The sequence below is a fragment of the Vitis riparia genome, chromosome 9 (assembly GCF_004353265.1).
Source record: "Vitis riparia cultivar Riparia Gloire de Montpellier isolate 1030 chromosome 9, EGFV_Vit.rip_1.0, whole genome shotgun sequence".
Lineage (NCBI taxonomy): Eukaryota > Viridiplantae > Streptophyta > Magnoliopsida > Vitales > Vitaceae > Vitis > Vitis riparia.
Window position 1 is genome coordinate 4,654,862 of NC_048439.1, and position 72,089 is coordinate 4,726,950.

Sequence of the window (72,089 nt, forward strand, 5' to 3'; positions counted from 1 at the left end):
TTTATTTTTACAATTAAAAACTTATTGAAATAATTTATGACAATTTGGGTGAGGCATAACAACACTATCTTTAAATTAAGACTCATTTGACCTGGTTTAAAAAATCAAATTTAAAAATCCAATGGAAAGTGTAATTTGCATTGAAAATAAATTATAAATCATTTGACCTGATTTAAAAAATCAAATTTAAAAACTCATTTAATTTGACGTTTATCAATTTCAAATTCAATAAAATTTTAGTTGCATTAAGTTCGAGCCACTCGAACTCCCTCTCAAATGGGCTCTATGAGACTAAGGAAAGCATATATACCCTTCAAAATTGTTCATCCTTTTCCACGTGGGATTAACATTTTCCTTCTTTCACACACATTCTCTACCAACATCTCTCAATCTTCATAGAACAAAAATCTTTAGCAAGAATGGCAGCCATGGGTGAAAATGGTGCGAGAAGACTCGCAGTAATGGTTATGACGCTTATCTTGCTTGCAGCAGCGGTCGTACAGGCTGATACTGATTGCAGTAGAAAATGTGTGAGACAATGCAGGGATAGTCTCTTCCCTACTATTTGTCGCCAGGGTTGTTTGAAAAAATGCAAACATTCTTTCTCTGATGCCCACTTTGGCTGTACACTTGGTTGCACATATTCAAAGTGCACCAACCTTGGCTTTGGTATATGATCTCACTCTCTCTCACTATATATATCCTCATGTGTGTGTCAACTAATTTGAAGAAGCATTGTGAAGAACTTACCCTTTTTTTAGGCGAATACCGCTTGGTTTTCAGAAAGATCAATCATCCATATTGAATTATATGGACCCCAATTTACTGTACTAATAAGAGTTTCTCCCTATTGTAAGTTTCTAATAGTATTGGCAATGTGGCAGGTGATGATAAACTGGTTGGGTGTATGGATTCATGCTCCAAGAAATGCAGCAGGACTCCCTCTCCTTAGAGGTCCCATATGTACAAACTGAAACCAAAGCATGTATTAGTTATATGGCTATATATGTAGCATAAGAAAGCAATTGGGTATACCTAATATTTCTTGACTGCTTTCAATAATGTGGGGGAAAAATCAGTGAATGCTTGGTGGTTCTTCTATGGGTGTGCTTCCATTCATTGTCACATTTTTATGAACTTCGTCATTTGTCTTTTCTCGTAGTTAAACGGTTTGCATCAAGTTCAGTAGGACTATATTTAATTGGTCCAATATACCATGAGATGGATAAAATAGGAATAACATAGTTTATCTCACATTTGATTGGTAATGAGATATAATAAATTATCCCCCTCATTTTTACTTGGTATTTCATATTCCTCAAAATGAATATCTGTATTATAGTCCAAGTATATATATATAAAAAAAAAAAGAATGAATAAGATTTGGTTCTATGGATCTAAAAATTTATTTTTTAAAGAGATTTTAGGTAAAAATCTTTTTGATACAAATATTTAATATTTCTCTAAAAACTAAATTTTATTTTTAAAAAAATAAAATTTTCAAATGAAATAATGTTAATTGTCAAAGTTTAAAACCTACGATGACTTTGTACATTTATACTAAACCTCGAGGGGTCATAATGAAATTAGCTTTTAATATATTTGTCAACCTTGAGGAAAACATCTATTGCCATGTCTAATAGTTAAATATTAAGCTATTTATTTATTTATTTTGTTTTCCATTTTCATGATGAAAACCTTCAATTAAAATATTTGTATATTGTCAAGATAACCCATGAATGTCATAGTTTGATTTGGGTGATATGGATAAAAGAAGATAATATATATATATATATATATATATATATTATTTGAATTTAAAACTTTTAATGAGAGTTTTCAGATATTTTAAAATTCTCTGAAAATTTTACTTTAGGAAATAACTTATCTTTTATTCATTTTTACAATTAAAAATTTAATGAAATAATTTATGCTATGTTATCATCGAGATCGCGTCGATATTTTCGCTGAAATATTGGATATGGAGGTGGTTGAAATTCGGCCACAGATTAGACAAAAAATGGGGCAAAAATGGGGCAAAAATTCGTCAAAATTTTGGCACAAAATATTCGCACCGAAAAAATAGACATGGCAATAGAGGCAAAATATCACTGATATTATAGGAAAATCTTGAAATTTAACCGAAAAGAATCACACAGTCTACGCGTGCGTGGGGAGACACTTTCTGAAAAAATCACCAATTTTTTCAAAAAGCCCATTTAAAAAAAAATTTTATTTGTGTTTTTTTATTTTTTTTATTTTAATTTATATCACCCTTTTATTTTATATTATTCTTTTATTTTTAATTATCTTTCATATTTATCTTATTAATCATATTTTAAAAATTTACTATCACTTTACTTTAATTTTTATATTTACCCTTCTAATTTCAATTAATTTGATAAAATAAATTATTAATATAATTTTTAATAATTTTAATTATTTAAATAAATTAATGTCAATGACAAAAAAAAAATTATCATCACAATAACAAAATTTTGGAAATTAAATCTCAAATAAAATATTTCATGTAAATCAATTTAATTTTTATTTAAAATGTAATAAAACATATTTAATAAAAGTAGTTTTAAAATTTTAAGAAACCAAATAAAAATATATTAAAAGAATATAAATATAATAAAAGTACTTACACAATAACTTTAATATGTGTATTTTTATTTATTTTATTATTTTTAAAAGTTTTTTTTTAAGTACTTTCATAAATTTTTATCTCATCAGTATTTTTATTACAATATCTATAAATATTTTGTTAATATTATTTAATAATTTCAATATATTTATAGAATCTAAATATATCTATAAAATCCAATATATATCTATAAAATCTAATAACGATTTATCCATATTTCAAGTTATGATCTTTATCCACAATTACAACTAAGTGACGCATCATGAGTGGATCCAATGCAATAAATAGTGGATCTTGCTATATCTTGGGTTTCCAAGGCACGTAAGGCTCCCCACACCTCTCCACAAACTCAAAAAGTAAAGAAAGTGGATTAATATATACACCCATACGTCCATTCCTTTTCAAGGTGAGATTGATATTTTTCTTCCTTTTCACTTCAAAAACTCGCATACACTCTACCAAGTACCAACATCTCTCAACCTAAATGTTTTTAGGAAGAAGGACAGCTATGAGTGAAACCGGTGCAAGAAAACTTGCAGTAATGGTTATAACGCTTATCTTGCTTGAAGCAGCAGTCGCACAGGCTGATACAGATTGCAGTAGCAAATGTGCGAGACAATGCAGTCATAGTCTCTTCCCCACTACTTGTCTCCAGGGTTGTTTCAAAAAATGCAAACATTCTTTCTCTGTTGCCCTCTTTGGCATCGGCTGTACTTTTGGCTGCACAAATTCAAAGTGCGCCCATCTTGGCTCTGGTATGTGATCTCTCTCTCTCTCTCACTCACTATATATCCTCGTGTGTGTGAACTAATTTGAAGAAGCATTGTGAAAAACTTATCCTTTTTTTAGGCGAACACCGCTTAGTTTTCAGAAAGATCAATCATCCATATTGAATTATATGGACCCCAATTTACTATGCTAATAAGAGTTTCTCCCTATATTGGCAGTGTGGCAGATGTTGATAAACTGGTTGGGTGCGTGGACTCATGCTCCAAGAAATGCAGCAGGAATCCCTCTCCTTAGAAGTCCCATATGCACAGACTGGGAAGAAAGCATTTATTAGTAAAACGATGTCGTTCTGAATCCTTTATTTTTCCACAATCAAAATGACTTCCTTTTAGTTTTTTTTCAATCAAAATGAGGTTATTTTGTATATCTATTTTTGTCAAAGGTTTGAATATTGAAAATTTTAGCTTAACAATCAAAACGAAATTGTTTTGGAGTTACTAAGGTTTGGTTTAGGAAAAGTTTTCAAAAACAGTTCTAAAAAATAATTTTTAAATTCGTATCTGAAAATTGTTTTATGATGTTTTATAAAACAAAAGTATATTTAAGAACCTAAAATGTTCTTAATTTGTTTTTATGTGTTTTAAAAATATCCCTAAATCATTAAAGTTGAAGAAGAAATACAACTTTTAGAGGAATAAAACAGATTATTCTTATCTTCAATTGATTTATTTTTCTCATATATGTTTCATGTCCTCTATTTTGGTTTATTTTTCAACTAATTTTTTTTTGTTGAAATTATAAAATGGGGAAAGTGATTATTGAGAGAAAAAAAAAAAGCAAGAAAATTAGTTGAAAAATAAAGCACATGAAACATATATGAGAAAAATAAATTATCTAAAGATGAGAATAACCTTTTTTATTCCTCCAAAAAGTTGTATTTTTTCTTCAACTTCAATGATTTAGGGTTTGATCAACTAACTTGCAATGCATAAATATTGTGAGAGAAGAAAATAAGATGTTTTTTAGGGTTTGAGATTAAGAATAAAGAGAAATTGACCTGAGATGGAGAGTTTACAAATAGAGAAAGAGGCTTTAAAACTAAGAGTTCATGGTAGAGTTTTATTTTAAAAATTAATAATTAGGGTTATGTTGACACTAATTTACAAAAACTATCAATATAACTCTCCAATAATAAGAGTTTGTGGATATAGCTTTTTATTTTTGAAAAAATATATTTAGGGTTATGTTGATAGTATTTTAAAATACCATAAATGCAGCTCTCATTTAGTGTCAACATTGTCCTATATTTTTTATTTTGACGCAATTTCTCTTGTCAACATTAATCATCAACGAAGCCCTTTTTTTTTTTCTTTTGGTGCCTTTTTTTTCCTCCCATATTTTTTATATTCAAAACAAAAAATATAAATGGAACTTCATTCTATAACAAAAATTTAGAACTCAAAACTATTTTTCCACCATGAGATAAAACAAACCACTCAAGCATAAAGATCCTTATTTAAATCTAATTGGTAACTTAAGAGTTGGTTTCAACTATGTGGAATCTAATAGTGGAGGATTCATGGGTTTGTTTCAACTATTTAAACCAATAAATCAAGGATTCAAGGCTTTGTTTCAACTGTCCATAACCTATAACTCAAAGCCTGTATCTTGCATACAATAAAATTTCAGCAAAAAAAAAAAAAAAAAAAGGAAAATGGCAGCTATGGGCCAAAATGGTGGTAGGAGATTCGTGGCAATGGCTATGATGTTGATGATCATTGTAGGAGTAGTAGAGGCATCATATACTTGCACTACAAAATGCTTTGCTAGGTGTAAGGATACTCCATTTTCTATTGTGTGTCTCTATGGATGTTCTAAAAATTGTCAACATTCTTTCTCCTTTGCTCGCTTTCATTGTACTCTGGGTTGCACAGGCTACAATTGCAATAAATTTGGCTTTGGTATGAACACTCTACCATCAATCTCTTGTTGTAACTAAGACTGGAGACTTAGGGGCATACCATCCATCTTCAAATGCTAGATGGCGTACCCCTGCTCTGCCCATGGAATGTAGCCAATTTAAAGTAGTACTATCAATAAAGTTTGCTTACAAAAATTATATATAAGAGACAAACAGCTAAAGCAAGTATATTCAAATTAATAAAAAAAACATCCATTGTATTTATAGATTTAGCAGTCTAGGCCACAATCGGCTAAAATAAATAAATACAAAAAAATCAAGCCCGCTCGCCAGAGAGATTGCCTCTTGAAACATGTCATCCTCCCTGGGTAGGGCCGCCTTGAAACTTGTCCTCGTCATCGGAAGAGAAGCTAGGACCATCTTAGGCGATGTCATGCTTCTTCATACAACATTGATAGTCGTTGAAGAACATGTCATCCACCTGCTTTTGGTAGTTTGCCTCTAAGTCTTCCTTTTGAGCGGAAAACCCCGCCCAGAGATCCTGTAGCTCCTGCCTCAGTCGGACAACCTCTTCTTCAGCCTTCTTATCGGAAGCCATAACTTCTTTCTCTTCAGCTAACCAACGAGCTTTAGCCTAAACTGCTTCTTTCTCTTCCTCGACCTTCTTTAGCATACCGGCTCCTTCTTTAGTAAGCTTCCGAGCAGCAGCGGCCTTGCTCTTTGTGGTCTCCAAGCTAGCGAGGAAATCCTCATTCTCGCCCATGTTATGAGTAACATATGCCCTCATGGTCTCAACTGCTTCCAACCAGTGGAAAAAATGAGTGTATTGTCGCATAAGGTTTCGAATTCCGACTATCACCTAGGGGGTAGTAGAGAAACCGTTGTAAAACGAGAGACTAAGGCAAAATAAGTGGGGAAAATGGAAGACGACTTACCACTTATGTTATTTCAAAAGTCGTGCAGTCTTGTATATGGAGAATGTGGCCAATAGCAGTGTCAGAGTACCATAGGAAGCCATGTCGTGAAGTGTCTATTGGGATTGTCGTCTATCTCGATTGGGATCCACTAAGTAACCGGAAAGAGCACCCCCATATTTTGTACTAGGAGCTCTCTTTCGGTGAAGAAATTGATTCACTTCAGAAGCTTAGATATCTCATCCGAATTAAGGACATATGTTGACTTCAGATGGGGAGGAGAAGAAGTCATGCACTCGAACGATTCTTCGCTGAGGTTCTCCAGGACGACGAAGGGTTTTCTCATCTCATGATAAGCAATATCATCAGCGGAGGGAAGTTTCTCATCTGACTCAAGAATGACAGTCGCAACAATAACAGAAGGTACTAGAACAAGCGAAAGATCTTTCATGAAATTCAGCCCTCAAGTTGGAAGTCATATCCTCATCTTCTTCTTCTTCCACCTCACAAATAATAGGGGGCACTACTCGGTCAACCCCTGCTTCTGGTTTGTCGCTAGAAGATGAAGAAGATAAAGATGATGAAAATGATGAAGCTCATGAAGAAGACGGGGATGTAGGAGGCGAAGTCCTCGCCCTCCGAATAGGATGAGCAGTAGGTTCCTTCCTCTTTTGAGTAGGAGGACGGATAGCGAAACTGGAGGACAGACGACCTGCAGTCGGAACTTGCCTTAATGTCCCCTCTTGACATTTTCTCTCTTGCTCTTCTAAATGGGTCTGATGTGCCTCAGAATATGCCAAAGAGCAATCTTATAGAATGGCAAATCCTTCAGCACAAAGTGTTCACCAGGCACCAAAGACGGGGGAGCTAAATGAGGAAATACAGGGATGATGAACGGCTTGGGATTATCAATAATCGCTAGCAAGTTCTTATCTGATAAAAAAACCTTTTAAGCTCGTTTGCTCGCGTCTATCTCGAACAACTTGTTGAGCCGAGTGAAGGAAGCCTTTTCCATCCACTCTATAAGGTGTCTTCGCCTCTCCTTGCCTGTATTACACAAACAAAGAGATCAGTAGTAAATTTACAGTAAGGAAGAAATAACTGCAAGATACAAAGAAAGTGATAAAAACGTATCCTACTCGGAATCTCCAATGAACGTTGTGGAGAAACCGGTCACCAGTTGGATGGAAGGAATATGGGCAAACAAGTTGAACCTTTCCTTCTGGCTCATCTTGATGGTATAAACAAACAAGACTTCCAGCAAAAAGAGATCTAGTTGGAAGAACATGTCCAGCACATTACACCTTATCAACACCCGAACAACGTTCAGATGAAGAAAACCTAGAGGGATTTGTGTGAAATGAAGAAACTGCTTGAAGAGAAAAGGGATAAGTAGACGGAACCCAAGAGCGAATTGGTCCTTAGTAAAATACATCATGTTGCTGGGAAAGTCAGCAAAGGATAGAGCCTCGCCATCTGTTGGTTGGATCAAGATATTGTCCAGAATATGAAAATGAGCCTAGAATTCCCATTTAGATAGGACACCAACTGGACACTCCGATTTGAGGCGTTTGGCTCTAGTGTTTTTCCATTCACTTTGCTAAGGCTTTTCGCTGGTAGAAACAACTCTTCCTTTTGCCATTATGCTAACTGGATCTGGGCCATGTGGAAACCTACACTGGACAAAGCAATTATCAAAACTAATCACCCGGCCCATCTGTCGTTCATCATTGCCTCAGCGATACAAAAAGGAGCCTAGACGAACCAAAAGCCCGAAACTAGACAAATTTGGCTACTAAAACTTACAATGCAAGTCTCTTAGCCAATGAAGCCAATGACAGAGGAAGAATCACTTTCATCGCCCCAGCGCGACGATCACAAAACACATGAATCGACGACAAAAATGCAAATGCCTTGACAACATAGGAATGAAATAGGAAACTAAAAAGCCCTAAATCCAACCCTCTACACATCCATCATCTCTCAAGCAAAGCATCTAAAAGAAGCGAAAACATGGAGAAAACCCTAAATCTTGACGTCAAGGTGTCAGTTTTCTCTCTAACCAAACAACTGTCGACACGGCCCAAGCAAGAACAGTAAGCATTATAGAAGAAAGAGTGAACGATGGAAAACTTACCGGAGTCAGGAATGGACACCCGCTATCGGGGAATAAATCTACCAAGTCTAAAGATGGAGACAAGAGAAGCGAAGAACAGTGACCGATGGCAAACACAACGGCGGACGAGGAAAGCGAAAAGCAACAACTAATGGCAAACACAACGACAGTAGAGGTACAACGCAGACAGTGATACTCCAAAGTGGGAAAAGGCTAAAAAGTGACCCAAAAAGTGTGGAGTCCCTCTATTTATAGGGATACAAAAACCTAGGTATTCCAAGGGACAAGTCGCCTGGAAACGCTTCCCAAAGCCAACTGAAGAGGTGTGTTGCCTAACAGGCAGCCTTGATCGATGTGACCCATTAGCATATGAATATTAAACATAAGATGATGCCTATAAAGATTAAAAGAAAATAAAGATAAGAAAAATTAGAAGAGAAAATAAGTCAACTTTCGATGAACTTCATTAATTTAGATACCCTTATATTTATAAAGTAAAGTTAATAATTATATTAATCTATCCTATTAGTAATCCATACATCCATATGGGTAATTGTGTGATCATCTTAAACTCCCATGAGAATTTGTACACGTCTCTCCTTTAGATAACTATCATGTTAAAAAAAAAAACCTTTTTAGCTATGTTTAGTTGGCTAAATATATAAGATATGATAGAATATTTTGAATAACATATATCATTAAATAAGATATGCATATTCTAAAATATCATTTTCATGGAATATGATATTCGAATATATCATATCCATGGAGATATATTATGTCATATTTATGTAATGACTCACTTCCAACTAAGTAAATATTATCTGTTTTAAAACAGTTTTTACAACTTTAAAATATGTTTACAAGATTAAGAAAAACTTATCCATATATAACGTTAGAAACTTTTTCTTCAATCCGATGTAGAATATCACAATTCTTCTATCATGTCCCACACAAACACGTCCCCATCCTATTTTATAGGATCATGGGGTCAAACAAACAAATACCCCTTATAGAGTCAAACAAACTTCAATATTAGAGTCATGGATTAACTTTGATTCCATTTGTAATGACTCACTCTCAACTATATAGATATTATTTACTCTAAGCCCAACAGACTCTCACAATTTTAAAACGTGTTTAATTATAAGGTTAATAGGAATATATATAGCGTCAAAAAAAAATTTCCCTTATCCGATATAAGATACCACTTTACCATGTCCTAAAACCCACTCTAAGGATAAGATGGTCATTTCACATCTCAAGCCCGAAGACTTAAAAGACAAATGACTCAAAAATCATTTTGTAACTAAAAAGTCACTAATTACCAAATTCATCTTCAAAGTAAAACATATTATATTCCTCAAAACTCAACTTTAACACATCAACCACTTTATTTAAACCATTCAAATAGTCATCAATTTATAACATTCAAACCACGTGTCAAAATAAAAGTCTAAACCAAAAATCCAAACATAAAATAATTTTCATGCTAGCCATCACTTCTCATATGAAATGAGAGTACATGAAAAATATCAACAAAAAGAATGAACTCAAAACCCAATAAGAAATATTGATACAATTTCATGGATCAAAATTTTTAAATATAATTACAAGTAGAAAGATACAATTTTATAGTCTTTTTCATAAATAAATAAACAAATAATCATTGAAGTTTAAATATGTTAAAACACTCAAAACTTTTTAATCAACAATTTTCATATTTATGTTAATAACAATTTCATATCAAATGAAATCAAATGGTATCAAAGTTAATCCCTAACTTTAGTGGTGGAATTTGTTTAGCCCCACAAGGGTTGTCTGCTTATGTGGTCCTACAATCTTATGGAATATGATGAGAATATCGTGTCTGTATAAAGAGTGATTATGATATCTCCCATCAGATAATGAAAACACGCTATAAAAAAAAAAAAAAAAATTCTTTATGGTATCAATGTTGACACGGAGTGAAATTAAGTCAACATAAAAATTTAGGACAATGTTGACAATAGAAAAGAGTTACATTGATAGTAATTTAAAATAGTATCAACATAACCCTAAATATCTTTTTAATATAAAACTCTACTTCCGAACTCTTATTATTGGAGAGTTACATTGATAGTATTTTAAAATAATGTTGATATAATCCCAATTATTATTTTTTAATATACAACTCTATGCATGAACTCTTAGTATCGGAGTCTCTTTCTCTTCATGTGAACTCTTAGAATCCTTAGAATCATGAATCATTAAAAGCTTAAATCCAGTAACATAATATAAATCAATGGATGAAAAAATAATGAAACGAACTAATAAGGTGATTTATATATATAATAAAAGTAAGGCATGGGATCCATAAAATTAAGAATTATTCAAATGATCCATTAAGTAAATGTGCAGGAGAGCTTCTTGTAGAACCTTTGGCTTATAAATTGTCATGTCAATATTTCTTTTCAATAAACCATTTTTATTACAAAGATATTTTCTTTCTTTCTTCCCCTAAATTATTTCAATATTTCTTTCAATAAACCATTTCATGGTACCATATTTTATTTCATCTCCCTCACTTTTCTTTAGTAATTCTTAAATTTTATTAGGTTTGTAATTATAATGCTTTACTATATGGGTTGATTTTATTAAGACATCCTTGGGTTTGGCGTAAATACACCCAACCATCATTGATTTTAAATTTTGTTAATTGACGTCTCTATAAGTTTATTTGATTTATAAATTTTTTTTAGAGAGGTTTTAAGTAAAAATCTTTTAGATAAGAATATTTAACCATTCTTTAAAAACTAAATTTTATTCTTTAAAAAATAAAATTTATATATAAAATAGTGTTAATTGACAAAATTTAAAATCTACCGGTGATTTACTGTATTTATAGTAAACCTCAAAGGTCCAACGAAATGAACCCTTATCTCTCCACTATGCTCTTTCTTGTCCAATGAGGTTAAGGAAAGTGAATTAATATATATACCTACTAAAAGTATCCTCTTTTTCCAAAATGGGATTGACATTTTTCTTCTTTTTCACTTTAAAACACTCACTCTCTACCAACATCTCCCTACATTCATATAGCAAAAATCTTTAGGAAGAATGGCAGCTATGGGTGAAAATGGTGCTAGAAGACTTGCAGTAATGGTTATAACGCTTATCTTGCTTGCAGCAGCAGTCGCACGGGCTGACACAGATTGCGGTGCAATATGTGCGAGACAATGCAGAGATAGTCTCTTCCGTAAAGTTTGTCTCCAGAATTGTTTGAAAAAATGCAAACCTTCTTTCTCTGATGCCCACTTTGGCTGTACTCTTGGCTGCACAAAGTCAAAGTGTACCAACCTTGGCTCTGGTATATGATCTCTCTCTCTCTCACTGTATATCCTCATGTGTGTGTGAACTAATTTGAAGAAGCATTGTGAAAAACTAACCCTTTTTTTAGGGGAATACCGCTTAGTTTTCAGGAAGATCAATCATCCATATTGAAATATAAGGACCCCAATTTACTATACTAATAAGAGTTTCTCCGTATTGCAAGTTTCTAATAGTATTGGCAATGTGGCAGGTGTTGATAAACTGGTTGAGTGTATGGATTCATGCTCCAAGAAATGCAGCGGGAATCCCTCTCCTTAGAAGTCCCATATCTACAAACTGAAACCAAAGCATGTATTAGTTATATGGCTATAAATGTAGAATAAGAAAGCTATGGGATGTATCTAATATTTCTTGACTGCTTTCAATAATGTGGAGGAAAAATCAGTGAATGCTTCGTGGTTCTTCTATGGGTGTGCTTCCATTCGTTGTCACATTTTTCTTAACTTTGTCATTTGTCTTTTCTCATAGTTAAACGCATTGCATCAAGTTCAACAAAGCTATGTTTTGATTGGTCTGATATAGCATGAGATGAATAAAAGTGGAATTACATATTTTATTTCATATTTGATTGGCAGTGGGTTTGGTTGGTAATAAGATATAATAAGTTATTCCCCTCATTTTTACTTGTTATTCCATATTCCACTAAATAGATATCTGTGTTATAATCCAAGTCTAAGGCTTGAAAAAAAAAAGAATGGATGAGATGTGGTTCCATCGGATCTAAAAAATCTTGATTTTTTGAACATGAAGAAATAATGAAGTCATTGCAATTGCCAGAAATACTAGGTCCACTAAAGGCATCAAAATAGAGGATAAGTTAAGAATCATCATAGAATAGGTACCTCGATTTAATATTTGTTATTGTTATAAAGATATTTTATAATAATAAGTATAGAATTCTTATAGAATTATACAAAGTATATCCAAGTAAGTATAAATATAGAATAAGTGCAAGGAATATAGTATTAAATAAATTCACTTATTCATCTTTTTACATATAATATATGTATGATAATCCACTTTATTATTCTTCTTTTATTATACTTCTTTTCTTATTTTATCTTATAATGTCCATTTTATTACTAAAATTTGAATTGGTATTCAAATTTGAATTAAAATTTAATAAAGAAAGAGTTTTAATTCCCGAAAAAATCGTATAATCCAAGAGGGATTCCGAGTAAAAATGGGAATTTTAGGTAGATATAGAAAGATGCAAGACTCTATATCTATAATCCATATTTTCTTATATTTAGGATAGAATAGATGATGAGATATATTATTCATTATCTTTTTTATATCATTTTTTCCATGGGATATGTTAATTATATATTAAACTTAAAAGAAATAACTTTATTTTCCGAACTTATTAAGCTCAAGTATAAACATAAAGGAGGCTATATATAAGAGAAGATGTTAAAGTACATGGCATACATTGTGGTAAACCTAAGTCCTACAAGTTTAAACTTTTAAAAAAATTGGTTGTTCATCTTCTTTCTTTTTTATGATTCTATAATCAAGAATGATGTTTTGTTTCATTTGCTAACACTTCTATCCTTAATATTATTGGGATAGATCAATAATTTAAGAAAAAAATAATTTAATATACTTTCATTTCTCATAAACCATGAAATTATGAACTTATTGTTGATATAAAACTTTTTTCTTTCAATTTAGTATTATCATTCTTGAAATTGAATGTATTGCTGAGAAGTACCCCTTTTATGGTCAATCTTAATATTGTAGAAATTGATTTTATTTTGACCATATTGGAGAGGAAAATAAAACAATAACCACTATGTACACATACATATGGAATGGAATCGCTTATAACATACAAGTATCTCTATCTTTACCAAAAGGAAAAAATTTATAAACTTTGAAACTTGGTTTTCTTTATTTATTTTTTAATTAAAAAAACCGATAAATCCCAATAAAAAGAGTTGTAGAAAATTTTTATTTGCTAATCCACTTTTTATTTTCTTCTTTTTTTTTTTTTTTTCCTCTCATTTTTTTGAGATTCAAGCATGAATATCCTTATTTAGATCCAATTGGTAATTCAAGAGTTAGTTTCAACTGTGTGGAATCTACTAGCGGAGGATGCATGGGTTTGTTTCAACCATTTAAACCAATAAATCAAGGATTCAAGGCTTTGTTTCAACTGTCCATAGCCTATAAATCAAGGCCTTCATCAAATTGCATACAATAAATTTTCAAAAAAAAAAAAAAAAAAAGGAAAATGGCAGCTCTGAGCCAAAATGGTGGTAGGAGATTTGTGGCAATGGCTATGATCCTGATGATTATTGCAGGAGCAGCAGAGGCATCGGATAATTGCACTGCAAAATGCTTTGCTAGGTGCAAGGATACTCCATTTTCTTCTCTGTGTCTCCGTGGATGTTCCAAAAATTGTCAACATTCTTTCTCCCTTGCCCACTTTCATTGTACTCTGGGTTGCACAAGCTACAACTGCAATAAATTTGGCTCTGGTATGAACACTCTACCATTAACCTCTTGTTTATACACCATAGGAATTCAAAGAAGGGTTTCGGAAAACTGCACCATTTTTTTCATGCATAAAATAGTGCCTGTGTTTGATACACTCTTTGTTTTCTATTTTTTAAAATAAGAAATATTAGTAATTTTAATATAAAATATAATAAAGTTTATATAAGAAAATATCAACTTAGCTTGTACCATTAAGAATTAAAGTTGTGGTAGTAAAAAAAAAAATTTACCTCAATTTTTTTTGACAATGTTTAAAAGCCATAGAGCGTGTTTAGGAACCATTTTTTAAGAATCAAAAACTATTCTTAAAAACAAAAAACTATTTTTTAGATTCGAAAACATGCTTAATGATTTTATGTAAAAAATAGTTTTTGAAGTGTTTTCTATTAACAAAAAGTGTTGTCAAAAATTGCTTTTTGATAATTATCTCCAAAGATCTTCTCAAACAGGCTCATATGTTTTTAAGCAAGTCTCAAAAAGTTCTTAAATTTGTTTTTAAAAAGAGAAAACAAAAAGTGTATGCAAACATCTAATAAATTAAATGTTATTTCTCACAAAATCAAACATCAATAATGAAAAATCATATGCTAATGTATGGAAATATAATCAAACATTCTACATGTCATAAGTTTCTTATAGTATCGATAATGCTACAGGGACAGATAAATTGGATGATTGCGTGGATCTATGCTCCAAGACATGCAGCAAGCAAGCCCAAATCTAAACTTATGTTGTCTGTGCAACAAAAAAGGCACAATGAAAATAACCATACATGCTTCCAATATTGTTGGAAACTTGATTTATTAATGTCATTTTATTATTGTTGTTGTTGTTGTTGTTTTTGTTTCGACTTCATTTCATGTGATTGTTCAAAATCCAAGCATGCTTTGTCAAGCTCGGTATGATGATAGGTCCTAAACAATACTTATATTTTAGGTTGATGAAAAGTCAAACTCATTCCAAATGCAAAGATGGGATTCTATTTCACGCCTTTATCCTTTTACCTTTTCTTTACTTGTACTTTTTTTTTTTTCAATACAAAAGAATATTTAAAATTATTCATCTACACTCTCTTCTTCCGTCTCCAACTTAGGATGCAAATTTGGCCCATTCGGCTAAGAGTACATGAAAAATATCGATAAAAGGGAATAAGCTTTGAGTCTAATAAGGAATATTGATAAAATTTCATAGATCAAAATTTTAAATATAATTACAAATAAAGAGATAAAATATAACAGTTTTTTTCATAAAAATAAGTAAATAAATAAATAATTATTGAAATTTAAATATGCTAAAAAAATTCAAAACTTTTCAATTAACAATTTCATTTCAGATCGAATTAAATGGTATCAAAGTTTATCCCTAACTCTGGTATGAAAGTTTGCTTGACTCCATAAGGGTTATTTGTCTATTTAGTCTCACAATTTTATGAAATACAATAAGGACTTCATGTCTACATACGAAGTAATTATAATATCTTAGGTTGAATTGAGGAAAAACATTACAAGAAAAAAAAACTCTTAATGGAATCAACGTTGACATGAAGTAAAATTGAGTCAACATAAAAAATCTAGGATACCATTGATAGAAGAGAAGAACTACATTGATAGTATGTTAAAATAGCATCAACATAACCCTAAATATTTTTTTGAATATAAAACTCTATACATGAACTCTTATTATTATTGAAGAGCTACATTGATAGTATTTTAAAATTATGTCAATATAACCTCAATTATTATTTTTTAATGTAAAACTCTAGGTAGTTCTATTTATATGAACTTTATGTATTAAGTAAATTTCTCTTTGCAAGTTAAATGATCAAATCTTAAACCATTGAATATTGAAGAAGAATGATTAGTTTTTTGGAGAAAGATAATAGGTTATTCTCATCTTTGATTAATTTCTTTTTTTTCATATAAGTTTGATGTCTTCGATCTTGATTTATCTGTCAACTAATTATGTTAATTTTTATTCTCTCATTAGCCACTTTCTCAGTTTTATGGTTTCTAAAATTATTCTCGTCCCATGTTATTTCTTTTTTTTTTAACTATTTTTATTTTATTATTTCCCATATTTAAAAAAAAGTTTTAAGATTTATTTTAGGTTTTGAAAAGGGATTTATTTGTAGGTTGTGAGATATCTTATGTTATTCTTCTGTAATTATTTATTGAAATTGTCGCATATTTTTCCTATAATATGATCCAATTTTTCCATCACTAGAAATGTAGTCAAATTTGATTGAAACATAAACTAATCATGTCTATTGGATCAATTTTTTCTTAAGAAATCATAATGGACATAGTCTTCCTAATTTTACATGTGAACCAATTTCCTCTGGCCAGTTTACCTTACTCTTTTTTCTATTCAGTCTATGTTGACTTGATGAAGTTGAACTCCTCAACTAGATTTAGAATGGAAAAACGACGTCGTTTTTCCATCCAAGCACCAAACGACAAATGGTAGAATACGGCCTTCTTGGTTTCTTCCCCTTACTCCTTTTCCCCTTTTAGATTTCTAATCCCATGGGAAAAGCCAAACAAGCCCTTTTGACTTGTTCAAAGTTGAAACTTCAATACTAAAAACCGTGTACATGCATTCAAGGTCTTGGTCCCATATTTTCTTACTTTCCTGGAACTGTCCCTCCTCCCACATGGGCCAAAGCACAACAATATAATTGAAACTTCATCTCCACCCTCAGTTCCTCCATCTCAGACTAATGGACGGACTCAGGCTATTGGGAGACGGCATAAAGAACTAAGAGAAGAGTCTCATCAAGTGGATATGGGTTCATAGATTGAGACAAGTTCATTTTCTTTACTACAAATCAAATTTAAAGAAATGGAAATGCGTGCCATAAACTCACAAAACCTCTGTAGTTCTCTCTTCTACCATTCGAGCCCTTCAGTTTTGCTGCTTTCCACCCTTACTTGTTTTTTCCATCAGTGGAGGAAAGCCCAAGCCCAACCTTTTTTTTTTGTTCATATTTCGCTGTACCACAGGCCACTGTATTGGACAAATCTGTATTTTATGTACTTCAAATTCTTTTAAGACATAGATTCAGTCTGCATTTCTTTGAATTTGTGAATCTATTTGAGTAACATGCTGAGGGTAACTGTTTGTTTGGCCAGAAAGAACAACTTTCAACAATCAGAAAGAGTAAAATCTGTGGATCTACATCCTCAGGAACCAAAAACCTACTTTATTTTGGTAGGTTTTTGTCACGATCCAAATTCCGGACGACCCAAAATTTGGCCCATGACCCCCAAGTCAAAGGTTTGATCCTAAGGGTTCCTCCTACACCACGCTGGCAGTCAACCAAAACACTTTGAAATTTTATTTTATTTTTTTTTTACACATACATCACACTAGAGTTCTCCCCAACCAACAATATACCAAACAATACTCAAAAGCAACAAAATTTAATAATTATTATTATAGTCCAAAAATAAAAGTTCGCAGTTAAACAACTTAATCAAAATAGGGTCTCATTACAAATTCATAGTTCACTGTTTACTAAAACAAGTCCCAAAACCACAAACACAATAAATACAACACGTTCCACTAGGTCGCTCCAGGGGCATCCTGAAGTCTTTTCTGCCCCACCTGTGGATCCGATAAGTAATATCTGCATCTAAAAAGATGTAAAAATGAAGGGGTGAACATTTCACATTGCTCAGTAAGATGCCTAACATCCAATGGATTAATAAGGATTACTAAGTTCCAAATAACACAAAAGAAACATCTCAATAATATTGATCAAGTCACATAATTTAATCTCTAATATTATACACAATCCCACAATATACAACAATTATATGAAATGCAAATGAACGCGTGACACACAGTCATACAATGCATTGTCGTTCTCGGGCTTTCACCGAATGATACACGTCTGCACCTAAATACACTCCCCATTCAAAGTCTTCCCAAAATAAACTTTTTTAATTCATTTTCCTTTCCTTTTTTTCTCTTTATTTTAACCACCAGTCACCACAAGCCCACGGCCAATATCCAAAAGCCCATTGAACTAATTCCCTTTTTTTTATTCCCTTTTGCTTTGTTTTTCATTTCATTTCCAATTCACTTCAATTTGTTTTTTAACAACACACAAAATAATTTATTAAATACCAATCCAAAATTTTAATTTTCTCAATTTTATTATTAAACAATTTAATTTAATTTTTACTTAATTAATTCTAATTAATTTTAATTAATTTACTTTTCATTTTCATTTTTGTTTTTCTTTTCCAAAAATTTTCAATTTCTAAAATCTTAAGAAATTTTCTACCATAAGACTGACGTGACACAAAATTTTCAACTCGTCTAATTGACCAACAAAATAATTCGAATTTCACAAATCCAAAATTAACGCTTATTCTCCAAACATTTTTTTTTTATTACTTTTCAAATTAGAATTTTCAACGTGGCCCAAAAAGCCCTGGTCATTACAGTTTTCACCATAGTGATCATAATGGTTTTTCCCATCCTAGAATTCAGTTGGAATAACTAAATAATTTCATTATGAAATCGAATTGAGCTTCAGTCCCATTAGATGATTGCTCAGTTCCTAATAGAAGTGAGTCCTTACTTCATTGATAGGAATATTTTTATGCATTTAGTGCTTACTCTTGGTTGCTGTTCCAGGAACTTGTAAAGTCGAAAAAGGTCACCGAATCACCAGGTACACTGTTACATACTTCCGCTATTCCTTAAGGCTATGTTTGGTTCCCAGAAAATTTGAAGGAAAATGTAAGGGAAAGAAAATACAAAGGAAAAGTAGAAGGAAAGAAAAAATGAAGGAAAATAAAAAAATAGATTAAAAGTTGATAAATTATTTTTTTTATTACTTCAAACTCATTTTATTTATTTTAACTCATTAATATAAAGATTAAATAATTTAAAAATATATAAGCTTTTAATTAATTTTAATTATATTTGATTTTCTTTGATATTTTTCATATGACAACCAAACATGAAAAAATCATTTTCCTTTGTATTTTTTTTCTTTCCTTAGTATTTTCCGGGAACCAAACATAACCTAAGATACTTGAATATGTGTTCGCAGTTAGGTCTGCAAAGTTGATGGCATACAAACAATGGGTTGTTACTGGGGCTGATGACAAGTTTACCCGCGTTTCAACTACCATTCAATGGAGAAGGTTGTAGAATTTGAGGCACATACCGATTTCATTAGGAGTGTTGTAGTTCATCCTACCCTTCCATATGTTCTGTCAGCTTCTAATGACATGCTCATAAAGCTTTGGGATTGGGAGAAAGGTTGGGAGTGTACTCAAACCTTTGAGGGACATAGCCTTTAGTCCCAAAGACACCAACACTTTGGCAAGTGCATCTCTTGATGGAACCATAAAAGTCTGAATCAATTCTCATTTGTCGTTTGGTTATTTCTTTACTCTTTTTGGGTCACAGTAAAGGCAATATTGCCTGTTTTCAGATTTGGAATCTCACAGCTTCCCTGCTCCAGACTTTACACTGGATGGGTTCATGAGTGGCTCTAAACCATACCTAATCTCGGGTTCAGATGATCACACTGCTAAGGTCTGAAACTCTATACATTTTCATAGCTATATGAGGATCATACGTATATACAAATATTGGTTGAGTCGTAGATAAATCCGCTGAAAACAGTTGTGGGACTATCAAGCCAAAAGTTGTGTCCAAACACTAGAAGACCACACATGACAATGTTTCTGCAATGTGTGTTCATCACTCTGAACTTTCCCTAATCATTACAGGCTCCGAGGATGGGAAAGTTCACGTATGGGATGGAGCCACTTATAGGTAACATTTTCTTGGTTCTCTTATAGCAACCTATTTGATATCTCCTTTTTTTCAATATCCCTATGTTTTGGGGGTGTGCTTAAAGGCAGCTCTGAGGAATGATCTTTAGAATCATATCTAATGCTCTATTTATAATTTGTGTGCTTTTTAGATTCATAGGTCAGCTTGAAATTACAATGCGGATTGGACCGACTTGAAAATAAAAGTAGATTGATGATTTCTAAAATAATTGCCATCTTAATATTTTGGAATTTCTTGGTTGAATTGGAAATGTCTTCCAAATTTTAGTGGTGTTGACCTAAATTTTTTTAATAACTTATATTAGTTTAGTCAAGGTGGTTTCAAAATAATCATTATTTATGACTTTACGTGGAAAAGGAAAAGACAACAAACAAAGGACAAGGAGAGAGTGTTACCCACCATCCTATTCTTAACATACATTCTTGATGATTTCGTACTTAAACTAAAAAATAATAATAATAATAATAATTTGAAGAAATTTTTATTCCTCTTAATAAATAAAAAATTAATAAAAGGGCAGGAGGAAAGTGAAGATGATATCAAGTCATCATGCCCCTTATGCCCTGGGTGACACACGTGTTACAATGATCGAAACAAAGGATCGCATTCCGCGAGGGTCAACTAACTCCAAAAACACGTCCTTAGTTAGGATTACAAGCTGCAACTCACCTATATGAAGCTGAAATCACTTATAGGGATTCTTTCTCAATAGATATAAAAAATGCATTATCAATCAAATAGTATCATATGCGCACCTTTAAACCTTATGATTTACTCATTTTTAACTTTTCATTTGTTTGTTCTATGGTTACCCTCTAAATTCCATCACATATATTTAATGATCAAGATAAAAAATTTGAAAAAACTAATTTAATATCTTAGCAATTTTCTTAATAAATGTCATTTTCTTTTTAAAAATAATTTTTAGTGTTAATTTCATTTATACCCCTAGAGATTTTGTGTAAATATATTAAACCTCCAAAAGTTTCAAATTTCATTGGTTAACACTAGTATAAATATATTTTATATATAAATTTTATTTTTAAAAAATAAAATTTAATTTTTAGAGCATTGTTAAACATTCCTATTTAAAATAATTTTATTTGACATGGAAAATTTTCCAATTTGAATCCATTATAGGAGTGTGAAGAATATTTAAATAACCACAAATAAGTTAAATATCTCCACCTCAAATTTTAAAAAGGCAAGAATCAAGTCTTGAATCAACAGTAAAGCTTCAGAACTAACCAAGAAATGGCGTTGGTGGTTGGAAAAAGGTAGTGGTTGCTTAGCTTCATTTGTCCACGACCGGTATAACCATAAGAAACACAAATTGCTTCAAAAGGGCTCTTACTTTACTAAGTAAGAGCCCTTTATTAAAGTTATATTTGGTTCCCGATTCTTAGTTTTTTTATTAAAGTTATATTTGGTTCCATAAAATATTAAAATAGATATATATTAAAAAATGATTTTTTTTTTTTTTTTGGTTTCACATAAAAAAATCAATTATAATTATAATTAATTTAAAATTTATATATTTTTAAATTATTTAATCTCTTTATAATAAAGAGAAATAAACAAAATGAATTTGAAGAAACGTATAAAAATAATTTATTAAATTTAAATTTATTTTTTATTTTCCTTCACGTTTTCTTTTTTTTATTTTTCCTTTCTATTTTCTTTCATTCGCATTTTTCCTCAAATTTTCTAAAAACCAAACATAGTTTAAGAGTTTATTTACAAGTGATTTTAAAAGAGTTGGAAATATTTTAAAATATTTTTTAATAAAAATTAAACATTCAATTAATTTTTATAGTAATTTTTTTCTACTAAACATGTTACTAAAAACATTATCAAAAACATTCTTTTACCTATATTTAAATGCTGATAAAAAAATATTGTAAAGAAACACCCGTATTTACAAGAGTACACGAAATAAAAGCATCACAAATGATCAAGTCATAAAATGTTCTAATGACCACCTTCATTTTATAGGTTATTGATTCCACATGATGTTTTTTTTTTTTTTGTGGTTAATTTGTTGTATTATGCAATGGTTTAGTAAGTAACAAATTTTTAATAAATAATGTGATTATTTATTATTTTCATAAAAAATCTATTTCACTAAAGTTAGCATTTTTCTTATAATTAAAATAAGATCACAAAATTAGAAAAAAAAATTGCTTCCATTTCTTTTACCTAACCAAACAACAAAAGTAAAATACTCTTATTAATTTGAATATTTTTAGTAAAAACTTTACCCGTGATTTGAACATTCCCAAATCAATTTCTTTCGATGAAAAATGGTTTCGCAGTAGTCGGAAGCCTTGTAAACTTAAGATCTTTCATCTAATGACTTTAACTCTATCTTGGCATTCCAAATGATGAGTCTTTGAAAGGAAGGAAGCTATGATTCTCTCTTTCTCTGGAGATGGAAGATGACTCACTCAAAAAGTGATGAAAACCTTAACTCTTAAGGACGTATTTATAGGATTCCTTAACTAGACTTAAGTGATCTAAGTTCACCAAGGACTTGAGTCACTTAATCTAGCAAAAAACAAATCATAATTTTTAAATTAACCTCATAGGATCATCTAATTAATCAATTAGTCCAATCCAAAGACTTTGTTCACTAACCCTTGTGCAACCTTACATAATTACCAAAACATCCTCATGCACAAAAAGTGAATCTAGAGTCAATCTAATTTTTATAAACCATGTCATCAAAGTATATGAGTTCAAGTAAGAACCATTGGAACCCATAAGAGTACTAGCTCTCTCAAAATCCAATTCTAATATTGATTCAACATCTCATTATAGAGAATCATTTGCACTTCAGTACTCTATGTAAATAACAATGAGACAAAGTTCGGGTTCATGACTTATTATCCACTACGTGCAAAGTTCCCATGAACTAGTTTACATAATCTGACAAGATAATACTATCACCTATCAAGATTACCTCTCCAATCCTTCAATTATAGATCTCATTTATTTTATGATCAATTGATATACTCTAACTCCAAAGAGCATTTGTCAAATTTCTACTAAAGAAAATGTTATGGTCATAGTCTTTTAGATCACATGCCCTTTGGATTATCCAATGAGACACACTATCTCAAACCAATGAGATATCATGGTGCCTCAATTGAAAATACATGTTGTCACCAACTTTCATCAATAGTATATAGGGATATGTGATTACCTTAGGGTATCACCCATAGGTCAAAACCTTCTATTAGCTTTAAGACATACTTAATATCCTCTTTAAGGTTGAGAGTTTATGTAGTATAGTAATTGGGTGAATTACGACAATTGATAACCTTACATCATGATTCATCATAAGTCTTATCCAATGTGTAACCATATACTCAGTGCACTCACCATGGGAAACTCATACTAATAGTCAAAATAAGTCATCATTTCAATTAAGAAGTAATACATTATAGTCTCTACTAGATTACCCAAATCCATTAAGTGACTATGGACAACTCATTATCTTGTAAGGAACCCATGATTTGTATTCCTTATACAACTCATAATATACCTGAGTCATGTATAATGTAAGTAATATAGGTTGAATGTTCAAATCAATGTTAATACATAAAAAAGATATCTTAGGGATAATGAAGTCTAACTTTGTTACATTATGTTTGACTTTTAAGGGATCAATCCTAATAGTAAGTATTTCTTGGAGGTATAAATCGCTAAATAAAATTCTATTTCTTTTGTTTTATCTCTTACATCCTGCTCTTAACTTCGTTCATCTTCTTCATCTTCTCTATACTAACTTAAGCATAAAAAAAAAACTATTTTAATACTCACACTTAAGCATATTTGCAATAGTGGATCTCTCAACTTTTCTTTTTCTCCTTTATCTTCTTTATATGAGCTTGAGTATTGAAAAGACAACTAAGATTTACTAGAGCATTTATGCAAGTAGTAAATCTCACAATCTTTGGTTACAAATCTACTAACACAATCCTTACAATTGACTTCGCTTTAGGAACTAAACGCATGAGCCATCTGTTATCATAGTATGCACTAAAGAAACTATGGTTAGGTAAGGATCATTTGCTTATGCAACCTTAGAAGGATGAGAGACATTTAAGCCTGGATAGAGGTGTAGCAAACCAAACACTACCATTAAATGGAAACATTGCATTAAATAATAATAAAACCATGGTGGTCTTATAGGATCACCCGGATCTCATGAGTGAATAGAAAGTTAGATCTACATTAGATTCCACATAAAGTACCCTATCTATCATTCCAAGGAAAAGTTTGGTTTCAAACTGTAGTTTGAATGGGAGGAGTACATCATTCTAAAATGCCTTGGATGCATGATCCACATCTTAATGTCAAACGCTAATGAGCACATTGAACTATCCATGTGGCTAAGAGCTCTCACAACCCAAGCACAATGATGCAATTATTAAGGGCATGCTCTATATATAGGTCTGACATAAGAACAAGCTACTAAAGACTTGCATGGAAAGTCAACTTACTAAACCTAGCTTCCAATTCTCACAAACAAGGGAAGCCATGCATGATTTATTTGACCAATCATGGAGTTGATATTGACAAACAACACCTTATGGCTAGAAAGCTACTAACATGACCACATCTCGCCAAGGCTATATGGCAAAGCCTTTAATAGCTCCTCAATGACATGAATTGTACGTGTTCTACCTCCTCAAGTACCTTAATAAAAACCTTGCTCCAAGTTTCAAGTTTGCCTCTCATATTTTATAGTAATCTTGTACTACTTTTCCCTGATCAAAATCAACTTCTAATGATTGTAAGAAAGGTCTTATTTAAGTATTTTCATCTAGCCTTCATGCCTTGGATCTATCTCAAATCCACCACTTCCAAGTTAGTTTCATTTACATTTTTATGAGCCTTTTTGAAGCCTTTGTGGCCCAAAATTTATACTCGCAAGAAAGGATAAGCTCAAGGATAAGAAGCAAAAGTTTGAGAAGTCTTACCTGACTATAATTTCACTATACTCAATACTACATTGGAAGGTTCCTACTAGAGAAAAAAATAATATAGAAGGTCTCAAGTTGCCTTAGCTAATGCATGGGGAAGCCAACCTCAAAGACCAAAGTTGATGCTTGGTTACTACCATAACATGGGGCACACCACCAAGTGATATAGAACTTATAGTACTTCGTGGATAATTTATTTAATTTCAACATTATGTGGCTTAAGATTGTTCTCAAGGGTAGCTTCGATTGTTCGAATAGCAAAATTGTCAAGGTCAAGCCCCTAACATCAACAACATTAGGTTTGAGCCATGAATAATTGACCATGTAATTCTTGGTAGGCCTATAAACCATTAATGAGACATGAAAAATCAAGCTCAAAATATGGTTTGAAGGCTCAAATACTTGAACACAATCTATAATGTTAGTTTCATCCAAATCTCAAGTAGCCCTATATCCATAAATGGTCCTATAACTTTCTCTAAGTTTGACTTCCTCCTTATATAGTTTGGCTGAATGAAGACACTTCAACTCTCACCATGCACATTGCCACTTATAATTTATACATCTTTGTTGATCCTAGGAGCCTCGTAACTCTCAAAAACCAAATAGTCAAACCCAAAGGATAATTTATTAGGTATGATAATTTAACTATTAGTATTCAACATTCTCCTACAATTGACCTACTTAAGGTTATATTTGTTGTTGTTGTTGTTGTTGTTTTTTTTTTTTTTTTTTTTTTTTTTTTTTTTTTTAATATATATATATATATAAGGTAATATTTGGATATGCTTCTTATTTTTTAAAAAAACACAAAAAATATAAGTAACTTCTATATATAATGTAATAATTGTTTGAGTTTTCTTATAACAATAATGAATTTTAAAAATTATTTCAAAAAAACCGAGGTATTAAAGTTATTTTTATTATCTCAAAATTTTGAAAGATGTGAATAAATTCATGTTTTTTTATGTAAGGGTTATTGTATTTTATATAGAATCATTAGAAATTGCTTCTATTTTTAACATATTCTTAAAAGAAATACTTAACGAAACTTACGAGTATGTCAAATAAATCTTAGATAAATAAAATCAAATCAAATAAAACCGATGATTATTAACATATGTTTCTTCTTTTTTTCTTATTATTAAATCCATATTCTTAATTTTTTAAGAATCCAAATATATCCCAAAAATATTTGTGGGGAAGGAGGCTAGATAACTTACTTCAAATTATTTGATTAAATTTATATATGTATTTTCAGAAAGGAAAAATATTAATTAAAATCCCTACTCTTATTAGTAATTAGGTACATGGCATCATGCGGCAGGAGCTGGGGCGAACCGGGTTTTCTCTAACAGCAATATTTTTCTCTTCATATTTACAGTCCCCTTTCTTTCTGTCTCTCTCTGCGGCACCACCAAAACCTCTCTCTCTCAGACACTCCCTTTCTCTCTCTTGATCTGTCACGTTCTCTCTCAAAAACTCTCGTTCTCCTCCGATTTCGACCATCTCTCGCTCTTTAATCTCTAAAAATGGTGAGTTTTTCGCATGATTTGTGCTTCCGCTTCTGGATTTAGCTTAGATCTGGCTCGAATCTGCTTCGATTTGATGTTCTTATTGCATTACGTGCCTAATTATAGAAATTTTCGCTAATTTGATTGAAATTAATGCATTTTTGTTTTGTTAATTCGAATTTGAGTGTTTGAATCGCTAGTGCTGTGTTTGGTTCCTGAGGAAGTGTAGGAAAGGGGTAGAATATTGAAATTGAATCTTCAGATTTAAATAGGGATTTGAATTTGTGCGAGATCTGGTGTTTAGTCTTTTACTGATTGAGTTTTGTTTGGTTTTATTTTTTGTTAACAGCCTTTGAGACTCGAAATCAAGGTACGCTTGTTTATTCCCTTTGAATTGATTTCTATGTACAGATTAGATCTCGATTTGTTTAATGTTTAATAGTTGAAGTGTTGATGTGATTTTGCTTCTGGTAAATTTTGGATCAGAGGAAACTCGCGCAAAGATCAGAGAGAGTAAAATCTGTGGATCTGCATCCATCTGAGCCATGGTAATTATAATATGTTTGGCCATAATTTATGTGCTTTTTGTTTCAAATTTTCTCTGACTTGAATAGGAAATGAGACTTAGATGTTTGCTGGCCATTGTGGTTAATGGCGCATTCTGTTTTGAAATGGAAGAAGAAAATTGATTACCGTATCTGATGGTATCATTAACTAGAAAAGAGGAATGCTGTCTGTAGTCTTAGTGACCTTGTCCCTTCCTAGTCAACTTTGAAACAAGATAACCATTTTTTTTTCAATTTATTTTTATTGCTGCTTGCCACATTATTTGGGAATTTCTTGGGAGGTGGGGGGATTTAGGAAGATTGAGAGAAAAAGAATTGCATTTCTCATTTGAAACTTTAATTCCATCTTATTTAATTTATCTAATACCGTCTATTTTTTAACTTGGAGCAAATTGCAGAAAGTGGTAATTTTTCTGAAATATGACTCATTGTGCTTGTTTCTGCAGGATTTTAGCAAGTTTGTACTCTGGAACTGTGTGCATCTGGAACTACCAGTCACAGGTATTTATCAAATCTTCATTTCCCTTTTCTTTTCTTTTTTTTGTTGTTGCAGTTGTCTATTCTGTATGATGTCTTTGTGCCTTTAATAGACATGTACAATACAGATGAATGACCTTATTCCCCTGGAAAATCCGAGTGCACCCTAATTTCTCATGCTCGAATTATAAACAAAGACATGAGTTATATATGGTAAAGCATGCAACTACTGCAGCTGGAAAAAGGAAATTCATTTGATATTAAACTTTGAGGGAGGAAAGTATCTCTAATTGTTGTGGCATTAGGGTCATGTCCTTATAGGTGAAAAATCACTAACAACATATTAGCAAGCCATACTGGCTTTTTCTTTCTATGTGGTACTGCTTATGATATTCCAGCATTGGCTCTGACATTGAAAGAAATTTGCATGGTGCTTCCTCTAGAAGTTCCCAATGTATAGTGGGGAGTTGGTCCACCTTGCTACCTAAATGTACCAGTGTCAAGCCAACTCCTAGAAGTTTGAGGCATGGCCTACAGGATAAAGCACAATTTTGTTCATATTAACCCTAAAACAACATTGATTCAAATTAACAGAGCATACATACATGTTTTTGAACCAAGCATTAGGCCCCCACTGAGCTAAAAAAGAAAGAATTGTGTACAAATGAGATAATAGTGTGCCCTATAGAGCAATCCTAAAACCCTTGAATAAAACCTGCTTCCTCCATTGTCTGAATCCATCCGGTTACAGGTTCTCTTAGAGCTGTGAATAAGAGCGGAGAAAGGGGGTCACCCAGTCTTATGCATATAGTGCTTCTGAAGAAGCCAGAAACCACCCTGTTATCAAATTCTAATAGGAAGAGTTGTTATGCACCAGCTAAGTGAATGCTGCAGAAAGTTCCAGCTCGCATTAAATCTGGGTGTTCTGTGTTAAAATTACATTTCTCAAGCCAATGCATTTACTTCAATATTAACACCATCCAAAATATCCCATTCGTTGATGAAATATTTTTAGAAGGATGATGCCACCTCCACTAATGACCCTCTCCCTAATAATCAAAAGAACCTTATGATAATTGCCAACCAACTGAAGCAAACATACTTTTCTATCTGAATTGGAGGCACTTCTCTTTTTGGAATTTTCAGTCAATGTAGATGTTTAGAGAGGAGGATGTCTTAGTTCTGAGGAGGAATCAAAATCCAGCCTTTTTGTGTTGCTTAGGCTGTAATTATAATGAATTTGGAAAATGAAAGTTGGTGATCAGCCAAAAGTGGGTTCTTCTGAATACCTGTTGTGTGTGTACTGATATGCATAATTGGTATTTGCATTTTTCTTAATCCAACGTTGCCATGTGAGTTGGTAAATATTGAATGAAAACCCCAAGGTTTATCTTTGTGATATGATCGATCATGTTTGTCTACCTATAAAAAAATTCATGCTTGTCACTTTGTAAAATTCTAGAAGCAGCATGCTTCACTGGTCAAATCTTTGTTTTCTTTCAGACTTGTACTTGGAACCAGTAATTTCATGGCATGTGAAAACTGCAGATTAATTTATATATTGTTGAGATTTCAAAATATTGGAATGCGATCGTGAGTCTTTGGAGGTTTAGGTTCTTTTGAATATATAACCTCTTGATAGAATAGTGCTAACTTAAAGCTCCTTGCTACTGTTCCAGACAATGGCGAAATCATTTGAAGTCACTGAATTACCAGGTATGTACATGTACTTTATCTGTTTCCATATGCTCTATTTGGTGTGATTGAATTCTCTTGATCCATTTTTACTCAATTTCTCTCTTATTGGTAAGGTTATTACATGTTTCAATTTTACATTATCATTGCAGTTAGGTCAGCGAAGTTTATAGCACGCAAGCAATGGGTTGTTGCTGGAGCTGATGATATGTTTATTCGTGTATACAATTATAACACAATGGATAAGGTTAAAGTATTTGAGGCACACACGGATTACATTAGGTGTGTGGCTGTCCATCCTACCCTGCCATATGTGCTATCATCTTCTGATGACATGCTCATAAAACTTTGGGATTGGGAGAAAGGTTGGGTGTGTACTCAGATCTTTGAGGGCCACTCTCATTATGTGATGCAAGTGACATTTAATCCAAAAGATACCAACACTTTTGCTAGTGCATCTCTGGATCGCACCATTAAGGTATGATCTGAATTTTCTGTTGGCAACTTGTTAACTGCATTTTTTTACCAATTTTGCTTCATCAAGTATGAGTGTGCTATTTATGCTCTGATGATATCTCCTTTTCCAGATATGGAATCTTGGCTCTCCAGACCCTAATTTTACACTGGATGCCCATCAGAAAGGGGTAAATTGTGTTGATTACTTTACAGGCGGTGATAAACCATATCTAATCACGGGTTCTGATGATCATACTGCTAAGGTCTGCCTTTGATAATTATTTTCAAGCTGTGTTTAGTATTTATGCGGTTTGATAGAAGGAAATGTTCATGGACAAATCCTCCAAATGCAGGTGTGGGACTATCAAACCAAAAGTTGTGTCCAGACACTGGAAGGCCACACACACAATGTTTCTGCAGTATGCTTCCATCCTGAACTTCCCATAATAATAACAGGTTCTGAGGATGGGACTGTTCGAATATGGCATGCTACCACTTATAGGTAAGCTCCATATCATATGCAATTTTCTAACATGAAGTTCACATGTTAAACTAACCTTGACATCCTGCTGTTTCTTTTTTATTTATTTTTAGGCTTTCAAATGAGATGGACATTATGTGGTGTGGCTTGACATTAATATTTCATATTGGCATTTTGAATTCATATTCATTATTCTAACCATCTTTTTCCTCTCATTGGAAATTCCACATTAGACCTACTGATGGCTTGTATCTTAGAGGTCTACAAACTTGCTTAGGATTGGTTAATTAAAATTTCAATATTAAATGTTGATGGATTTGTAGCTACTAGCCTACTACAAATAACATCCTGGAATTTGTTTGAGAATGTATTTCTATTTTTCTTTTTTTCCTTCCTATCTTTGCCTATTCAGCATATCTGCACATCCATATTAGACTTCATCCAATTCAAGTATAGAATATACTCCAGAACATAGCTCACCTAGACAAGGAATACCTTGGGGGGAAGGCTGTGTAAAATAAGGTGGAAGAGAATGATTAGTCACTGGAAGTGAAGGGATGTTTCAAGGAAATTGATTGGACTGCTGTAAGGCCATGTTTGTTTGGTTTTTTATTTATTTATTTTTAATTTTTTTTCTTAAGTCTTAATAGACTTGAAATGTTTTAGTACAACTTGTTTTTTTAATTAAGTCTTAATTTCAGATATTTTGTCTGAATACAAAAAAGTAAAAATTTTAACTTTTATCTGAAACTAGACACTGTTGACTCAATTTGTATTCAGATTTCTGAGTAATTCAGACTTCCAATAAAGAACAAGCTCTACCTAAGACTTGTTTTTTTCGCTCCTATGAACTTTGGATTCATTTTCCAGGGTTTCATGTCTAAATGGATTTTAGTTCTGGTTCTTCTCTTACTCAACTGGCTTCAGATTGTATATTTTCTTGTAGATATTCAATAACTAATTGTTTGTTCTATTTTGATAAAGGTTTTTAATTTAAATTGCAACATCACTTTCGGTCTTGTTGAAGAAAACAATTAGAAAATTTTTCAAAATTACTTGATAAAAGAACAAATACTTGTATAGGAGACCAAAATTAGGATTGAAACTTTGGAACCTGAGAAATTTTGAAAATACTCAATATTGAAATTTTAAACGAGTGATGCATATAAATTCATTACTTTATAGCCTCTCAAAAATAAATTAATACAATTCATGACTTTATAATCTTATGCATAGTCTGGTTCAATACTTATTTCCTGTTGGAAGAGACATTGTAGAAAAGTGGAGGAGAAGAATGTGGAAGAATGGTGCCTCTGTATTTGTTGTGGTGTATTGGAAAAGAAAGCAATAGGTGGCTCGATTTTTTATTGTTATCCTTATTTTACTGCTTTCTGGTAGTTGCCCTTATTTTGCTGCTTTTAGTTTCGTCTAGTTTTTTTTATTTCACTCTAGAGTGTGACTTTTATCTATGTTCTTTGGCGTCTGCCAGGAATTCTCTTAATTATTAAAATGTTTTTTCTTAATGTAGTGATAGATGATTAAACCTTTAGAGTTATGCTAGTCTTTAATTTCCGACAGACTGAACCTTCTTCATTAACTACAGGCTCGAGAACACGTTGAATTATGGTCTTGAAAGAGTTTGGGCTGTTGGATACATGAAAGGTTCACGCCGGTTAGTGTCTTCTCCTTCTTCTTACTACTACCACTACTACTACTTTTTTTCTTTTCAAATTATTGGTCTTTTGAATTTTTTTTACTGGTTTGAACTTTGAAGTTCTAAGGAAATGTTTGACATGCTCTTGGAAAAATGTTAAGGTGCCTGAAAATAATTAATGTTGTACAAATCATTCTGGAATCATCATTTTTGTTGTCACACTTCACTTCTCTTGTTCCTGTAGCCAGCACTAAATATTTAGTATATGGCTTAGGAGAAATGGCTTGGAATGACTATTATTGCTCTCCATCCAGGGTTGTAATCGGCTATGATGAAGGAAGTATTATGGTAAAACTTGGTAGAGAAGTGCCTGTGGCAAGTATGGACAACAGTGGAAAAATAATATGGGCTAAGCATAATGAAATTCAGACTGTGAATATAAAGAGTGTGGGAGCAGATTTTGAGGTTTGAACTTAAATTCAGCTTATTCTCATTTTGGTTACATGACATTGAAGCTTAAGTGAGAAATCCTTAAGGTTCACATTTCTTTCTTGCCATGCCTTCTCAGGTTACTGATGGAGAAAGATTGCCTTTGGCTGTTAAGGAGTTAGGAACCTGTGATCTTTACCCACAAGTGAGTTGACTGTCTTCTGGCATTATTTAATTTTTTCTATGGTGCTTTATTTCATTATTTTGCTTTGCTTTGGTGTGGTTTCATGTCCTTTTCTCCTACCATATAATCCTTTGTGGTAGTTAAGACATTTTCTTTGGAAGCTTGCTTACAAAAATGCTTCAATGCTTCTTAGTTAGTTGCATTGGTTTTCTTAGTTAAATGCTCATGATGCTTCCTTCTCCTACTCTATGCCAGTGATTAGTTTTTTCTGCTAATGAAACATTTTGGATTAGATGTATCAATGAATAAAGAAAAGGGGGGCATAGAAGGCATGCACTTATCTTGAGAGTTAAAACTTGATAGAACCAAGAGGGTAGGCATGCACTTATCTTGACAGTTAGAACCTGTTTTAAACTTGCTGAAAATGAATTTTATGAGTTTATATAAAAGCTTTGAGATCATGTCTTACTGTTTCTTGTTCCTCCCCCATGCTTTATTCTGAGGGAGTCTCATCCGCTTGAGGCATTAATTTATCCTTATTCCATATTGACCTGCTTGTCTTTCTGCATGTCAAGAGTAGTAATGCTGCATTGTATACCCCCTGTATGCTTTGTGGCTTTTGCCCTTTGTTAATATATTCCTTGCTTATTTATCAAAAAAAAGAGTAGTAATGCTGCATTCTTTTTTTAAATCTTCATCTTCACAAGGTTCTTACATTGAATTACAATGTATAAGTTCTTAAAGTTACTGTTTTCACTGAAATGAACTAAGGTGATTTTTAAATGTTCAACCATCATGCAAATACTGTACATAATCTAAGGTAATGAGACATGCTCTTTTTAAGAGAGGGTAGATTCCTGAATATGTAAAATGTAGATCAGTATCTCTTTCTGGGAAAAAAAAGGCCATGTAAAGCCTGCAGCCTTGAATTGTCTAGAGAGTATGAAGTATACACAAGGAGAGCCGACTGTATTCGAAGTGCTTGATGATTAATTGGAGCTTGTTAAACATCCTTGTGGTAGTATTTCTTTGGAAATGAAAGCATTAAGCTAGGATGAATGATTGTTTCCACCATATTTTAATTTATTGTTATTTATGTTTACATTTATTTCTTCCTTTTTTTTTTGTGTTTCAGAGCCTAAAACATAACCCAAATGGGAGGTTTGTTGTCGTTTGTGGAGATGGTGAGTACATTATATATACAGCTTTGGCATGGAGGAATAGGTCTTTTGGTTCGGCATTGGAATTTGTATGGTCATCAGATGGTGAATATGCTGTCAGAGAAAGTACATCAAAGGTTAAGATTTTCAGTAAGAATTTCCAGGTTTGTGTCCCCTCCTTTGTTTCTCTCTGATGAGAATAGATTAGGTGCAATATATATATATGCGTGTGTGTGTGTGTGCTGCTGAAAACATTTTCACTTGTATCTTGCTTTTGAGTATTTGAGTTTCCTTCAAAGTATCCTAGATATTGCCTGCCACTGTTGTCTGGTTACAAGTGTTAGGTAAATGCAAATATATTCCTGTTCGGAGAAATTCAACAGAGTTTAATGAAGTGGCATCTTTCAGGAAAAGAAGAGTGTCCGACCAACATTTTCAGCTGAGCATATTTTTGGAGGAACTTTATTGGCAATGTGCTCAAATGATTTTATTTGTTTCTATGACTGGGCTGAATGCAGGCTGATTCGACGAATTGATGTTAATGTCAAAGTAAGCACTAACATGATGGCCTGTTGGCTACTGTGGTATTGTTTTCATGCCACACTGCAGGAATTGATTAAATGTTCCTTTTTTCTCTTCTGTTTTTTTTTTTCACTATTTCAGAACCTCTATTGGGCTGATAGTGGGGATTTGGTGGCCATTGCCAGTGATACATCATTTTACATCCTGAAGTACAATGTATGGATCCTCAAATTATTAATCCTCTTTTTAACTTGTGTAATTCTCCTTTCCTCTATAGAATTGGCCAAATGCATGATTTGGAGCACTGCATTCCAAATTGAACTTTTTTTAATTTAATTTTGCAGCGCGATGTAGTTACTTCTTACTTGGATAGTGGAAGACCAGTGGATGAACAAGGTGTTGAGGATGCCTTTGAACTTCTTCATGAGACAAATGAAAGAGTTAGAACTGGTATATGGGTTGGAGACTGTTTCATTTACAACAACTCCTCTTGGCGGCTTAATTACTGTGTTGGTGGTGAGGTATTGTGTATTGTCCACCCTTGTCTTGAAAGTATTTCCATATGTGCAGATGATATCCATTTCATGGATTTCTTGGAGCTTTTTTGTTAAATAACCATATGTTCCAGGTAACCACAATGTTTCATTTGGACCGGCCTATGTATTTGTTGGGATATCTAGCTAATCAAAGCCGGGTGTATCTCATAGACAAAGAGTTCAAGTGAGTGGACTTTTGGCAGAAAGGGGGAGTGGAGGGTGGTTGTTGTTGTATTGCTAACATCTTTATTATTAAGTTGGTTTTTCCTTTTCAATGCAGTGTTATAGGATACACGTTACTTCTCAGTTTGATTGAGTATAAGACTCTTGTGATGCGTGGTGACCTGGAACGGGCCAATGAACTTTTACCTTCAATTCCCAAAGAACATCATAATAGGTAAATTTCTACTGTTGGCTGTTGGTAAACAACAGTAAAATAAGAGGCAAACACTTACAATGTAGTATTTGGATCTTCATGTTTTGTGGGGAATTTTGTAGTTCAATGTAGCACACATTGAATAATTTTCAAAATTACTAAATTGAAGATCTGACATTGACTTTTATCTCTGTCACTCCCATTCTTTCCTTCATTTCTGCTGTGTATTTTGACCCTTCTGTTCTTTCTTCTTGCTTTTGATCCCACAATCTGAACTTTTATACCCGCTGAAAATGAAACAAAGATGAATTATTTTGCAGTCTTTTAAGTTTCTTGCATGCTAATAAGAAAAGTTGTTTGAATTGCTAGTGTGGCTCGTTTCTTGGAATCACGGGGTATGATAGAGGATGCCCTGGAAGTAGCTACTGACCCTGATTACCGATTTGAGCTAGCGATGCAGCTTGGCAGATTAGAGGTTGCAAAGGTAAATTATGTTGATTTTATGTCAGTATAGGGATATAAACTAGTTCTTTGACAGTTTGTTGACTTGAACATTTAAGCACATCTTTATTTTCTTCTGAGGAATGATTAGTCCTCTGTGACAATTTTATCTGAAATATAGCATGATCTTCTTTGCTTTCAGGACATTGCTACAGAAGTGCAAAGTGAGTCAAAATGGAAGCAATTGGGAGAATTAGCTATGTCCACTGGAAAGGTATTCTGTTTACCAAGAATGGATCTTTCGTTATCTGAGAAAAGTGCCCATCAGTACCAATGCTAGCAGTGTGGATTCTCTTTCTGGGAAAGACAAGTTTGCCTCACACACACACAATGGAGACAGCCCACTTGGATCAAATAATTTCCCTAAAATTGGCAAGCTAATGATTCTCCATAATTTTACAGATGATTCGAGCAGTGCTGTGCTCCTTAAGGATCTGTTTGGACATCGGAACATAGTGGGAAAAGGGAAAATGGGGAAAGAATCTCAAAATCATTTGTTTGGTTTGCCATGAAGGAAAGTAAATGTAATGAAAATTATTTAAAAATTTAAACATTTTCAAAATTTCATTCTTTATAGAAAAGAGGAAGATAATGGAAGAGGGATTAGAGTAAAAAAATTATTGAGCTTAAATTTGTATTTTTTTATTTTCCTTCGTATTTTCTTTTCAGCTCCTTTCCTCTTTATTTTCCTTTCCTCATCCTTTGCTTCAAATTTCCATGCTTCGTACAAAGTCTAAGAGATTATTCTGAGGATGTTATGCAGTAGATACTTCTGGTTCAATTTTCTCCTATGGATTTTAAATTCTAATTATGTTGCTGTTGCATATATTGCTTCTTGAATTACCCTTCAGTGCTTTAGACAATTATCACTTGTAAGTTTTTGTTCATTGATTTAATCTTTTTTTTTTTCCCTCTGTTATCTTATTGCAGTTAGAAATGGCTGAGGAATGTTTAAAGCATGCGATGGACTTGAGTGGTTTGTTGCTGCTCTATTCTTCTTTAGGAGATGCTGACGGAATATCAAAACTTGCATCCCTTGCTAAAGAACAGGGGAAGAACAACGTTGCCTTCCTTTGTTTGTTCATGTTGGGTAAATTGGAAGAGTGTCTGCAGCTGTTGGTGGACAGGTAATTGTTGTTGTTACTGAAAACATGGGAACAAAGATAGTTGTAGAGATATTCCACTTTTGGGATGATACTGAAGCATTCTCTTTGCAGCAATCGGATCCCTGAGGCTGCTTTGATGGCACGGTCTTATCTTCCAAGCAAGGTCTCAGAGATAGTCGCTCTGTGGAGGAAAGACCTTAATAAGGTAACTTGACATTCACCTACTTTCTGCGATTTGCTTCTGATTTTGTCAGGAACAAGCTTGGTAATCGAAGGCATGAAAAACAGAATGAATTTACTTCAATTTTATGTGCCATAACGAATATAACCCATTATTTTATCTTGTAGTCATGATCTGGTGTTAGGAAAACTGGATGCACAAAATAGTTCTGTTGACAATAAGGATGATATTTTCTTGAATTATGGCAGCCTTGTGGGAAATGGACTGGTTTTTCTCTTTTCAATCACTTATTGTCATTACAACATCATAATCACTGTGGCATGCCTCATCCAATGTTGTGCCATTTTGAACTAATAGAATCAAAGTCTAAAACTTTTATGTCATTCCCTTTCCTGTCTAAAAGATGGCTATTGAATGTTCAGATAAACACCTTGTGAAATGTTTTTAAGATAACAATTACAGTACCAAAAAGCTGAGAAGCTAAACTGTAATATGACACATCCGACAAGGGCTTATTATTTGTTGTTTTCCTAATTGTCAAATGTTATACCTTATGATTCATTCTTAGTGTTCTTTTACACAATTTGATTGTTAGTTTATCCTAAAATTTTAACAAAATGAATATCTCACCAAGATTCAATAGGTTGTGTATCCATATGTCTACTTGGGTAGTTGGATCTATTTCATTTAACTTTTCTTGTGATTTAAAGAAAGAGACACATATCTAATCCTGTTTGATCAACACTATATGCAGGTTAATCCAAAAGCTGCTGAATCTTTGGCTGATCCTGAAGAGTATCCTAATTTATTTGAGGACTGGCAAGTTGGTCTTGCCATTGAATCTAAAGTTTCCGAGACAAGGTGCCATTACATGGCCTTCTGCTATGTTGATTTCTCTGTATTTATCTAACTGTTGTATTTTTATGTTGCTCACATTATCGTAAATACCTTTCTGGCAATTTTTTTCTTATAATGTTCAAATTTCATTTTCCTGGCCTTTGCCTTTCTGCAGGCAAGGCTTATGATTTTACTGGGGGGAATTCATAAAGCTCAGTCCAGTTTATCCATTTATTAGACTGTCCTATTGTATAGCTGATGGTCTTAATTTACCCAATTTTGGAAAACTAGAAGCAGATTATGTGCTATGAGCAAGGTTGACAATTACCTGCTCCATGTGTGGGAAAGGGTAGTTGGTTGAGAGCCATTTACTTTGGACTAAATTTCCTAGAATTGCAAGTAGTTAGTGGGTGTTCTTTGTAACTTTGTAGAATTCAATCAGGTCCTTATTTACATGAGATGGAATGGATGATTTTGTAGCATTTGTTAACTAATGTTCTTCAATTGCTTTGTAGGAGTATTTATCCTCCTGCTGAGGAATACCTGAACTGTGCTGACAGATCACACATTAACCTTGTGGAGGCTTTCAGAAACTTGCAAATGGAGGAAGAAGAGCCTCTTGAAAATGGAGATGCAAGTCATGAGGTTTACTCTGCATACATATTTTTGTTCTGTCTTTTCAGACCTGTTGCAAGTTTGTTTAAACTTGGGGGATCACAAGTATCATAGAACATGCATTGACCTATTTTTCAACTGGAGCTGTTGATTGGTTATTTGTCCATTTTAAACAGCCAATATGTTAAATTTAGACAACTTCAAGAGTTAGTTTAACTTCCGTATATTTATTTGCAAATTTATTAGTGTATGTGATCCTGATTTTCCAATTTGTAGATGTATACAATCAAATTCGATTTCTGCCTTTCCTTAAAATGAACTGAACCAGCGTTTCTCTATTATTGGATATGTAGATAGGATCTGGAACTTCTGTTTTATTTATTTCCGTTCTCTCTCTATTAATAGGTTCAGAATGGAGAGGAGAGCCAAGAAGAACATAATGGAGAAGAGGCTGTTGTGGTGGATGCTGATTCTACTGATGGTGCAGTACTCGTTAATGGTAACGAGGCTGAAGAAGAGTGGGGTACGAATAATGAAGGAACTCCATCGGCCTAAAAGGCAATTGGTTGGGCCAGTGTGAAAATCCAAATTTTGTCTCTGGTGATTAATTGATTTTCTTTGAAGTGCCATCTCTGACTCGCAGTTTGAGTTTTTGTCCTTGCTACTGCTGCTGTTGTTTCTTTTTTTCTTGTTATTAGAACTACTAGTCATAATAATGGTTGCTTCTGTTTTCTATATGTTACCATATTTGCATATGCTAGTAATGATGAAACTGCTAGTAGAAGCTCACCCATAGGAAACGTGTAAAAATCTAGGATAGTTGTTGGACTGAGTTTGTCACTACTGAGTCTGAGTGATTGGTGCCTCGTTGCATTTGCTTTCATTTTCCTTTTTATGTCAGAGATTAGCATGTATAGCTCTTAACATGTGGTTAGTTAGGTGCCACTAGTCTTTTGCCAATTGTAATGCAGTACCTACAGAGAACTATTTGTAGAGCATATTCTCTGAGGTGTGAACTGCCTGTTAAATTTGGATGAACTGATGTTGCTTTATGATTTCTAGACCATTTGCATATCCTGTTACTTGGATTTACTTTGATTTGTTGCTCCTTGCATTTAGGAGCCTGAAGTCCCTAATCAATATGCTACAGGTACATCTAATTTTTATAAGCATTGGTCTTTATCATCCCGGAATAGTTCTCGCTGTGGTCCATTTTTAGCATTTTGTGATATCTTAGCCCTTGATTCTTATTGCTTTCCTTCGATCCATGAGATTTTTCTTTGTGAGTCAGGAACTGGATTTTTTTTTTCTTTTTTCCATTTGATCTATATGATATTCTTTTTGCGAGTCAAGAACTGGATAGTTTCTTTTTCTTCTTCTTTTTTTTCTTTTTTTTTAGTTTATTTTCATCTTTACATCTCCTCCTCCTCCTACTAGTACTACTTCTGTTTTCCCCCCTTCATCATATTACCAATTTCAGTTTTTGATGGCTTTATCACATCTTAGAGTCAATGACATTTTTCATCTTACTTTTTCTTTTTTCTGAGTTGCAGTGCTTACACCACGTCACTAGGTCTCACCAAGACAGTCGGTCCCAGCTATATTCATTCCCTACTCAAGGTGAGAAAGAACAATCACGTAAAATGCATTTTGTTCATGGTTCTTTTTTCCCTTTTAGTTCACTGGAACTAGTTATTTCTATTTTGTTGTATTATAAGTGCACATAGTATGGGTATTTGTTGTGTGATTAATTTGAACCATTTGATTGGACAGTTCAGTAAATCTAATCACATTTACGGTGTTAATAGATAATCCCACTTATTTTTTAGGTTATTTATATATATTCTCTCTACAATTAGCCACTGGTTGAGTATTGGGGCGCATAGATCTGAGTTGAAGCGTTGTTACAAACTTAAGGTACAAAAAGAGATTGTATAGGGAAGGCATCAACTCTCTGAACATTCTTTAGTTCAAGATGAGAAAATTCGCAATGGATGTATATTACTGGTTGCCATGGGTGGTGCAACTTGGCCAGGTTGAACCCAGCCCCTGAACCGTAGGCAGGCTTAGCTGATCTTAGTAATAATTTGGGTTGAACTTTGGCTGAGTTGATTTTTGGGCAACCAGACCTAACTGAGAACTGGGTTATCCTATATATTTTATTCTTATTATCTACAGGCATGTAAAGAAGTGTATGAGAGGAAGAGGGTAGTTTCAATATATTTTTATCAAATGGTGCATGGAATCATAACCCAGTTATCCTAGAAAAATCCTGTTGAAATGAAGACCACCCAGTTCTATAAATCTGTGTTGTCCCTTTGTTGGATCACTTCTTCATTCTGTTAGAGGGGGGTGGGATAACAAGAGGCGGTTCTCCTTTAAGGGTTCCAAACCATGTGGCTGAAGGTGGGGGGATTATTCAAAGACTTGCTTAAGAGTTGGTGGATGGTGTTTAAGTTCAGAGGTTCCTACAGTTTTATTCTCTGGCTTCCAAATTGGAAGAGTTGAAGGCAAAATATGAAAAACAGTTTTCTTGGCTTGCTCTCCATAAAGTTACTGTACACTCGTGTATAATGCAAACATTTCTAAAGTATTGTTATTTAGAAAATTCTTTAAAAAATAACTGAAAACATCCTAAAATTGTTTTAAAAAATAACTTGTTTTTAGAACAAGTTTTTCTAAATTAGAAAATAGTTTCCAAACAGGCGCTAAGTTCTCTATAAAAAAGCTAATGTGTATGGGAGAAGGAAATTTTTGTCCAAGATAAAAGTTAATGGGAAGTGGCTCTTCAAGGAGGGATGAGATGAAGGAAGGACCAACTCGGGTTTTTCACATTTTGTTGTCTGATTTAGGGGGTTGAAGACCTGACATCAATGGCATGTCTTTCAAAGTTTTGGATAGGCAAGAGGCAGGGTTTAGAGTTGCCATTATCAGAGGAGGAGATTTTCAGTGCTTGGTCAGATTTAAACGGGGGTAAAGCTCCAGGTCGGATTTTTGGTGCTTTTTTGGTCTCTAGTTTTGCATTAGAAACAGCTATTAGGTTTTGCCTTACTAACTGTCGACAGTCTGGGTTTCACCCATTCATGAAGGGGAACTTTCTGCTCAAGGTTGTATTTTTTTTTATTAAATATTACTCATAAGTGGCTGAGTGCGACCCACCAAAAGCGTAGTATTTGATCATCTGACTACATTTTGTATCCCATCAGGTTCTGCCTTTCCTTCTGGACCGTGCATAGAACAGTGTCATCGCTAAATGTATCTTGGTCGTTTTCTTTGTTTAGTTTTACATTCCTGCCATGCCATCTCCGGATTTTGTGAAAGAGATGAAGATGAATTCTTTTTCAGCACATTGTAACCCTCACTTCCTAGGCTGTGAGGATTTGAAGGTCCTTACAAGATCATGTAGGGAAATGACCAAATTCCATTGTGCTCTACATGGTTTTGAAATAGATTCCTTCTATTTATATGTTCATTTTATTGCATTTGGAATGAGTTTTGTGATAACCTTAAAACTTCCTTGAAATGATGTGACAGTTCACTGGTATCATTATGGTGACATTTTTGTTCCCTTAGCAATCCACTTTGGGTTAAAATTGTGCCTTATTATTTTGAAGAAAACATTTCCATTTCATTCCCTGTCAGAGATGTGCTGAAGGATTTTATTCCGGTTGTGTTTTTTCCTCTGATTTTTACTAGGTTGTTCCCGGAGGTGACCAAAATAGATGATTGCAGGGACCGATGGTCTCAGTTTCCAGTGGTGTGGTTTCAGTGCATTGAATTTTGTCAAACGGAGCACATATAATACAAACAGATTCTCGGCTTCGATTACTCTTTTAGCCCATCTTTTTAATTGTTCTTTTAGCATATATTCTTTTGAGGCCCCCTTTTCCTTTTTGTTTTTTTTCTTTTTAAATTTTCTTGTGCCATTGTGAATGTAGAAAAGTTTGAATTAGTGAGATGCTTACCCATTCAACCCTCCTTGCTCATTTTTAAAATTCTATATACTTGGATTCCGATCATGTTCAATTCATGTTTTGGACAATGGGACTGTAAACATAACTCGGAATCATCATTTACTTGTATTAGTGAACAGGCTTGCCATTTTAGAACAGTGAATGGCCCTGTTCGGTTAGTAGTTTTTTGCATAAGTTGGTCCAACAGAGTCCCCGGATGGACTTTTATAGCTCCGTTATTTGCTTATCAATTCAGGAAATTCTAATTTGTCATGCGCATTCCACATAGAATCACCGTGATGTCTTTAAAACCAATCTAAATCTCAAAATTTTTAAATATTAATTTTATATCTTATAAATAATTTATCAACATGTTTTATGAATGTGGATTCTACGGGATCCATATTCTAACTGTTTATTTTATTAGTTTCTTTTCTTCTAAAAATGAATGTGCGGGTGATACGGTGGAATTTCATGAGTGTCATTTCGCATCATGTGATCTGGCGTTATACTACTCTTCTGTTAATGACTCATTTTTTAAAGCTAGAGGAAAAATGAAAGGGAAAAATACAAAGCGAAGAAAAATAAAAAATAGATTAAAAGTTAATAAATTATTTTTTTGTTTCTTTGAACTTATTTTATTTATTTTAATTCATCAATATAGAGATTAAATAATTTAAAAATATATAAGTTTTTAATTAATTTTAATTATATTTTTTTTAATATTTTTTATAAGATAATCAAATATGAAAAAAAATCAATTTTTTATTTTTTATTTTTTATTTTTTAAGTATTTTGGGAAATAAAAAATAGCCTAATAGAAATTTCTAAAATATCAACTCACATCATCATGTATGACAAGTCTATTTCAATATCATTATGTATGACAAGTCTACTTCAACCCACATGCGAAAACAAAAGGTTTTATTTTTATTTATGAAATCATTTTTTTCTTGCTATTAAAAAACAAAAGTTAGAACATCCTCAATTTTGTTTCCCCAAAATTTGAAACAATGAAAATGTAAATTTATCTTCATCAAGTTGTAATTAGGCAATGAAACAAATTGTGATAGAAGCAATAGTTTCCCATTCAAAACGTATAGTTTAATGGGTAGGGGCGTGGATGCAGGCGGTTGACTATTGGCAATTGAGCATCTTAACAAATGGATAATCACGGTTTGTTTAAAAAAAAAGCCAAAACATCACAATTCATTCCACTTGTTTATATGCGTTTACTATTTGATTTACGCAAGTCTATTGGTTTTGGTATTATAAATATGTAGAATTTAAGGTAATTAACTTACATTTCTTTTCAAAAGATTTTTTTTTCCTGCACACTTTTTTAAAGTCTAAATAAAAAATTTAATAAATTATTTTTACTAAGTATCTTGACATATGGCGTTTTACTAATTCTATGTAGCTACTTATTTTCCTTAAATTTTATATTAAAAATTTAATATAAATGCTAACTACTAAGCCAACTTATAAACTAAAAAAATTAAGGAAAAGTGTGTTTCTATCCACTTATATATAAAATCCCATAAAATAGAAATCAAAGTTTATAAAATACAAATTTCAAATAATTATCTAAAACTAATTAATTTATTCATGTATTTTTGTTGGTCATATGACTACCTTTAATCATTTAGATACTATTTTTTATCATTCAAACACTGTCTTTTAGTGATATAAGTAATTAGTGAATCATTGAATATATGAAATTTGAATTATTTTTAAATAATTTTTATTTTATAATTATTTTTATATGAGTGTATGGAAATATTTTTTTTCTTCAAAAAATTAAAATTAAAACTAAATATAACAATCAAAGGAAAATGAATATTTTAAAATTTGTAGTAACCAAATTAAAATTCAGGATTTTTATATTTTCTTTTCTTATACCTTTAATTTCTTTTTCTTTTTTAATATTAATAATTTATTTTTCATGTTTTTATAACTCATTTTTACTACTTAATTCGTTAAAATCATTGATAAAGAAAAATTTAAACGGTATTTAACTAATATATATATATAATTTCCTTTTTTTTTTTCTGGTTCATTGCCTTTATTACTTTTGATTATCGTTAATTGAAATCAAATTATGCTTTTGGGAGAAGTTTTTATGGAAATATGAACGATAATAGGGCACCAAAAAGGGCATGAAACCCTAGGCCATTAATCAATTTCTCAAAATCATTTTTGTAAATTGATGGGTTTTTGAGACTTGGCCCCTCAACAGCTGTGGAGATTGAAAGAAACCCTCAAAATCCCTTCTACTTTTCCATTTGTACCCTTCACCCCTTAAAACGCAGAGAAAGCCTTTACATACCCATTTTTTATCTGGGGATCGCTCCCTAACTCTCGCTCTCTCTTTCTAACCCCAGCTGTACCCTGCTTTGCTTCCAATTTTGGTGAGTCGCGAATCAATTTCATTTCCGTTCCTTTGTCTCTCTTCATTTTCTGTTTTTCTCTTGGAACTTTATTATTTGAGGTGTTTTTTAGTGGCTGATTTGTTGTAATCTTATGGATTTGTGAATTCTTCATGATGTTGGTGAAAACCCAGTTCGTAGAATTCGAGATTCAGTTCGTATATTCGTGGGTTTTGGTTCTTACACTTTGTTTGGTTGTTGGGAAAATAAAGGAAGGGGGAAGAAAATTTTGAATCTATTGTTTTCTGTGGTTTGGTCCAAGGGAAATGGAAAATGAACTCAAGTATGCTGGACAGCGTGCGTGTGAGTCGCTGTTGGGCCGGGAATTTGTCTTTTTAGAGGTTCCAAATGGAGGGGAAATTTAAGATTTAGGATTCTTATTGCTATTAATTTTCTCTTTTTCCACGGCGGCCAAACGGGGTATACGGATTCAAAGTCTCGAATTCTTGTTATTTTAGTTAGGTTAGAGAAGTTTTTTCTTACAAAACCCAGTTGAAAAAATGCATACTATTTTGATTGCTTAGAATCTCTTAAAATCCCTTTTACTGTAGTATTTCTCAGGATTTTCTTCTCTTTCTCTGGAAATAATTTTGCATTTGGAAGTTCTCATGATCAACTTAGTTGAATATAGAGGGGTTTTATTTGGCTAAATTCATTGTTTTCTCTCATGTTATAGATGATTTAAGAAAAGTTAGAAGTGAGATGGTAGTCCATTGAAATGATTCTCTAAAAAATTAGTTCAGATATGTTGCTTTTCGTTACTTAGGACTAACCCTTGGTTGTTGGTGTTTTCAACTGCTTAGCCTGGAATCTGGTTTGATATGTGCCTGTTCACATTTATTTCCTACTGCCACCAGTTACCACCTTTTTCTGCTCTTCGTTCTAAGTGGTTTCCCTCAGTCGATTCTTTTTTCCATTTGTAATTTAGTGCTTCTGTTTATATCTATCATGTTAGCCCATTCACTATGAAAAATAACTTTGTATGCTATTAGAAGTTTAGGCCAATAAATAAATAATTAAAAAAGAAGAAAGTGTGAAAGTGAAAAGGAAGAGTTTCCAAAAGGAGGGGACTTTCTAGGGAAGGAGGTATGGACCGGTTTAGTTACTCTTAAGGTGTCTTCTTCTCCAAGCTCCGGTGTTTTGCAATCGGGTTTGCTGAGGAAGGGCACTTCTCAACTGACTGCATTTAGGATGGATAGGAGAGAGTGCATAACTGTCTTTTCTGTCTATTGATAATTTTGGCCTATACTTTTGTACATGGTGGGAGTTCATTCGTTGATTTTGAGGACAGTTGTAGTTCTTAGGGGATGGCATGGGATTATTTTAAGGAGAAAAGAGGTTTTTTGAGGGGACCCATTGTGTTGGGTATGATTATATGGAAAGAAATAACAATTGTCCCTAACTATATAGATATTGTCTGCTTTAAACTCAAGGGATACATATAGTTTTAAAACGCATCTACAAGGTTAAGAGGAGTCTATATATGTATAGCGTTAGGAACTTTTTCCTGTATCCAATGTGGGATATCACAATCATCCTCCTATGCAAACACAACGTCTTCGTTGTGTCCCATGAGATTATGTGACCAAACAGACAGATATCCCTTATGGGGCCAAACAAACAAACATCCTTTGCGGGGCCAAACAAACCCCTATATTGGGGTTGGGAATTAACTCTAGTATTATTTGTAACAACTCATTCTCAACCCTATAGATATTGTCTACATTGGGCGCAAAGGGCCCTCACAGTTTTAAAATGCGTCTATTAGATTATACATATATAACGTCATGAACTTTTTCCTCTATCTGATGTAAGACATCATAAGGAACAAAAACTTTTGAAGTGGAGTTTTCAATTATGGAGCTTCAATATGTTATTCTTTCTACCCTTTTCTAAAGGGCTCAAGTCTTCCTTCATCTAAAGTAAATTTTTTTGTCTTTTTGTCTCAAAATGAAACTTTGACTTATATGAAATTGAAAATTATGATTGAATGAATATTGAATACATGTTCTTAGAAAACGAACATTATCAATCCTGTTTCTGATATTTTAGTTGACATTCATGATTTCAAGTTTTAAAATTTAAAATTGGTTATATGTCCTAAAGGTGACATAGAGATGTGAAAGGGATAGTAATGTAAAGTTTTAAACTGTGAACGTAATTTTTGAAAGAAACTGTGAACGTAATTAAGATATAATTATTACTCAAATGTTCTGTGATAATCTATATAAGGTTCTCTCTTGCTGTTTTTGGCCCACATGTATACGTGTATCATTTAATACCCTATTTTGCTTTTGATAAGTCTCAGATTCGGGCATAGCTTCATTGATTGTAAGTGGCAATTGTATTCCCTTCTTTTAAACATAGGATAGCTTGCATTGGTAATACAAAGCAACCTTTGAGGTCCTGTTTTCTTTTTGTTGAAGTAAATATGTCTTTCTACTTTCTTCCTATATATCCTTTTGCATTCATTCTGACCTGATTCCTTCCTAGATTTGTCATAGATTGCCTGAAATTTTCTGTGTACCTTACCCAACATGTGGTGTGGTAGAAGGCCAATAACATCATTGAGAATGGTTTCTCTTAATTATTCTAAGGAGCTAGGTTTTGGAGGTGTAGGTAATGATTGCCTGAAATTTTCTATGTACCATACCCAACATGTGGTGTTGTAGAAGGCCAAGAACCCTGAGCTTGGTTTGTCTCAATTATTTTAAGGAGCTGAGTTTTGAAGGTATAGATAAATGGCATTTTGACAAATATAGTGTATTGATAGGTTAACTAGTTGGTTGGTGCCATATTCTGGTCCCTTTTTTTTTTCCTGTTTTTTATTTAAATAGGATTTACAATCTTGAATTTGCTAATTTAATATAAGTATGCATTTATAACTAGAACTTTGAGTTTCTCATTCTTTTGGATATCTTGTTTGGCCAATCACACTGTGGATAGATTGGCTAAATGCTGGGCCTCTCATCTAGTTCCCTGTTGAAGATTTTTGCCTCCTTGTATTGTACTCTTTTGTCGTTTTGTGTTTTCCTTTCTTTTCCTTTTTATTGTTGGCGTTGTTGTATCTCTTTTTGAAGGATATATTCCTTCTTTTGTGCTTTCACATTCAATTTCTATGAAATTAATTGTTTGTGAGACTTAAAAAATGAATATGAGAGAACCTCTGTATTTGCCCTTGAGGCCCACCTCAAGTGGTAAAGGGTTAGGGAGGGTTTGTGGGAGGTTCCAGGGTCAAGTCCCAGTGGGGACAAAAAATTTACTTATCAAAAAAAATGAGAGAATCTCTGTATTTTCTTAATAAGTAGCATTTGATAATTTTTCTATTTCCTTATTCTCCTAAAATTTACATTTCCATTTAGATGTACATCCATTCATAGGCCAAAGTTGAGTGATTTATGGATGTATGGGATCTTCAAACCTCTGTGTGGGTGGTGGAGAAAACTTTGTGAGCCTTGTTTCAGAAGCAGAAGAAAAGTTTTCCCCTTGTACCTGGTGTACCCTGGATTATTTTTGATGTACATTAATTAGATAACAGGATTTATCACCATTATACAAAGGGAAAAATGAAAGCAAGGTTGATCCCATGTTATTTGCATGATCTTAACTTTTCTTATTCTTCAATAAAAACTGCAGAATATGGTTCTTCAACTCTGTGAAATATTTATGTTTGGATATAACATGAGAAAGGTTTGGGTATAGAATATGAGTCTGATGTACCTATTAGTCAGATATTTGCTTCACAAATATTTCCACCCAAGAAAAGGATGAACAGATCCCTATTTTGTTGCTAAGTATCCTCAGATTCATATTAAATATTTTAACTTAGTTATACATGTTTATTTGGGCTAGGATATAGAAAAAAAGAATATGGAAATTAGGGTATTTAGCTGTGTCCTAACATCTGGAAATTAAACAAATCTGAATCATATGACATATAGGCACACCAATACCTGAATCTTTTTCAGACTTATTCAAAAAAAAAACTGAATCTTTTTTCCGAGTCCATGTGACACATGCTGATTCTTGCAAAAAGTGGACGTGTCTGCATGGTTCTCTCTAATTAATTCTAATTTAGACATTACCACTTTGGTATCTTGCACTATAATGGTATGCTTAGGGCATGAGGATGCATGTTAGTGTGTGTCCCCTCCCCCTTAAATTTGCAGTGGGATTAAAAACAAAGACTAAACATGAAAATTGTTCTATTTATGCATTATGTAGCTTCATCAAATGTTTGTATGTAGACACTTAAATGCCATGTGTAAGGTAATATGCTACTTTGTAATTTGTTCTTACACTTCTTAGGAGGGAAAAAAACTATTGTAGTTGGAAAATTGCTTTTGTGCTTTTGTCCTGGGAGTGAACTTTATTTATGTATTTCATCATTAGATTTTGAAGTTCCATGGTATTTTTTTATCATTGTTTTATAAATTTGTGTGGTAAGCATGTCTTTTTAACCATTTTATTGTGATGATCTGCAGAAATTACCTTTTTACCATTTCTTCGAAAGACAGATTTTACATTTTAGTTTGTTAAGTTTAAAATGGGGGATGCTGAAAATGCTGTTCCACCTTCAAAGAAGAGGGCTGCAGGAAGAGAACTCTCACGAGATAACCCTGGTCTTGATGACGAAGAGTCTCCTGAACAAGAGGGTGAGACTTTCAAGAAAGCTAGTCATGAGGTGATGGCAAACAGAAGAATTGTCAAAGTTCGTCGCCAGCAAACTGCATCAACCCCCTCTTCCAATCCTTTTGCTGGAATCCGGTTGGTCCCACCTACTGAACCCATTTCAGCTCCTGCTGAAGTTTCTACCGAAGCACAAGCTGCTAGCGAGAAAACAGTTTCTCGGGACAAAGATGAAAAAGATGATGAGAGCAAGGGAACTGAAAAGGAAAACGAGGAGAGCAGGGGAACTAAAAATGAAAAAGATGATGAGAGCAAGGGAACTGAAAAAGAAAAAGATGAGAATGTGAAGCAACCAGAAAGTGAAACTGATGAGTCAGTGGCTGAATCTGCTGCAGATAAGGAGAAAAGTGATATTATCAATGAGGCATCCAAAACTGAGGGAAATGATGAAAAAGCAGCAGAAGATGAAAAAACAGGGAATGAAGGTAAGGAAGACAAAGGTGGTGAAAATGCAGATTCAAGTGCTGAGGCTCCCCCTTTCAGTTCTTTCCAACAGCTTTCAAGTAGCCAAAATGCTTTCACAGGACTTGCTGGAACTGGTTTTTCCAGTTCTACATTCTCATTTGGGTCAATTTCAAAAGATGGGTCTGGATTAGGTGGTAGTTCTGGCTCTCTCTTTGGACCAAAAGGTGACCAATCTTCTTTTCCAACTTTTGGTTTTGGTCTCTCTAATAATGGAAATTCTTCCCTTTTTGGCTCTCAAGGAGCACCCATTATTTCGAAGAGTGAGGGAAGCGGCTTCCCATCTTTGCAGGAGGTTCCTGTTGAGACAGGCGAAGAGAATGAGAAAGCAGTTTTCACAGCTGATTCTGTTCTGTTTGAATTTTTTGATGGCGGCTGGAAGGAGCGTGGAAAGGGAGAACTCAAAGTGAATGTTTCCAGAGATGGGGTGGAAAAAGCCAGACTTGTGATGAGAGCTAAGGGAAATTACAGGTTGATTTTGAATGCTAGTCTTTACCCGGACATGAAGCTCACAAATATGGAGAAGAGAGGAATCACTTTTGCCTGCATGAATAGCATTGGCGAAGGGAAAGACGGCCTTTCCACATTTGCTTTGAAGTTCAAGGATGCTTCTATAGTGGAAGAGTTCAGTGTAGCGGTCACAGCGCACAAAGGTAAAACGGCTACTGTTATGAACACACCAGAAAATTCCCCCAAGGCTTCGGATGATTGAAAGGTGCTCCACATAAATCAACAGAGGAAAAACCATTCCTGTCTGAGAAGTTGCCCTGGTAGCTGCCTTTTCTTTTAATCAGGAGAGAAAAAAATCTTGTTCAGAGTTTGGCAATTCCTAAGCTCTTATTTAACTGAGAGTTAGTAGAGTCCTATCCATTTTGTTGTTGTTTGTCTACAGTTTAGTTGCTGACAGAATATTCCAAACATCTTTTTGCTAAATCCTGGGTTCAGACTGCAGAATTTCAGCTCTGAAGACATGGAATGCTTGACATAATATCATATAGTCCCTTTTATTGGGTTTTATATGGAATTGCAGCTTGGCATTTCAAATATTTGATAGATCTTTTTCCCTGATCTTGGTATCCTGAAAAAATTGATTGTTGTGTTATAATAGGATTATCCTTCAAATTGTTGCATCTGCTGCAGCCTATGTTGAGCATGGGGTGGAGTCATTGTGCTAACTGGTTATTTGCAGGAGAATGAAACTAGTGTTACTTTACCCTGCTTGACTGTCATATCTAAAGTTGATCTATTTCTTTAATTATTCCTCATTCTTTGGTTTCTATGCCCATATTTTTTAAGTGGCTCCATTTGCATCTGACCTTTGTATTGGTTTGAGGATTGTTGCTTTTTTTTCTTCCTTGGTTTGAGGATTTTTTTCTTTTCTTTTTTTCTGTTTGCCTTTTTGGTTTTGTATGGCATCTTAGCGGTTTTGAACTTCTATATGTTTAAAATAATTTGGGATTGAAATAAACAGTGTGACAGTGGTGAATTTTGGTCTGTCTTTGTAGGCTATTTTTAGGTTTTATATCGGTAAAAGCCTATGGATTAAAAGTGTCTCACTTAGGACTCGGTCAAACAATGACTATGAGCAAAAACCTAAATGTATCCTGACTCAATCTAACAACATGTACATAAAGGATCGTATGATGTCTTGGTTTGTCCTTTTGGAATTTGCTTCGATTTCTTTCTTTTCATAAGGTCTAAATTATTAAGTATGAAGGAGTTGCTTTTTGTGTCTTCTTTTCTTCTCTACAAAAGTTTCATACCAACTAAGAAGGGCATCATTGATTGAAGTTGGCATCATCTATTGAACACCAAAAAATGCAAAAAGCTTTGGGCAATGGAGGAGGATACCTCTCCTCCGCCCAAATAAATGTAAACACCAATCTCTCTTTAAGCCGAACCTTGGAATTCTTCCCCATGAAACTTCCCAAGTAGAAGAATTGACCGTCCTTGGGACTCGATGTTTTCCTATGATTCTCTACAACCTTTGACAACTGTCAAACCATGACATCCTCCACAGTCCACACCCCACCAAACCCATCAAATTGATAGATTTGAGAGTGGGAAATTTATGCAGGGGAGAAGCTGGAGTGCTGTTAGAGTTCATGTTTTCAGCTTCTGGCTTATGAGTCAAGAGTTCCTTGGTGCCTTTGGGTGTTTTACTGAAACCTTTAATGAGGGTGGAACGCTCAAACATGGCTTCCAATCTTCCAACTAAAGGCTGGACATTGATTCTTTTTTCACAAGTGAAAATTTATTCTTTATTTTTTCTTCTGTTTTATTATTTTTAAAATTTTTAGTCATATTAATCCCTCTGCAAAATCAAAAACTTTAATTAAAAAAATTAAATCTCTAATTCGAAAATAATATTTTTTATTTATAAAGCTTTGAATATTTTAATTATTAATAAAAAATTATTTTTTTAAATATAAGAAGCAATATTTTTCAAAATGAATGAAATTAATAAATATAAGAAAGCTTGAAAAATAGCATCTTGAATCCCTCCATCACTGCTGACTGCCTGTGGAAGGAATATTGTGCCTCAATTACCTGCCCCAATCTTTCTCAATGTAGTTTCTGCACTCTTCTGTTATGCCATTAGGTGTACCACCCATTATTTTTCTCTGTGCTTTCTGCAGGCTTTTATGGCATTAGGCACAGGCACTACAAAGTTAAACTATACAACCACTTCCTTTAGTGGATGCCCATTGTTTCTCTGAACAACTCTACCGTCTTCATCCCACTATTAGAAACAGAAAAATTCTTAATTGGATATGGAAGAGCCACACCCACAGATTAATACTTGAGAAGACAAAATCTCAGTCAGCTTTTAGGGAGCACTCAACCTTATTTCTCTTTTCTTTAGTTACATTTACTGAGCAAAAAAGTTTGAGCTTATACAGCTGGATAGGTCTACAGGGGTGAGAATAGTGGAAGCTCTTTTTGTAAGCATTCATTTGTATGGTCTCCTTTGCTCACATGCCTTTGTAGGGTCTCCTTCGCTCACATGCCAATCATTTTGTCTCAACCTTAGCTTCACATTCACGGGCTATATTCTCACAATAAAGAATGGTATGAAATGACCATTCACAGCACTCGCTTCTCTAAATTATGAGTAGCCAACCATCACCACGCAACCCACCATCATACTTGAAGAATACTTGATTATTTTTAGTAATGGGTTAATGGTAATCCAGTCATTTGGATCCCCATTTCATCTCTGGTCCCATTAAGATTGTTGTCCTATTAGGCCCATGGTCTTGAACCCGTGACCCTCTAGGTTGGAAGTCTGAAAATGATTAGATCGAGAACTCAATGATGCCTGTTAGCAAAACCATTCATCTTTCATTTAAAGTACTGAAGCTGTAGAAACATGGTATGGAAATATACGAGGAGTTATATTTGATTGATTACACATATATGACTACTTCTTCAAGCATACCCGATCACAATATAGTTGGAATATTATCAAGGCTTTGCTGGATTGAATTGCTGTGTCTTTGAAGGAGATGGGTGGTACTCGGTGCATTTGTTTGAGCAAGAATTCACACAGCTTTCCACTTTCTCTCCGGCTAACACAGAAACCAAAGACCATGAGAGAGAAGAATAGAAGAATGGAAAGTATAAGAAAGAATGAGAAAGAAAGAGGACTAATTACCTGGTTTTTTTTTGGTGCTGAGATTGGTGCATAGGGAGGAAGCACATCCGAACTTGCAGAAGTAAGTGGTATCTGCAGTCTGGATATCTAAGGGATGAGATGGAATGACACAATCTTTCAAGCACTCCAGAGAGCATGAGAAAGCAGTATTGTTGGGTGTGATTATACAGAAAATGAAGCATTTGGTATAGCAGTCCTTGAAAGAGGCTGTGGACTGTCCTACAAGCATCCCCATAACTAAACCAACCATTACAAGAGCCCTTACGCTTCCTCTCTCCATCTTCTTGTGTTATGAAATGGAGTAGCCACACCCTAAACTGAAGAGCAACTCCTGTGATTGTAGGGACGATTTATAGACTCCACAGAAAATGAGAAGGCATGTGAACCAGGTCGGCTTCGGCTGGGCCCCAGCATTTTTGGTAATGGCTTGGGCTCTATCCGAAGTCCAAGTTCTCTCTCTCTCTCTCTCTCTAAAAGTTCTCTATTTTCAAGAATAGATCTGATACCGTAGACCCACAAATTTTTACATGATTTGATTATGCATGCCATAAAAGTAATCACCTGCTAACCTGAACCTGTTTATTAAGTAGGTCCATGCGTGGAGGAAAGCTTCTACTTGTTTAACCTATTTTGACAAGGATAAAAATATCATAAATTGACATTGATGTCTAAATTTTACAAAAATTTTGAAAAATGTCATAAATACCGAACAAAAATATATATAAAAAAATCCGTAAAATAAAAATTAAACAAAACTTATAAAATGTTAGAAAATTTTAAGAAATAATAAAACAAGCAATAAATGTCTCCCGTTTGAGACTTTTGATGTTTTATTTTTTTTATTATTATGTTTTTTTAGCTTTTTGTTTTTTGTCAATTTTAGATCTTTTGTACTAAATTTTTCTTACATTTTTATTTTTTTTATTTTTTTACTAGCCAAACATGTGTAGAGTAGATATCACAAACATGGGTACAACTAAATTTCATTTTTCTTGAAGGAAGAAAGATGTGCAGTAGGATTAGTCACTTGAAGCTAAGATTGAAAGGTAATTTTGATTGAATTGATTAATTCATTGAAATTTGAGAATCTTTCTCTTTAAATTGTCTTAAATGACTACTATAATGCAAACTAGAAAAATTTGTTAAATTCTTAAAGTTAAATTTAATCGGATTGAATAATTGTATTGTACGAATCATCGGAGGATAATTTAAGATGAATTGAGCATAATTGAGAATAATTAATTAATGAAATTAAAATTCATAATTTGAAATTTTAATGGATTTAAATTTAAAGTTAAATCAAATATCGGTTTAGGCTTCAACTTAGCTTGGTGAAAAGTAGATTTTGATGACTCTTTTACCATAGAAATTGATTTTTAGCGAATTCAAAATCTAAGAATTTCTTCATTAATAGAATTTTCTCTAATTTTAACAAATTTTATATTTTCACTAACAATAAAATTTTCTCAACTTTCATCTATATTTTTCTTTATCTCATTTTATTCCATCATCATCTCTTTTCTCATCATTTTCCTCTTTATTATCAAGCATATTCATCATCTTAATGGATGACACTTAAAACCACTATACTACAACGACTTGATGAATTATAAAAAATAAAAGAACTAAAAATCCATTGATAAAAAATGACGGGGATCGAACCCGGGTCACCCGCGTGACAGGCGGGTATACTCACCACTATACTACAACGACTTGATGGATTTTAAAAAAAAATTATTGCTCTTTCTAAGAATGTTTCGCACTCACTTAAGAACATGTTGAACAAGCATAAGAACGTCCATAGCTCTTTTTTTTTTCTTTTTCATCCACACCTTTTTTGTTTCCTTCCATACCTTACTCCGAGGAAGCAACTACACTACCCGATACACTATCTATTTGCTTTTGATTTCCATAGATTTTCTTGAGCACTCTTTGCATTTAAGGTATTTGGTTTTTTCTCTTTTTTTGTTTTCCAATTGCGAAGCAAATTAGGACTGAAAATAAGGCTGAGATTAGAGTTGGGAAGTTATCATTTTGAATCCAGTTGAGTTGCTACTTCATTGACAATCCTAAGGATATTCTAAAAAAAACAATCGAAAGAAGCGAGATAATTGAAATTCTCTACTAAATTGTTGCTCATTGTTTTGTTTTTCTCATTTTGAGGTTTTAATTTTTGTTTCTTTCTCATTATAGATGGGGAGTAAAAAACGAAACATGGTTGAACTTGAAGAAGATTAATGTGTGGAAATCAGTTATGGAAGTGGAGATGATGCTAGAATTGTATCTCCTGCAGGAACGTCCTCCATTTCTTTCTTAACCTCTAGCTCGAAAATATGTTACAAGCATTTCGTAGAACAAAGGCAAAGCAAAGATGAAACTCCCTGATAAGCTTCCAATGAAGAGAAAGAAATTAACCCGCTTACAACAAATCCTTTCTACTGCTCCAACCTCTTCTACTACTTAGTTCAGAACCTTGCATCTTCATCTCCCATTTCTAAAGCCCCTATTCCTACTCTAATTACCAATTTTGCATCTCAACAAAACCAAATAGCTCAATTTGATTTTACAAAAGCCTTAAGGATGAAAATATCCTCTAGTTCACGGGATGATCGCTCAAGTAGACAATTTCATGAGGTACTACTATGAGTTTAAGGCATTTGTTGAGTTTTCTCTGATTGAATTTTCCACGGAGCTCTGTCATTGATATTTTTTAGAGTCGTTCATGGTGCCCAGACTATTCTTCTACTGCGTGTAATCTAAGAATTCTATCAAACGATGATTAGCAAAGAGGTATATTCTTCTTTAGTGATTCATTTTAAGATTGATGGAAGACAAGGAATGCTCAATGCAGAATTGGTGACCAAAGCTTTGGATATTCCAATTGCACCTCCAATCCTCGTTGATTTTCAACCTATTACAAAAGCTAATGCAGCTGATATGGTTAGAACAGTTTCTCGAGGTCAATCCAGAAATTTGGTGCCCTATGGCTTATGATAGGGAGTCATTCATGAATTTCCACTACATAGGTTGTTACTTAGATATACCTTTAGCATTGCACTTCTACAATAAGTCACTTGAAAAAAATAAAAATAAATAAATAAAGATGGGTGTGTTCTTAACCTATAAAAAGTGATTTTTGTTGTTTAAGATAAATTGAGTTAGGTTCAAGGGGGGATTAGTTTTGAATACTATATTCGAGGGCTAGCTTAATTACACTCAAGACTTATTTAGAAAGATTGCTTCGAGGAATGAAGATAGATATGTCTTTAATACTTTGATTTAAATGATATTATTTATATTAAGGATCATAAATAAGTTTGGATTTTAATGATACCTATGGATAGTAGGGTATGCTTGTTTATCAATTTCTTATGCTATGGAAATTTCAAAGATATTTTTCAAATGATTTGCTTATGTGACTTATGATTATTTCTTAGTAGTATTTTCTTTGTCCTACCATTTCTAAGAAACTAGCAATGTGTTGGTTTGGAAGAATGATTACTATTCAAAAAGAGCATATTTTATGTAGAAGTTTTCATAAATTTCACACTTTTGAATAGTAATTATACCTAAAGTACCTAATTGACATATTGTTGCTCTTGCAATGATTACTAAACATTTTTTGTGAGTTATGGAATGATTTTAATGATACATTTAATTGATCATGGAAGAAATGAGATTGAAAAGCGATGACCTTATTTATTTGAGTCATTTGATATGCAAGTCATACCTTGTGTGTTTTTTATTTTTTGATCTACATCACCATTGCTTTATTAAATATTCTTATTGTTTCTTGGTATCCGCTGGTTTATTAGTTAATTGTCTTAATTCTCTCCACTTGTTTAGACCTCTTTAGGGTTTAGAAGGACGCTATTCTATGGTACATTTCCAATAAATAATCTGATCCTCAAATTTGGACTCGGTTTTCGCAAATATGTTTTTCTTTTCATAAAGAGTCACTCTTATAATTTTATTTATTATTTGATTTTCTTTTTAAAAAATAAACAAAAATAAGTGACGACTACAATTTTTTCGTAATAAAAAAAACACGTCTCACTATCAAGTGAAGACGTATATAAAAATTTGGGTCCATAACATTATACAAAAAATTAATTATTAGGCAAATGGACAAGTATCTCCACCTCATTGGCAAGTGAAAATGAATTAGACCGGTTATCTACACCTCAAACTGGTGAATGGACATCCTCTACCACCAAGCTAATTAATTCTATACATGGATGAAATATCAATAGTGAATCTTGAAATTTATTTCTTGTGAATGATATTATGATACTAGGCAAATGGTATAAGGAAAATGCATGAGAATGGAACCTTGTGTCCCAAAAAGTATTATAACTGATTTTTAAAAATTCTTAAAAAATAATAAATAAATAAAAAAAATTGGTTGAGACTAAAAAAAAAAGAGAACATTAATTAGTTTTATGAAATCGTCTGTCTCTTTGTTTTCTTAATGTGGTGTTAGGTTTATTGGACAACACTTTTGGGGGGACTTTGAGTCCATGTTTGTGATCTTTAACAAGCCTGCAAGCTCGACTATCTTTTGTTTACGATTTTAAGAGGCAACATGCTCATTCAAATTTGTTAAAGAGGAGTCAAATCAATTAGATGTAGTTATAATATGAAACACATTGATTTCAGAAGCATCTCATTGCTTTATAATTCCGAGAGCATAAAGACAACATTTATTTGTCATGGGATCCATTATTCTTACTAGTAAATCCAATGGCAATTCTAAGAGAAAGAATACAAGCAAGTTTCTTTTTTCTCTGCATTATTAGGGCTAGGGTTTGGAAATACCTGAGCTAGCTGAACTAGGCGCCTTTAAACTTCGCACAAGGAAGATTAATTACGATTATAGGGGCCATCTGAGGAAGGTGGTGTGCATTCTTTCAAACATTGCTTCAGGCATTGATCGCTGATACCAATCAAACCCCTAGAGCAGCGTATAGCACATTTTCTTAAGCATTCAGGAGATGGGTCACCTTCAGCTGCAGCACCCGTAAGCACTACCAACACTATCACTGCTACCAGGAGACCTCTGATCATGCCATTTCTATCAACATCCATAGCTTCTCTCTCTCTCTCACACACACACAGGTCTCAGGTCTCTTGATATATATAGGACCTTAGAGTGTTATTGGGTGCATATCTTTTGATACGAGAAGAAATTTGCTCAAAAATATCTGGTTTAAATGCATGATATCTGCAAAGATATGCCAAAATGTGAGCAGATGAAAGAGATTTGGATGAATCGTGTAACGATAAAGATGAAGCAATTAAGGAAAATGAGTGGACAAAAAATCGGTTATAACAGATGAGTTTAAACTCAGTAAGTTTTTAGTCCGTCTTTCTTTAATTACATTCTTCTTTTTAGGAGAAGAATTTAAAACTACATCATTTTTTAAAGTAATATTTTTTTTTGTGAATGAATTTCGAGAAAAAACAATAATTTATTTAAAATAAATAAAAAAATCTATAAACTAGATTCTCCAACAAAATAATTCACAAATTAGTGTTTCTTAACCACGTGACATCAGTGATGGAGCCAGATCTAGAGACTTTTGTTGGGGATCAAAGAAAAATATTATATTATAATCATCATTCATAATCTGTAATTGTAAAGTAATTAATGGTATTTTATATTATTATTAAAAAATTAAATAATCTTAAATATTAATTATGAAAATGTATCAAATTAAACAACCATGATACTAAGAACACTTAAAAAAAAGTTTTAGATTTGATATAAAAAAAAAAATTATCAAGAATATTTAAAGGAAATTTTGCCCTCAATTTTCCAATAAAAAAATAAAAAAATCCCTTACATTTAAAAATAATTTGGAAAAATAAAAACCAAAATGGAAAATTTCCCCCCTCTAAAAAATATAATTTTAATTTTAAATTTTTAAAAAATAAAAAATAATGGTAACTAAATAATATTACCGAAAACATAATATTTTAAGTGTTAGGCCATTTTAGGAGTCTCATTCTTTCTTTGTGTTTTATTTTTAATTTAGACTTTCTTATAAGCTAGTTTTTGTTGAATCTAGGTCTAAGATTTAGGAGAAGTGATTTACTCTACTAAGTGTTTTGTCCTTTAGATTCTTTTAAGTTTAAGAAACTTACTTAAACTTAGAAAATCTTTAGGGATTTGTATCTTAGATTAAGATTGTGTCTCTTCTAGATTTTATACCCTTGTATTTAAGGGGAATATATTTTAGGGTTCTAAGATCTACATATATGTCCCGAGAAAACCATCAAACTCTTTTAAAAAAAAAAAAAATTGCAATATTTAATGGAATAGAGGGTAGATGAACACACATGATTTTTATCCCAATCTATGATTAAAAACATTGTAATTTGATCTAGAGAGTAATCTAAGTAAAGATTTTTTTGAATATTTCATAATGTGATTTAAGTGGTTTCTAAAATGATAAATTATGAAAACCTGTTTCTTCTCGATTTTTAAGGGAAATTGAACCACGTTATTTCTTCTTATCAATCTATGGTCCCTAAAGTGTTCAACATGTTTAAATCATTTTGTGTATTTTATATATATTAGAACATCCTAAAAAGTGAAAAAGGCTACATTGAATGTACTTTAAATTGAATATCCCTGATGGGAAAGACATCATTTGTGAAAGTAAAAAATCCCCAAAGCGAAATGCATAATGATTGATGAAGGTTAATTTTCATTCTATGCTAAAAATTATTTAACTAAAAAATTTGATTGAAAATAAATTTAGGAAAAATTAGGGTAGGAGAATCATTCTAAGACTTCATGAAAAAGACCTGTTAAAGTAGAAATCTGGCTAGACAAATTCAGATTAAATGCACTTGACTTTATCATTTTAATTTTTTTATTTTATCTTGGTGCTTAATAGAGACATCATGGAGGGTGTTAAAACATTTCATTAGAAACTTTTGTCACTTTCTTTTAAGTGCCATTGTCTCTCCCATATGTATATATACAAACGCTTTTTTTCCTGTCTCACGGTACTACTCTCTACCTACAATCGACAAAATTCTCACGAAGAATTGAAATAGTACTTATGCTAGATTTTTTGTAAGTAAGATGTACTATTTTGAAATGAAATGGAACCTTCAGCACCATTGAAGATATTATTGTTGAGTAAAGTGGGGTGCTGCCTATTATCAACTTCTGTAACTCATGATATGATTAAGGGGACTTTGTGAAATTTGCTCAAACAAAGAACAAATATTGGAAAACATAGATACCATCAAATCAACTGGTTTATTGAAGGAAATGTTCATCAACATGAGATACTTCACATTGCCTTCTTATTAATTCCCAGTACATTTTTGGTTTATATATATTCATGAACTAGTAATAACTAGATTAGCTTGACGTCGCAGATATCATAGCATTTGTTGAGACACTTCTGTACCTTCTTTGGATCAGTATTTGGATCTGCAACGACAATAATAATGCTTAGATGAGTATGTTATAATTGAAATGAGAGAATGAAAGAGAGAGAGAGAGGCTTGGTTTTTATACCAGTGCCAAAGTCAGGGCAGATGTACTGGGTGCAGCTGAAAAGGCAGTTGCAGAGGGCATCTGGGACGGAGGGGCCGCCCTTAGTGCATTTGTTTGAACACAGTGTGGCACACCAGGTGTGGCCTTTGACAGGGCACCAATTGTAGCAATCTCTATAGCATTTCTCTGAATAGACTGGGGCATCTCTTGATGCTGCCACTTCAAGCATGACTGCAACCAACATCATCAACACAATCACAACTTTCCTAATCCTACTTCCCTCCATAGCCTTAATTTCCTCTCTTCCTCTCTACCTGTTTTCTCACTGTTATGTTATTTCAAAAACGGAGGCAGTCCGATATTTATAGGATTTGAGCTCATCAGTAAATGCCCATCCTATAAGACTTAAGAGATAACCACGAATCCCAGGTTTAAAGGCATGCATGATATCCGCAAGGATTCATCCATCAAATGGTGTGGGGAAAGTGCAAGCCTCTAAATCTAAACCCTTGTCTTATTGTAGGGGGCATTAATGTTTCAGTACTTATCTCTTCATCTAAATTAAAGTTTGAAGGGAAAATTGATTTTGAAAAGAAAAAAGTAAATAAAAAAATTTAATAAATTGTTTGGTTCAATCACCTGATCTTTAGCTAGTTCTATTTCCTTCCCACTAATAATAGGAAGAATATGAAATTCTAAGAAACCAAAGAAAAGATATCTGACACATTTGTAGAACAACATGATGAAATTCTCGAAGTAAATGAAATTGGGCTGGCTTTTAAATCTCATATAAGTTTTGAATTAAAGTGAAAATCAATGTTTTCAAAATCAAACCCGTCATTGAACTAAAAAAATTATCGGTTCTCGGTTTATTGGTCAGACCAGCGGTCGAACCGGTAACGTCATAAATATATAATTTATATATTATTAAAGTTAAAAATAATTATAAAAATAAAAATTTATATATTATTTAAAACTCAAAATTTTATTTGAAAATCATAAAATTAGTTTCAAATAAAAAAATTTAGATTAAAATCAGAAATTTTAAATCATAAACTAATTTTAAAATAAAAAATTTATTTAAAATATGAGACACACGATATTTTCAAAATTTTATTTAAAATCTATTTTCATTAATTTAAATTAAAATTACAAAACGTAAATCATAAAATTTTAAAAATAATAAATGTAAAATAAAATAAAAAAATAATGGAAGTATAAAAAAAATATGTAAAAAAACGTGAGAGAGTTATGGGGGCACCCGCGTGCAACAACAACACAGGGGAGGGGTAGGATCAAGAATGGGGGGAGTCGTTCACATGTCGTGGGGCGAGAAGCAGCGACTAGAGCAGCAAGGGAGGCCCATGGGAAGGGGGAAGAAGGGGAAAGGGGCAGAAGAGTTGGAAGAGGAGAGGGATTATTTGAATCGTTCGATTCATAAAAAATCGGTCAGGTCAGTCGATTCATCGATCCGCCTGTTGGTTCCGACGATTCAAGGGTGGTTCAAAGATTAACCAACTCAAGAACCAAATCAGACCGGAATGGTGGTTGGTCGACGGTTGGACCAATCGGATCAATTAGACCAGCCGATGTAGTCCAATTTTTAAAACACCACTAAAAATCATGCTCACTACTTCAGTAAAAATAAAAGTTGTCCACCTCAAAATTTTAAGGCATAGGTTAAACTAAAACTATATCATCTCAAGACCTAAAGTTGAGTTTATGCTACTGCATAAGTCTTACATAACCAAATACTTAAATAATTGAGTTATGGTTGATCTTCCTGAAATTCAGATAATAAATTCAAGAAATTGCAAGGATTCTCTCTCTGTCTCTCTTTCGATCTTTGAGGCATTTTGAAACATTCTGAAAACTTATTCTTGTCAGATCTTTGAAGCTTTAAAATTAAAAAGACTTCTTCAGACTCATGTAGAGTTGCTCAAACTCTCGATTTATGATATTCAATCCAAACCTCAAGTCAAGCAATGTCTCAATGTACACCAAAACCCAAGTCCTGCCCAAAATTGGAAAGACTTCTTCCGACATGTAATTTCTTTTCATAGGGTACCTAGAGTAAATGACTAATTGGAAATGATTTCTATTAATGTTAGCTAGAGAGTATTATATCATATCCAAAATTGCTCAAATGTAGTTCTAATCGACACATTCATAGATACCATCATAGCTCTATCCCCAATGTACTCAACATTAGTTTGTGATCTCAACATTTTTCCATAGCAAAAATACGTTTCTATAGTTAGAGAAGACACGATTTACTTGTACAAAATGAACCAAAATAAAATAAGTCATGATTTAGTAATTACAAAATGATTCTAAATAAAATTTGATAACTTAATCATATGATTAAAAAAACAATGAAATACCTTTGAGGATAACATATTTATAATAATATTAAATTTTCTCAAACTAAATCAATCTTTTTTTATTATTAAAATCAAACCAATATGACCAGTCTTGGTTTAAATCAGTTTATTGATTTTTTCAATTTTACTTACATCCTTATTTTTAAAATTACTCTTTTTTTTCCCTTCTTTTCTATCAACCTTTCTTTACTTATTGCAATCAAATTAAACTCAAAATTTTAAATTACTTTTTTTTTTAATAAAAATTTGTTGCATGGGATAATAAAGGTGGTATTATCTAAATTATCTTAAAAGCACCTAGTTGTGGTTTTTAGAGAACTTTGTTTTTTTTTTTTTCTATTTTTCTCTAATCCACACTAATATCTTTGTGCATTTTCCTTTATTGATTAGAGCAACAAAATCGTATGTTTGGGCTGAATCAACATTACCCAAAACCTTCTTGGCTTTGATTTACCCAAAAGAACTCACATATACGTAGATACACGGAAAGGCAAGAGATTACCACCTCAAACTCAATTCAATCTGATTATAGGTTCTAGCTCAGCCCACTGTAAGCAGGGCAACACAACTATGTTTATGACCTGGTCCATGGGCATCCTTATCTAATATAATAGGGTTATTGAAGGATGCCTCACCTACTACTGCGGAGTTGTGCTCAAGTTAAACTGCCACAAAAGCCCACACAAGCAACAATGAAACCTTCACATTCTCACATCCAACTACCTTTGTCGGTAAGTAGGGGGCTAGGGATGAGGGTTGCAGAAAAGAAAATGGGACCTGAAATGGAAAAGTAAGAGGGAAACAAACGAGAGGCTTAAAATAGAAAGGGTGTTTTTCCTTTTTCGTTTTTCTTTTTTCTTTTTTTAAATGCTTCTACTAAGTGGATTTCCACGTGGGCAAAAGGTATTGCTTATTAGATCAAACATGATTTTCAAAAGGATTTTTGAAAACCTAATTTTGTCAATTTCACCTCTTACATTTTTTTATCTCATTTAGATAAAAATATCCATATTATTTTATTATAAAAATAATTATTTCTTTTAAAATCTACATGTAAATACTTAAAATGGTGAAAGACATTTATATAAAAAAATAAGTTACTTTTTAAGAAAAAATATGAGAAAGGTTCGATTCACAATACGAGGATTATTTTATCCACTATAACCAAATATTTTTATTTTCAAATGTAATCTATTTATGGGATTTTTTTATTAAATAAAAGTATTAATGTCCCAAAACTCTCTTTAGGACTAGCAAAAGGGGCAAGGTACCAATTGATTGGATAGTCTTTATTCCTTGCTTCCTTGAAGGTACGTTATGTTTCTTATATGAGATTGAGGAATGAAAGTAAATATTTTGTGTCTAGTTCTCAATTCTCTTTGACTAGGAATGAATTCAGTTATTTTAATTATTGTGTTTGGAGGTATCAAAGAATATAAGATTGAAATGATTATTTGTTGTACATAGTTTAAAATATAATTTTTTTATTTTATTTTAAAAGAACAACATTTAAAAGTTTTCTTTTTGGTTAAATAATAAGATTAAGAAAAATAATATTTACTTAATAAATAAATATCAATCACAAAAAGTCATGAAAGCCTAACAGAAATGTAGGGGTAAAATAGTACTTTTAAGATATCATATATCGTTTCCTATACCAAGGAAATCTACTCCTATCATAATCATTTATTATTTCATTCTCATTAATTTATCTAAATATAAGAATAAATTAAAAAGAAATGAGATTTTCATTCACACTCTTCATTCGGACCAGACCAAACACGACTTAAGAGTGAATGAAGATCTATTGATTTAAAAACAGGAACAAAAATTTGTTTCAATACATTATCAACCAATGAAGATTCTATGGTTTCATTTCTAATTCTACCAATCTACTCTAATTTCATTTTTGAATTCCACTCTTCCTATATTTTTATGATAATTTAAATGTTTGTTAATTATTTCATCATCCCAAATAACTTCTTATTTTATGTTGCAAAACGCCTTTCTTTTTCTTGTTCATTTCCTTCACTTATTTATGCATTAACTTTATCTTTCTATTTTCATTTCCAAATTTGCACTTTCCTATCCCTTGAACTAGTTGATCCCATGTTAACATCTTTAAGGAGAGCACAAGAGATTTGTTTAAGATAATAATTTCAAATTTATTTATATGTTAATGTAAGACTTGGTCAAAAAAATTTTCTTCTTTCATTTTATGTTGGTTCTAAAGATATTAGCATATGATCAAATATTTAAACTCAAAGTCTATGCATTAACACACATCATTCACATGCACCATCATGTGACAAAATGCTGATAATTTGAAAGGCAAGATAAGGGAATATGGAACATGTCACATGTTTGCTGCCAATCAAAGACCCATTTATTATTATTTTAAGATATAAACAAACAAAAAGATGGGCTGCCTAAGTGGCTAAGGAGACCAATTATTCTTGTCGCACATCGTCGAGCAATTTTCCACACATTCAGTTCTTGGCGCACATCGTCCCGCAATTGTCCACGCATTTAGATACTTTGAGCGCAGCTGATAAATGAAAATAAGGAAAATGTTAAGAGACATAAGAAAAACAAAAGAAAGAGGAGAAGGAGAAAGCGCGCAATAGAGAAAGAGAGAGAGAGAGAGAGAGAGAGAGAGAGAGAGAGGGTTACCAGGGTTATATGCAGTGCTTATTTTAGCGCAGATATTCGTAGCGCAACCATACTGGCAGAGGTAACTAGGATTCGATTCAGACAGCATATTTGCGCGTTTGCATTGCTGCTCAGCCTCATTAGCACAATCCTCTTTACTTCTTCCCTCTGAGAGGCATTTGTCAACGACTCGTTCATAGCACTCTTTGTCCTTATCACCACCAGATACAAGACACTTGACTACACATAGTGTACCGCATAAGATAGGATTCCTTCTTCTTATAAGACACATAAAGAAGCATTTGGCATAGCAAAGAGGGGAAAATGCTGCTGCCGACTCAGTCACAAGCATCCCCAACATCAAACAAACAATGAGAGCAACCCTAACCCTTGTTCCCTCCATTTTCTTCTTTTACAATATTTCTTTCTATCCCCTTTATGATTTATGTTCCAAGGAGATAGGTTTATATAGAGTTGAAGCATACAATTATATACGTAGCATGAAATATGAAATAATACTTGAATTTAGCTATTATTATAAAGAAAATAATGGTCATTATGTTGGCAAAATAAGTAAGGAAAATGTATGAAATTGATTTCTTTGATCTTTGCAATACAACCATTCTCTTCATGTCTGTCTATTTTTTTTTTCTAAAATGCTCTTGTTTTAGTAAATGTGTTTCTAATCATATAACACCGTGTTTATATATAGGAATAAAGAATGAGAATTAATATTTTTTCTCAATTCCCGTTCCTCTTTAAATAGAAATGGATATGGTAATTTTAATTGTTACGTTTGGATGTATTTAAGAATATAAGATTGGAATGATTATTTGGTTTTAGTTTCATTTTTTAAAAAAACCTTTCACACTAGGTGTGATAGAAACAAATTTATTTTAAAACTTTATATTCATGTTTGATTGTTGTTCTTGAGAAATAATTTTTAAAAATAAAATAAGAAGTTTAATAATTTTAAAAAGTAATTTGAAACTTAAAAAATATAAATAAAAATTGATTGTAAAAATTAATAGACATAATTAATGTTTTAAATTCTTTAATAAATCCTCTATTTTTTTAGAATAAATTAAAATTCAAAAAGTGATTAATTAATTATAAAATTAAATAAAAAATTAAGAGATTAAATAAAAAAATTTAGAATATCATTTCCTTAGTTGGATAGTAAAAGTATGCACGTAATAAAATTTTTGACTCATTTACACCTTAAAAAATTAAACTTTTTTGCTTTTAAATTAAAATTAAATAGTATTAGTAATCATTAATTTTAAATTATTATTATTTATTTTTAATAAAATAAACCAATTATGCTTTAATAAGATATTAATATCCATATTTTTATAATAAATTTAAATTTACAAAACTATTTTTATTTTTAATAAGACTCAAATTAAAGTTAGTTTATATTATATAAATGAAATTTACAAAAAGAAATTTACAAAATCTAAATAAAAATATTTTTTTTAAAAAGTTATCCAAAAAAGTTTTTGACTTTTTAAATTTTGTAAAGTGTTTTTAAAAATAAATCATACCAAAGAATCAAAATATCTCCTACTATGGGATGAATTGAAATCCTACTTAATTTTCTTTGCAATCATTTTTTATTTCATTCTCATCTTCACTTGAGATATCCAAACATTGGAATGGATGAGAAAATGACAGATAGGTTTATTCCCGCTCCCGGTTTCAGCATACTAAACATGACCTAATAGTTTCTTGATAAACCTCAATTTTTATTTATTAGTTGTCCTACATCATATGTTCCATTGTAAGTCACATCTCATTTCCAAAAGTTAATTATTTTGAGGAGATCATTTTGGCATGTCTCATATTCTACTTTCATTTTCATTTCCACTCTAATTTCATTTTCAATTCCACTCTTCCTACATTTAATGATAATTTAAACTTATATTATTTTATTATTCCAAATTACTTTTTATTTCATTTTGCAAAAAAGTACTTTATTTTTGTGTCTAGTTCATTTTCTTAAATGCTTTCAATTTATTTTGCAATGACTTTATCCTTTCTATTTCCATTTCCAAATTTGCACTTTCCGATCCCTTCGGCTAGTTGAACCCATGTTAGCATCCTTAATGTGACCATAAGAGATTTTTTTAAGATAATAATTTCAAAGGTAATAGAATGCAATAAGTTACATGTTTGTTACCAACAAAACACTCCTTTATCATTTCAAGTTACATGTTAGCATCTTTATTATAAATTTGTTGAGTTCCTACTATTGCTTCATTTTTCTTCTTTTCTTACCTTTTGTGTTTATGAAGTCGAATTCTAGCAAATCCAATATCATAAATTTTACGGTTCTATTTGGGCATTATGAACAGAACATAATGTCATTTGGTTAGAAGAATGTTCTTTCAAAATTCCAAAATATAAACCAAATGGCATTACATTCCATTCATAATGCCCAAATGAAACCGTAAAAGCAATTTTATATCTATCTTTTTTATGAAGTTAGATTTGCTAGAATCCCGACTTGATATCAAATTTTGCAATTGTTTATTTAATTTTTTTCTTGTAGCCAATTTTTTTCTTTTTTTGTAGATGAGTATTATGTTGATGCAATTTAGGCAAGTTGTGTGAAGATATTAATAAAATTTGTAATGCGCTCATTTATTTATAGGTCATGTAGGATTTGGTCAAAAAAATTTGCTCTTTCATTTTGTTGGCCATGGAGACATTATCATATAGTCAAATATTTAAACCCAAATGTTCTACACACTAACACAAATCACTCGAATGAACCACCTATGTGAGTACACGAACAATAAGGAACAAGTTACATGTTTGCAATCGATCAAACACCCACATATCATTATTTCAAGATATGAACAAACATGAATAATAACTAACTTTATTCACAAAGCCTAAACACAAGCATACATGACCATTGAAAATATATTTGTACTATAAATTACTTTATTAGCCTAAAGATGGGTTGTCTAAGTGGTTAAGGAGACTAATGAGTCTTATCACACATCGTCGAGCAATTTTCCACACATTCAATGCTTGGCGCACATCACCCCGCAATCGTCCACACATTCAGATACTTTGGCCGCAACTGAAAAATTCAGAAAAGAAAAATGTTGAGTGACATAATAAATAGAAAGAGAAGGAAAAAGAGAAAGCGAGCGATAGAAAAAAGAGAGGGTGCTTGCTACCAGGGTTTTTAGAAGTGCTGATTTTAGTCCACATATTGGTAGTGCAACCATGATGGCAGAGGTAGCTGGGACTCGATTCGGCCAGCATGTTTTTGTTTTTGCATCGCTTCTCAACTGCATTAGAACAGTCCTCTTTACTTCTTCCTCTTGACATACATTTTTCAACACCTTCTTTAAAGCAGTTACTTTAAAACGAGGTCTAACGCACTTAGCTAAACATCTTGCAGCGCATACGGAAGGCTTCCTTTTTCTTGTATTACAGAGGAGAAAGCATTTGCCATGGCAAGCAAAGGAAAATGCTGGTGTGGACTCCATCACAAGCATCGCCTGTTGGAAAATTTTTTATATGGGCTAACATTAATTGAATAATTTGTATTTGCAAAAACGGGTTAATGGATAGTCTATTTTATAATGAGCCCAATTAACTAGTGATCACATTTTGGATTGGGTTTTGCATCTTTTGAGTAGAAGCTCAGTTGAGTAGCAAGTGTAGATTATGGGTCTCATTGAAGCCCATTATGGGAGGGGCCAATGAGAATCCAATTTGAGTTATGCTAAGTCCCCTCTTTAATCTAGATAAAAAGGGTTTATCTGGTTTCCCATAGAGCCACCATAGCTATTATCAAGATCATTGAGAGAAAGACTTGGTTGCAACAATCAATCACGGTTTTTTTTTTTTTTTATCATGGCTCAAACAGATATGTTCTTTATAGTAATTTCCTATTGTTAATATCCTTTAATCATGTATGATTAATCTATATGATTATGTAAATTATTTTACATCGCCAATATCAAACAAGCAATGAATGCAACCCTAGCTCTTTGTCCCTCCATGTTCGATCTCCTTTGTAAAGAGGGCATTAAAGTTACAAGATTTCTTTCTTTCTTTCCTCCTCCCCTTATGATTAATTTATGTCCCATGGAGATAGGTTTATATAGAGTTGAAGCAACTCCCCTTCCATGGAATATGAAATAGTACTCGAATTTATTTCATTGTGATAAAAATAAAAAATAATAATAATTTTCTATAATAAAATACTTATTATATAAAAAGTACAGGCTTACCTTACCTTTTTTTTTAAATGGTTTTTAAAAGTTACTATTTTTTCGAGGTAAGTTCCAAAATATTCTTACATTTATATAAAAGTTACTATTATTTTTTCAAAAAAATATATATATAAACTATTCCTTAGCTATTCCCTTTGAAACGTAGCAAAGATGACAATAAATATTTATGCTCACAAAAACTCATCAAATACCGATCAAATGCATCGTATAAAGTAAATATTCATATTACATTTAGGTCATGTTTAGTACATGAGAATGGAGAATAGCTTAAAAAAGTAATTGTAATATTTATTAAAAACATAATTTATGATTTCATTGTAATATTACTATTCATATTTTATTAAAAAATATTTATTTTAAATTTAATTATAATTATAAAATTATTTTTACTTTTAGTAAAACTTGAATTAAATTTAGTTTATATGACAAAAATTGATTTTACAATTTTTTTTATAAAATTAAAAAATATATATTTTTAAAAATAACTTATCCAAACAAGTTTTTGGTTTTTTATTTTTTTGAAAAGTTATTTAAAAAACAAGTCGGAGGAAATCAAAATACTTTATATTAGAGATGAATCAAAATCTCACCAATGAGTGGGATTTCATTTCTATTGAAATCATTTTTTATTTCATTTTCATTCTCGCTTGAGTTATCCAAACTTGAGAATGAATAAAAAAAGGAATGAGATATCCATTCATACTACTCATTCCAACATATCAAACATGGTCCTATTGTACTATCAATTCAATAGATAATGAATGTATATATTTAATTTTGTTATTGTACTTGATTTATTTTGCATCATTGATTTAATTTTTTATAAAGGGATTAACAGTCCATTTGGAAATAATTTTACGAAACGCTTCTAACATTTTTAACACTTGAAAAACCTTCTCATCGTTGAACCCCCAAAAGCTTGTTACATTTACATGACCTATAATTTGCACCTTAGACAAAATTTTAACACACTGTTAAAAGAGCAATTGTCCATCCAAATTACAATTTTCTTTAAGTTTACATACCAATTTATGTATGGATACAAAAAATAATTTGTCATGCAAATCAAGTGGAAAGGAAAAATGAGTCCTCAAGGAGTCTTCACATATTCACGGCTTCTTTTGTCTAATGTAGAGCCACTCAAACCCTGATGCTTGTTGTTCAACCCAAGCTTTGAGTTAGGTAAAGTCTCAATGTATACCAAGATCCAAATTCCACCTAGGCTTACGTAACACAAAGTCCAAAGTTATGACAAGGGCTAGTCAAACCGAGAGTTAAATTAAATCAAGTCTACAAAATCAAATTTTTAACAGTTTTTCAATTCGAGATCAAGCTCTTTCAAACCCTTGATCAACAACTCTTGAAACAAGAATTAGAGGATCATTTAGAGATCATATCTATTTCATTTATAAATCGATAACAATATAAGTTTAAGTACAACTTTCTCATCAAACAAAAATTATCTCAACAATAATAAATCATCGTTGAGCGAGGGAAGATACTTATGCATCTTTAATTTCACCTTTTCTAAAAATTGGAAACACGATGTTTCGAGAGATCTTCCATTAATTCTTCCCCCATTAATCTCAAGAATCTCCATCACTAAAAACTAGGTTTAGCTATCCTATTTGAGAATATAAGTGTTGCAATTCCTCCATATTTTCCTCGTTTTAAAATTTTCATCCTATTTCCTCACGATGTGGTTTCCTTTTCGTAATGTTGCATTTAGCTATTCATCATTTGGTTGCCATTATTTCATCATTTAATTTATTT

At 32.4% G+C, this 72,089-nt stretch overlaps 4 protein-coding genes and 1 long non-coding RNA gene across 9 annotated transcripts; 3 read left to right on the forward strand and 2 right to left on the reverse strand.

Annotated features, from left to right (window-relative positions):
* Window positions 1-2,971: 2,971 nt before the first annotated feature.
* Window positions 2,972-3,689, forward strand: LOC117921564. Its single transcript, XR_004652381.1, has 3 exons — window positions 2,972-3,056; window positions 3,145-3,405; window positions 3,598-3,689. It is a non-coding gene; the product is annotated as an uncharacterized LOC117921564 (long non-coding RNA).
* Window positions 3,690-26,401: 22,712 nt separating this feature from the next.
* LOC117921559 (coatomer subunit beta'-1) lies at window positions 26,402-42,512 on the forward strand. 5 transcript variants are annotated; one of them, XR_004652376.1, is made up of 27 exons: window positions 26,402-26,553; window positions 26,882-26,902; window positions 27,019-27,080; window positions 27,545-27,599; window positions 29,255-29,291; window positions 29,423-29,748; window positions 29,858-29,989; window positions 30,080-30,228; window positions 31,811-31,879; window positions 32,176-32,326; window positions 32,430-32,495; window positions 33,610-33,798; window positions 34,043-34,183; window positions 34,298-34,372; window positions 34,501-34,677; window positions 34,785-34,876; window positions 34,973-35,089; window positions 35,438-35,552; window positions 35,712-35,783; window positions 36,500-36,696; window positions 36,787-36,880; window positions 37,611-37,717; window positions 38,209-38,338; window positions 38,714-38,908; window positions 39,428-39,458; window positions 39,862-39,928; window positions 42,005-42,512. XR_004652376.1 is itself a non-coding variant. In XM_034839477.1 (26 exons), the coding sequence occupies exons 1-25, from the start codon at window positions 26,551-26,553 to the stop codon at window positions 39,879-39,881; spliced, it is 2,715 nt and encodes a 904-aa protein (XP_034695368.1). In that variant the 5' UTR covers window positions 26,402-26,550; the 3' UTR covers window positions 39,882-39,928; window positions 42,005-42,506. The 5 variants fall into 5 exon arrangements, 1 of the variants encoding a protein (XP_034695368.1); XR_004652378.1 differs by having other exon boundaries at window positions 38,714-38,873; XR_004652375.1 differs by lacking the exon at window positions 39,428-39,458.
* Window positions 42,513-44,527: 2,015 nt separating this feature from the next.
* LOC117922236 (nuclear pore complex protein NUP50A) lies at window positions 44,528-50,907 on the forward strand. Its single transcript, XM_034840289.1, has 2 exons — window positions 44,528-44,672; window positions 49,175-50,907. The coding sequence occupies exon 2, from the start codon at window positions 49,237-49,239 to the stop codon at window positions 50,551-50,553; it is 1,317 nt and encodes a 438-aa protein (XP_034696180.1). The 5' UTR covers window positions 44,528-44,672; window positions 49,175-49,236; the 3' UTR covers window positions 50,554-50,907.
* Window positions 50,908-53,157: 2,250 nt separating this feature from the next.
* Window positions 53,158-53,826, reverse strand: LOC117922332 (thionin-like protein 2). The gene is made up of 2 exons (XM_034840442.1): window positions 53,500-53,826; window positions 53,158-53,413 (listed from the first exon to the last, which is right to left on the reverse strand). The coding sequence occupies exons 1-2, from the start codon at window positions 53,777-53,779 to the stop codon at window positions 53,310-53,312; spliced, it is 384 nt and encodes a 127-aa protein (XP_034696333.1). The 5' UTR covers window positions 53,780-53,826; the 3' UTR covers window positions 53,158-53,309.
* Window positions 53,827-65,891: 12,065 nt separating this feature from the next.
* Window positions 65,892-66,457, reverse strand: LOC117922469 (thionin-like protein 2). The gene is made up of 2 exons (XM_034840601.1): window positions 66,076-66,457; window positions 65,892-65,950 (listed from the first exon to the last, which is right to left on the reverse strand). Exons 1-2 carry the CDS (start codon window positions 66,455-66,457, stop codon window positions 65,892-65,894), a joined length of 441 nt encoding a protein of 146 aa, XP_034696492.1.
* Window positions 66,458-72,089: the final 5,632 nt, after the last annotated feature.

Excerpts from the sequence above, each read along its gene's own strand:
- LOC117921559 (XM_034839477.1), top strand. Across the intron at positions 30,229-31,810 it reads TGGCATGCTACCACTTATAG|GCTCGAGAACACGTTGAATT; the intron begins GTAAGCTCCATA and ends CATTAACTACAG. Across the intron at positions 32,327-32,429 it reads GTGTGGGAGCAGATTTTGAG|GTTACTGATGGAGAAAGATT; the intron begins GTTTGAACTTAA and ends ATGCCTTCTCAG.
- LOC117922469 (XM_034840601.1), bottom strand. The coding sequence starts at position 66,457 with ATGGAGGGAACAAGGGTTAGGGTTGCTCTCATTGTTTGTTTGATGTTG. Across the intron at positions 65,951-66,075 it reads AAGCACTGCATATAACCCTG|CTGCGCTCAAAGTATCTAAA; the intron begins GTAACCCTCTCT and ends TTCATTTATCAG.
- LOC117922332 (XM_034840442.1), bottom strand. The coding sequence starts at position 53,779 with ATGGAGAGAGGAAGCGTAAGGGCTCTTGTAATGGTTGGTTTAGTTATG. Across the intron at positions 53,414-53,499 it reads CAGCACCAAAAAAAAACCAG|CCGGAGAGAAAGTGGAAAGC; the intron begins GTAATTAGTCCT and ends TTTCTGTGTTAG.
- LOC117922236 (XM_034840289.1), top strand. The coding sequence starts at position 49,237 with ATGGGGGATGCTGAAAATGCTGTTCCACCTTCAAAGAAGAGGGCTGCA.